The sequence below is a fragment of the Herpailurus yagouaroundi genome, unplaced genomic scaffold (assembly GCF_014898765.1).
Source record: "Herpailurus yagouaroundi ecotype Mexico unplaced genomic scaffold, PumYag 162439, whole genome shotgun sequence".
In the NCBI taxonomy this organism is placed as follows: Eukaryota; Metazoa; Chordata; class Mammalia; order Carnivora; family Felidae; genus Herpailurus; species Herpailurus yagouaroundi.
Window position 1 is genome coordinate 39422 of NW_024423167.1, and position 72089 is coordinate 111510.

General features: G+C 36.1%; 1 protein-coding gene across 5 annotated transcripts; it reads left to right on the top strand.

Annotated features, from left to right (window-relative positions):
* The first annotated feature begins 19687 nt into the window (after nt 1–19687).
* LOC121026770 (transmembrane protein 106B) lies at nt 19688–46730 on the top strand. 5 transcript variants are annotated; one of them, XM_040469545.1, is made up of 9 exons: nt 19688–19895; nt 22361–22454; nt 22896–23117; nt 26373–26436; nt 32983–33142; nt 36487–36627; nt 36878–36927; nt 43197–43250; nt 44017–46730. In XM_040469545.1, exons 3-9 carry the CDS (start codon nt 22898–22900, stop codon nt 44153–44155), a joined length of 828 nt encoding a protein of 275 aa, XP_040325479.1. In that variant the 5' UTR covers nt 19688–19895; nt 22361–22454; nt 22896–22897; the 3' UTR covers nt 44156–46730. The 5 variants fall into 5 exon arrangements, with proteins under 5 accessions (XP_040325479.1, XP_040325476.1, XP_040325480.1 ...); XM_040469544.1 differs by lacking the exons at nt 19688–19895; nt 22361–22454 and adding exons at nt 19966–19986; nt 21331–21429; XM_040469543.1 differs by lacking the exons at nt 19688–19895; nt 22361–22454 and adding exons at nt 19971–19986; nt 21328–21429.
* The last annotated feature ends 25359 nt before the right edge of the window (nt 46731–72089 follow it).

The window sequence follows — 72089 nt, forward strand, 5'->3', positions numbered from 1 at the left end:
AAAAAATGTATCCAGACTTGATTGAAAAGAAGGCAACATTCTGACAAACACCAGGGTAAATTTTATTGCCATTTCTTAGTGAAAAAGGAATACGGAAATCCACTGCCTGTTGCATATTATTATGTTTCCAGTTGATTGCATACTAAATTTTATATAGTTCTCATTCTATATAGTGAGTTTGGTGATTCTAAATATAAAGTGTTCATAGAGTCCTAATAAAGGATTCCTCCCAGGCATATTTGCAACAATGACCTCTATGTAATTAGCCAAGTTCTGGTGCCAGGAGTACAAAGAAACTAGTAAGAACATTCTCACAGATGATTGTTTTTAACAAGCTTATTTTTGTTTGGGTGTTCTACTTATTACATATGCATGTCTGATCTCTTGCAAAACTAAAGCCTTATAAGAATGTCAAGGTTACAAGTGAGGTTCTGTAATTTTCCATTAGTCATCAGGTACTAGATTTAAACAGCAGATTGTTTCAATTGGTTTAGTTGGCTAGTGCCAAAGCCTATTCAAATGTTCTCTGCCTGTTGTTTACTTTTGTATTTGTAACTCGAAGTCTTGCTGCCAAGTATTCTATGAGCTCTCCAAAATATTTTTTTTTTTAATTTTTTTTTCCAACATTTATTTATTTTTGGGACAGAGAGAGACAGAGCATGAACGGGGGAGGGGCAGAGAGAGAGGGAGACACAGAATCGGAAACAGGCTCCAGGCTCTGAGCCATCAGCCCAGAGCCCGATGCGGGGCTCGAACTCACGGACCGCGAGATCGTGACCTGGCTGAAGTCGGACGCTTAACCGACTGCGCCACCCAGGCGCCCCTCTCCAAAATATTTTAATGCAAATAGGTTGGAAATGTCATCAGGACAATTACATTAAGGAAAAAGCTCAAGTAAATCCACAAGCAAATGGGGTTGGGGGGGCACTTCCACATAGATCATTAATTCTTAATGATGAGGATAATAAAAGTAAGGCACTGATGATATACTATGTATATTAACATTAGCTGGGAAATAATGATTAAGCAGTAAAAACATAAAACTGATTGGAAGGTGATGAGCACATTCCAAGCAGAAAGCAGAAACGAAAACAGTGGCAGGAAGAATAAGACAGGAAAGGCAAGAGAACAAGGACTGCAGAGTCCTGGCAGTGTCTGTACTTGGATTCTTTTGCGGAAGCCATCAGTATCCTGTTAAATAGCCACCCAGTCAACAGTCAAGCCCATACGCCCAAGGTCAGATACTGAGGAGCTAAATTTTGCAACAAATGTGACCAGACGAAAAAAAAGGCACAATTGTGTGGAATTAATCAGCCAGCTCAGCAGGATCCAATTCTCATTTCTTTTTCTGGTATCTAACAATATTCTCTAACTCCTTCTCTAGATTCAAGTGCAAATGGCATGTTGCTATTATCATCTGATATTAACTACTTTAAGCCACCATCAACATTGCCTTTTGGTTTACAGGATTCAATCCATATCTACTGTCTGTTTCAAAATTCTGAGTATCACATGCCGATTTTATATCTCATCGTAGTCATTTCATCCAACCAAATCTTTTTTTTTTTTTATTTATTTATTCTGAGAGAGAGAGGGAGAGAGCACAGGCCCAGTGAGCAGGGGAGGGACAGAGAGAGGGAGAAAGAGAATCCTAAGTAGGCTCTGCACTCTCAGTGCAGGGCTCAAATTCACGAACCATGAGACCATGACCTGAGCCGAAATCAAGTCAGATGCTTAACTGGCTGAGCCACCCACGTGCCCCTTTGTCGAACCATACCTTAAAAATAAATCAGAACACAACTAACAGTAAGCATGTAAAAGAACTTAAGATGTGTAATATGCAATTGTTTTCATGACATTTACTACACATACTGAATTTAAAAGTTTTATCCAAATTATTTATGATCAAATCAGGCCAGGTGTATAGGAGACAATGCACCTATTCAAATACAGTCAAAGCATCAATTCCCATTTATTATCCACCCTCATTATTTTATTTTTATAAAATTAATTTCTTTCAAAATTATAGTATGCCATGTTAACATGTATTTCAAAAACAACATATGGTTCCTCTATTCCATGGTGTTGCATCGTGGAGATGGTACAGTGAATGATAAAGATACATAGACACAAGAAGCAACTTTAAAGTTCATGCAGGTACAGAAGGTCAAATGGGTTCAACATCCTAGAAAACAATTTGGGCAACATAGACAAGAAAATGAAACAAAAAGACTGGGCAACACAGACCAGACAAAGGCAAACCTTCACAGAATAGGAATTTAGAGTCCAACCCTGAAGATTAATGGGAATCATAGGATACCCACATCAAATAGGGCACCAAACTTATCAAGTAGATTTATGACCTTATTTGTGTGAGGGTAAAAATAACATGTATTGAGCCTCAGTAATGAAAAGACAAGACATATAGGAACCTCCAGGCTGGAAGATGAAGCGAGGTGAAGAGAAGGAAAAGTGTACCTAATACTTTGACTTTTTATTAAGCATGAATTTTAAATTTTTATTGAAGTATAGTTTACATACATTAAGATGAAGATCCTAAGTATTCAGTTCAATGAGCTTGGGTAACTGCATGCAACCCTTTAACTATCCCTCAAAACAAGAACATTTATATAATCAACAGAAAGTTTCTTTATATCCCATTTCCTGTCCATTTCTACCTCCACCTCAGGCAATTACTTTGAGATTTCTGTAACAATTTCTAAAACAATAAGTTTTACCTTTTCTTGGAATTTATGTAAATGAATTACAATGTATGCATTTCTTTTTTTGCATGTAGATTTTTAATATCACAAAATATTCTAGAAATTCATCCATGCTGCTTGTATCAGTAGTCTGTTCCTTTTCTCTGAGTAGTATTCCATTATATGAATGTACAAATGTGTATCATTTGGTTTACCTGTTGATGGATATTTGTTGGGGGTTTTTTCTTTGTTTTAATTTTTTCTACTATTATCTATTATTATATTATTATTTTAAAAGAGGGAGAGCACGAGGAAGAGGTGTGTGTGTATGTGGGAGGGAGGGAGAGAGAGGGGGAGAGAGAGAGAATCTTAAGCAGGTTCCACACTCAGCACAGAGCCTGATGCAGAGTTTGATTCCACGACTCTGGAATCATGATCTGAGCCAAAATCAAGAGGAGTGCTCAACCGACTGAGCCTTCCAGGCACCCCTGTTAGGAGGGTTTTAATTCAAATATTGGCTTAATAAGAATAGGCTGCTATGAATATTTATGTGCAAGTCTTTGTGTGGGTGTATATTTTATGTTTCCGTAGATAGTTGGGTCACAAGAGAGATGTATGTTTAACTTTATAAGAGAGTGCCAGATAGTCCAAATAATTTATTTTTACATTCCCATTAACAACTTATGAGCATTTTAGTTTCTCTACATACTCACCAATAGAGTTCCTATGTACCCTACAATATTGATACTTTATATTAGTATGGTAACTTTGTAATAAATAATAAAACAATATTGATGCATTTGGTATTGTCAAATTTTTTTTGTTTTTAGCCCTTTAAATGGATAACAGGCAGTGTATCATTGTGCTTTTTATTTGCATTTCCTGATGACTAATGATATTCATTACTTTTTCATTTTCCAATTGTCCATTACTATGTATTCTTTTGCGAGGTTTCTGCTATGTCTTTTGCCCATTTTAATTGGATGCTTTATCTTTTTAGTGTTGATTTGTAAAAATAAAGGTCTTTTGTCACATAATTGTATTTCCCCATCCTTAACTTGCTTATTTGATGGTGTACTTGATAAGAAGAAATCCTTAGTTTTGACAAAGACCAACAAATACATCAATATTTCCTTTTGTAGTCCTAATAAATCTTTTTAATAAATAATCTATTTAATAAATAATTTAATAAACAAATCATCTAATAAATATTTTCCTGCCCTAAGTTAGTAAGAAAATAGTACTGAGAATTCCCATGTACCTTACACCCAATATCCCATGTTACATTTCTTATAATTAATGAATCAATATTGATAAATTTACCAAACTTTATTCTCATTTCCAGAGGCTTTACCTAAGATTCTTTTTCTGTTTCAGTGTCCCATCCAGGACACAACATTGCATTTAGTTGTCATGTTTCCTTAGGTTCCTCTTGGTTTGTGACAGTTTCTCAGACTTCCATTGTTAATAATGAAAGCTTTGAGGAGTGTTAGTTAGGTATTTTATAAAATGTCTCTCAGTTAAGATCTTTTGTTTTTCTCAAGATTCGATTGAGTGTGATGGTTAATTTTATGAGCCAACCTGGCCAGGCCATAGTATCAACATTTAAACAAACATACTCTGGATATCTCTGTCAGGGCATTTGTGAATGAAATTTACACTTAAATCAGTGGACTCTGAGGAAAGCAGATTGTTTTCCATAATGGAGGTGGGCCTCATTCAATCAGATGAAGGCCTGAATAGAATAAAAGATTGATCTTCCCAGGGCTAGAGAAAATTTGGCCAGCAGATAGCCTTCAGACTTGAACTGTAACATTGGCTCTTCCTGGGTTTCCAACTTTCACTCTCTCTCTCTCTCTCTCTCTCTCTCTCACTGTCTCTCTCTCTCTCTCTCTCTATCTCAATATCAGCATACACATAGACAGAGAGATACATCCAGTTGGTTGTTTCTCTGGAGGATCCTGACCAATACAGTGGAGTTACAGGTTTGGGGGACAAAGACTTTATAAAGAAGTAAAGTGCCATTCTCATTGCATTATACCAAAGGTACATAGTATCAGCATGACTTATCACCTTGATTGCCTGTCTGAGGTATGTGGATCAGATTTCTCAACTGCAAAGTTACTATTTTTCCCCCTTCTATACTGTGCTCTTTGGAAGGAAATCACCATATGCAGTCGACAGTTAAGGAGTAGGGAGTTATGCTCCACTCCCTTGAGAGAAGAATATCTACATAAATTATTTCAAATTTCTCTACATACATCATTTGTCTATTTATCCCCATTTATTTAGTCTTATATATATATATATATAAGTCTTATATATATATATATATATCTTATATAAGTCTTTTATATATATATATATATATATATATATATATATCTGTATGAACTCAAGGATGTATATTTTATAAATTGGATTACCATCTACCACCACCTTATTTATATTGTTGCTTGAAGTGTAAAAGCTTTGGCCATTGGAAACTCTTTCCTTTGGCTGTTGTGTCCCTTTGATATATCCCCCTCATTGTGAGTTCCTATGACTTGTGTGTGTTTATTTGTTTCCTTAAGCAATTTCTTATTTTCTGACACTACAAGTTTCTCCAGGCTCATCTTGTATATTTCCTGATTCAGTTCTAGAATAATCCATTTCTCCCAGGAGCTCTAGCTCCTATAATTAAAGAATGATATTAGAAATTAAGTTCTGGCTACTAGGTGTGCTCATTGGTACTGAGGTGTTATTGCTTCCACACCCTCTCAACTGATAGAGAAAGGAAATCTGTGTGTATACTAATGTGTATATACAAGAATCTGTAAACATTCCTGTATGTAATTATCCATATCCCTATTAAGCTAAATATGAGTTTATACTGGCATATACAAATGCAACCCATACTACATTTATTATTGTAGCCTCTTCCCCGTGCTTATCTGTAACTTCTCAGTCCAATAACAAAAACCTTGGCTCCACCTGTCTACCATGCAATTACTTACTGGTTCAATTCCCATATATATGTATGGTGGTATCAGAATTCGTATTCTGTAGCTCAACATGGAACAATTTTATGAACTATAGTACTGTGCCTATATACATTTTCTCTTGCCTTTAGACTTAAAGACTCTATTCATTTCTGAAGTTACTTAGGTCAGTATCTTTTTCTCCTAATACCTTCAGCAAAGTCATTTCATATATTTATAATAGATTTTGTCTACATCACTCCTGGGATCTCACACCTAGTAATTTTTTTTTTTAATTTACTTACACTTAGGCACATTCTTTGTATTGTAAAGTTCTATGGGTTTTGACAATCCATAGTGTCATGTGCCCACCATTACAGTATTATACAAAATAGTTTCACCATCCTAAAAAAATACCTTGTGCTTTTCCTCTTCAACCCTCTTTCGCTTCTGCTGAAAGCCTGGCAACCACTGATCTTTTTTACCTCATGTAACACCTACTTCACTACTACCTCATGTAGTTTTTGCCTTTTCCAGAAGGTCATGTAATTGGAATCACAGTAAGCCTTTTCAGATTGGCATATATATATAATATATATATAAATATATATATTATATATATATGTTATAATGTTTACTTATTTTTGAGAGACAGAGCATGAGCAGGGGAGGGGCAGAGAGAGAGGGAGACACAGAATCCAAAACGGGCTCCAGGCTCTTAGCTGTCGGCCCTGACCTCCGACCCAGGACTCAAACTCACGGACCACGAGATCATGACTTGAGCCAAAGTCAGATGCTTAACTGACTTGAGCCTCCCAGGTGCCCCACACATTGGCCTATATTTTTCTATATAATCATCTAGTGATTCCAAATTAAAAGACTGGTCCTTTCACTATTGAGCTGACTTTGTAGGAAGTTAATTGGATCATGGGTCAATTAATGCATGAGTCTACTTCTGAACTCTGTTATGTTCTATTGATTCTATTCGGCTATTCTAATAACAATGATACATTATCTTAATTACATTAACTTTATAGCTTGAAATCTGGAATTACAAGTCATTCAATTTTGTTGTTCTTTGGCAAGATTATTTTGGTTCTTCTAAGTTCTTCCATTTGCATATAAATTATAGAATCTAATTGTTGATTTTATCAAAAAAGACTTCAAGGATTTTGATTTATATTGAATTGAATCTATAGACCAACTTGAAGAGAAAGAAACACCTTAATACTGAACCTTCTAATTTGTGAAAATAGTATCTCTGTTTATTTCAGTCTTCATTAATTTCTCTCAAATAGATTATAGTTTTTAATATAGGTATCTTGCATGAGTTTTATTAGGTTTATTCCTAGGTATTTAATTTTTTTAATGCAATTGTAAATGGTATTTTTAGATTTTTATTTGAAAATTATTACAATTGATTTTTGTATATTTGTGTCCTATGAACTAACTAAAATAATATATTACTTCTGGAATATTTTTCTGGGACCCATAAAATATTTTACACACAAAATCCCGTTTCTTTACAATTTTGTTTATAAACTTCATGCATTTCAATCTTTTTCATGCTTTATTGCACTGGCTAAGAATTACGGTGAAATGATGACACAAAGTCATTTACCAATTTATCATCATATATGATTCTATCCTCTATGGTGAAATTTTTATAATCAATGAGAATTGAAAAACTAGTCAATTTACTTTTTTCTGCATTTATTTAGATGATGACATGATTTCTTCTTCTATATTGTTGTTTTGTGAATTACATAGATTGAGTTTCAATGTTAGCCACTAGTATTATTCGTTAATGTATTCCTGTATTCAATCTGCTAATACATATTTTTAAACATTTATTTATTTTTGAGAGACAGATAGCGACAGAACATGAGCAGGGGAGGAATGGAAAGAGAGGGAGACACAGACTCCAAAGCAGGCTCCAGGCTCTGTGCTGTCAGCATAGAGCCCGATGCAGGGCTTGAACTCACATACCGGGAGATCATGACTTGAGCCGAAATTGAGTTGGACGCTTAACAGACTGAGCCACCCAGGAGCCCCTGAATCTGCTAATATTAACAAATTTTGAATCTTTGATCATGAGAAGGTGTATGGGTCTATAATTTTTCTTTCAGGTATTGTATTTACCAAGTGTTGATATCAAGGTTATGCTGCTTCATAAAAATGAGTTGGGAAGTGTTCCTTCCTGTGTTTTTTAAAAATTTATTTAATATTAGTTTTCCTTTTTATTTAACACTTGATGTAATTTAATGGTAAAGTCACCTGAAATTTGCGTTTTCTTTGTGAGGTTTTGATAACAATTTAATTTCCCTAATACATGTGAGTCTACATAGATTTTTCTATTCCTTTATGTGTCAATTTGGTAAGCTGTATTTTTTAAGAAATTCACTCAATTATTTAAGTTACTGAATTTACTAACACAATGGAGAGATTCTCAACTTCAACATTATGGGTATTTGAGGCTTTGCTATGGGAGGATGCTCTGTGTTTTGTAGGATATTTAGCAGCATCCGTGGCCTATATCCATAAGAGTCCAGTAGCACCTCTTCCCTTCGGTTGTGACAACCAAATTATTTCCAGATACTGTGAAATATCCCCTCTGGGCAAAACTGTCCCCACCTGAGAAACATGGGCATGAAGTTATTCATAATATCCCTTTATTGTGTCTTTAATGTTTGTAAGATATGTAATGATGTCCCCTATTTTTTTAATGATATTGGTAATTTATAATTTCTTCATTTTTTTTGTTAGGGTTTTATCAAATTTATTAATCAATTCAAAGAATAAACTTTGACTTTATTTTCTCAGTTTATCTTTTACTTCATTAATTTCTACTTTTATATGTAATATTCATTTCTTCTTAAGTTGCGTTTAATTTTATCTTCTCTTTTGTTTTCTAATGTAGAAGCTGTGCCTTCAACTTTTTTTTTAAGTTTATATTTAAAAAAAGGAGAAAAAGAGGGAAGGGCAGAGAAAGAAAGAGACAGAAAATCCCAAGCAGGCGCCACACTGTCAGTACAGAGTCTGGCACAGGGCTTGAACCCATGAACTGTGAGATCATGACCTGAGCTGAAATCAAGAGTCTGACACTTAACTAACTGAGCCACCCAGGCACCTCTCTTCTTTCCTAATGTAGGCAATTAATGTTATAAATTTCCATTTTACACCAGTTTCGGATGCATTCTATAAATTTTGATATATTATGTTCTCATTATAGAATTTAAAATATTTCTCACTTTTCCCCATGTGATTTCTTCTTTGATTCATGGATTATTCAGAAAAGAATTACTTAATTTCTAAGTATTTTGCCATTTTCCAGATATTTTTCTGTTACTGATTTCTAATCTGTGGTCACAAAACATGTATTATATGTTTCTGATTTTTTTCAAATTTATTGAGACTTTTTTATATGCTAGCAAATAATTGGTTTATCTTGCTGAGTGTTCTTTGTGCAGTTGAAAGGAATTTGTGCTTTTAATTAATGGATTTCATATTGTATTAACTTCAGTGGATCAAGTTTGTACATAGTGTTATTCAAATTTTCTATACTTTTGTTGATTTTCTATTTGATCAATTATTTATTATAGTTTTGTCTATTTCTCCATTTAATTGTGCCAATTATTGTTTTGTGGCTTTAAGACTCTGTTAGTAGCTGCATACATGTTGAAAACTGTTATATCTTCTTAAACAATGACTTTTACCACATGAATTTTCCCCTGTATCTCTGGTAATACTCTTTTTCTTGAAGTTTTATTTTTCTTATATTACTATGGTGGTACATTCTTTCTTATGCTTACTGTTTTCATAGTATATTCTCCCCTACTTTTTTTACTTTATCTATCTTCAAATCTTAGTTTACCTTCAAATAATAAAGAAAAATATAAGAACACTGCAATACTATAATTCTATTTACATTTCTTTCTACATTTTGAGCCCTTTTTGGTATATATTTTACTTCTATATATGTTATAAACCCAAACTATATCATAACTATATTTACTCAAGATATACAGCTATAGATAGATATAATGGATGAAATACATAAAATAAAGATAATAAAAATTATTGCTATATGTTTATTCATATAGCAGGACTTCTACCTGGTATTATTTCACATTAGCCTAAAGAACTTCTAAAATTTCTGCTAGAAATGTTCTGGTGATCAGAACATCTCCTTGTATTCCAAGTATTCCACATATAGTGTGGTAGGTCATCTGATACTGTCCTGGAGATATCAGATATTTTCTTCCATTTGTCCTTTTTTCTGCTCTTTATATTTGGTTTGTATAATCTCCATTAATCAGTCTTAAATTTATAGTTTTTCCTCTGCTACTTCCATTTAGCTGGTAATACTATGAAGATTTTTTTATGACTGATATTTTATTAATTTTTCTAGTATTTCAATTTTTTAACAGTTCCCATGTTATCCACTTTCTCCACAGACCCTGCAACGTATTTATAATAGTGATTTTAAAGTCCCTTTCAGATAATTTCAACAAATGAGCCATTTTTGTGTTTACCTCTATTAACAGTTCACTCTTGACCAAGCCCACATTTTCTTTTGCCTTCACACATCTCATAAGTTTTATTAAATGCTAGATATAAAAAGAGAGAGAGAGACAGAGAGACAGAGAGACAGAGAGAGAAGGCTAAATAGTATTTGCCCTAAAAAATATCTTGCCAGTTTTTCTATTGGACTTCTTTGTTTGGAAATTTGAGTGTATTAATACTTTGGATTTGCTAAGTCTGGATTCTTTTGAAGGTTTAATTACAGTGTTTAGTTGCTTAAAACATGCTTAGGTTCTCAGCACTGGAAAAGCTCTAGAGATTACTTGTATCTGATAGCTCATCCACTAAAGTGCTACTCTTTTAGCTCAAAAGCCCAGCTTCCAGCATGTCTGAGGGTTGTCTTTATTCCTGTCTTGCCTGTCTTACTGTGCCTGAGTGTAACCCTCTCCACCCCATTGCCTTGCCCCAGCCTTCCAAGGGCTGCTGCAGTACAACTTAATGAAGGCTTGGAATCCTCAAAGGGACTGCTCCCAGCAATCCTGCCTCATTCCTGCCTTTCACATACTACTTCTGAGCACTCAGTTAAGACCTTTGGAATAGAGTTAAAGGGTGGATGCACACTTACTCTGACTGGAGCTCCATGAGATTGTCATCTATCATTCCAACCCACACACAACCATTAAACATTGGCTGGTCTCTCTTTATGTCTGTTTATGGTGCATTTATGTAGTATAAAGGCAATGTATGCACCATAAACTGTTCTGTAAAAAATGAAAGCAGCTGTGATTCTCTCCTCTGTTAGGAAATTCTCATTACCTTTTGGATTTAAATTCATTAAAGTTTGTGTCCTCAGGTCTGATAAGTCCCCCCCGCCCATTTTTAAAATCCTTTCTTGCTTGTGCTTGTGAACTGGAGCAAAAGTCTCTTGTAACTTCAAAATTTCTGATTGGGCTCTGTATTTTTCCTATATTATAATCCTTTCAGAACACCTCCTCAAGGGTTTCTGGGCCCAGTTCTCCACTTTGCCAAAGTGGTGATAATCTCCTACTAAAAAACTGAAAATACTTCTTCTTTTCTCCCCTAACCACTTAATTTTGCTGATTGTTCTCCCTTGCATTCATGTCATAAAAAGCTACTTGATCCCTTGTGACTCATATCTGGCCTTGTTTCTTATTCCCTGAGTTTCTCATACCAGTCATGTCTTCCTTCTTTTCTTCCTGTGCATACTTGGGTTTCCCTGTACTTTGAAAACAAGTCTGACCTTTGTGCAGACATATATATATATATAAGTAGAACTTACCTTAAGGCTTTTGGTTATCATTAACCTCAATTATTGGATTAGTACCTGCCAAAAATGTATTACTCATTTTTGTTGGCTGAACTTGTATTATGTTGGCTTTTTGTTCAGAGTTTCTTATTCTATTTTAAGGATTTCTTCATCCTGAAACTTTTTGTTTCTTTAATACTAACCATCTTGTCTAACCCTAAAATCTGAAAACACTGCTTCTCAGCTGGACTCACCTTTTGAACTTGACTAGTTATCTAACTGAGCGCATAAAACTTGTTATCATGCTCTGACTTCATCTATATCTATGGCAACTGAAGAAGAAAAATTATTTTTGTCATTACTCCTTCCCTTTAAGTACAAGAACTCCAACTTGCATAGTCCCAGTGTCTTTCAAATAACATACTGGATTTGTTGTCTCACCTGGATTGCTGTTCTGATTATTTAACACATAACCTCAAAATATAAACATAGGCGATAGTAAATAACATACTATAATACTATAAGAATATATTATTCTCTATAGTATCTCTATATGATCTCTATAGAATCTCTAATAATCTTCAGTTTTGAAAACATATGTATATATATTTTTACTATGGTGGGCTTCAACTAATTCTTGACTCCCAGTAGCTATTACTAATCTAATGGCCATCTTGGTCTATCAGCCATCTCATTGATCTCATTACAACAGTTTGTCAGGAAATAAAATATATTAAACAAGTTCATGAAATTTCAAATTATGTAGCTCTATTCCTCAGCTACATCATTGATTTTGTTTAGGTTTAAAAATTTCTTTCTCCAAATTCTATATTTAACTCCTCCCACAGTCTTTCAGGAAATACTCAGTAATAACCACATCCTGTTGATTCTATTTCCCAATTATCCCTACCTATTCATCTTCTCTGTTCCCCAGGCATCATTAACTTTGTTCTGGATCCTTCTCATATTTCTTATCTGGTCAGCCTCCACATCCCATCTACCCACTCCTCATTCATTTTCGGTAACAATTCCAGAATAATCTTTCTAAAATGCATATATGGCCATAATGATTAGCATTAAGTCATAACTCCTTAACGCACAGGATCCTTCATGACTAATTTGTTTTCTCAGTTTTAGCCTAATTTAATTTTGCATTTTTGTCCTCATATATAGACCATGTTCTAGTCATACAGATGTTTATAGTTAAATATATCATACTTTTATAGCTCCAGGCTTGTGCACACCTTCTTTTCTTGCCGGTAACTCCATTTCCAGCCTTATTCAGCTAACTCCTTCACAAATATCTCCTCCTTTAGGAAGTCTTTATTAATCCCTAAGTCAGAACCAAATGCCATTCTCTATACCTGCTGTGCAAATTCTTATCATAGCACTTATCACATTATGTTGTAATTGTTGATTTACTTAACTCTCTTCCCCACTAGGCTCTAAGTCATATTAAAGAATGTGATGCCATCAAAATTAAGAACTTCTGCTCTTTCAAAGATAGTTAAGAGAATGAAAGCACCACAGCAAACTGGGGTAAAATTTTTGCACATCATGTCTGATAGAGTCCAGCCTTATTCAGAATTAAAAACTCTCACAACCATAAAAAGAAAACAAAATAATAACAATAAAAAGTGGACAAAATTTTGAACACTTCACCAAAAATGTTAAAAAGATGACAAATAAGCACGTGAAAACATGTTCATCAGTAACCCTTAAAACCCTTAATATATATATTATATATATAATATATATACATATATATACATATACATATACATATATACATATGTACATATACATATACATATATACATATACATATACATATACATATATTATATATATATATATACATATATATATTTTATATATATATAATGGAGTATTACTCAAGAATCAAAAAGAATGAAATCTTGCCTTTTGCAACAATGTGGATAGAAGTAGAGTGTATTATGCTAAGCAAAATTAATCAGAGAAAGACAAATATCATATGACTTCAACTCATATGTGGAATTTAAGACACAAAACAGATGAACATAAGGGAAGGGAAGCAAAAATAATATAAAAACAGGGAGGGGGACATAAGAGACTGTTAAATACAGAGAACAAACTGAGGGTTGCTGGTGTGGGGGGGGTTATGGGTGGGGGGATGGGCTAAATGTGTGAGGGGCATTAAGGGGACACTTGTTGGGATGAGCACTGGGTAGTATATGTAGGGGATGAATCACTGGATTCTACTCCTGAAATCATTATTGCACTATATGCTAAGTAACTTGGATGTAAATTAAAAAAAAAAACAATAATAATAATAAAATAAAACAAAATAAAGAAAAAAAAAAGGGGCACTAGCATTCCCCCCTACCCCCTGCAAAGAAAAGAACACAAGGAAATTTTTGTGGGTGTGAATAGATTCATTATTTTGATGACGGTTACGGTTTCACAAGTATATACGTATGTTTACACAGCATTCTTCTATCATTCACATACCTTACCATATTTCATTGTTTTGTTGAGTTACCTAGTTAGCTTACTAGATTTTTATCAATATAGATGGACAGATATTATTTTTGAGATTGATTTCTTAGAGATAAAAAAAGGTCCTTTCAGAAACATACATTGTTTCTGTTCAAAGTAGAACACTGACTTGAATGGACATTGTCCTGTACTGATACCCAATGCCCACTTCTGTATACTAATATTTACTAATATTACTAGTATTTCTTACTAATTTACTAATATTACTAATATAATGCTACTAATATTTTTACTAATATTTTTTAAGGTCATCATTATTAATTACTAGTGTTCGAAATCTGAAGAGTAATTTGGAAATCAGCAGAACTGAACATGCGATATTTCACAGTGATATTTAAGAACTTTGAAAAGTTGAAATTAGCATGTCAAAGACATACATTCTGACATATCTCTTACAGATGTGCTAGCTTCTATTTGCCTCCTTTGTCTTAAATCTAAACCTAACTGACTCATCCTATGCATTTCTGTGACTCATGAAAATTCCCAGAAATCTTTTCTAGGGATCCCATGTTAGAAAATATAACAAATAGTAAGATTAACAGACCAAGCTGTACCAAACTGTCCTAATTTAGAAGTCAAGGCATGGAGGAGCTTTAGAAGCAGTGTTTAGGAAGAGACAACAAGCACAATGAAAATTAAAGGACAGTTTGAGGTTAGCACAAAAATCTTAGCACACATTAAGATGAAAATGTAAATGAGGGGAACCTGGGTGGTTCAGTCAGTTAAGCCACCGACTTCAGCTCAGGTCATGATCTCATGGCTCCTGAGTTCAAGCCCCGCATCAGCATCGGGCTCTGTGCTGACAACCTAGAGCCTAGAGCCTGGAGCCTGCTTCGGATTCTGTGTCTCCCTCTCTCTCTGCCCCTCCCCTGCTCGTGCTCCTTCTCTATCTCTCTCAAGAATAAATAACATTAAAAAAAGATTTTTAAGTAAATGTAAATGATATTTTCTCTCTTAAATTAAAACTTTTTAGCTCTATGTAATCAGAAAATCCTAGGAACTCTACGGGTGTTTTGTATTATTGTATGGAGCTGTGTTGTCTAAAAGAATATGTCCCAGCCACATGTGGCTGTTGAGAACTTGACATGCGGCTACTCAGAACTGAATCACAAAATTTTTTACTTCATATGAAACAAAATGTAAAATATCTCATTACTTTTTATGAAACAATAATGTCTTAGGCATATTGGGTTATTATAATTAAACCTACAAATTTCCTTTTATTTTTTCTAACATGGCTACTAGAAAAGCTAAAATTACATATATGGCTTAAATTTATTGCTCAATTACATTTTTGTGGGACAGCAGTGGTATAAACACTTTCCTCCAGTGCTTGAACTGATAATTGGCATCTCAGAGGAAGAATTTCCATATTTATAGTTAGTTCTTTTAAGTTCTAGTCATTCTATTTTGAATAGAGGAACAAAAGAAGAAAGAATTCTAAAATTTTGATAACAGTGTCATTGTATTTTTTTTTTAATGTTTATTTATTTTGAGAGAAAGAGAGTGAACAGGCGACAGGTAGAGCGAGAGGGAGAGAATCCCAAGCAGGCTCTGAGCTGTCAGTGCAGAGCCTGGACGTAGGGCTCAAACTCACAGACTGTGAGATCATGACCTGAGCTGAAATCAAGTGTCAGACTCTTAACCTATTGAGCCACCTAGGCGCCCCAGTGTCACTGCATTCTGAAAGCACTGGAAGGATATCGCTGTGTTGGTGAACAAATATTAATTGGTCGTTCTGTTATAAAAAGTAATCTCTAGGCTAGTCTCATAAGAGAGCGGTTGAGATAAAGGTAGCCCCAAACTGGTCTGTGCAAGAGAAACTCCCCATTTTCATCTCTAGCAGCTTGAGAAAAATGGGTTCTGTGCTTCAGAACTTATAGAAAAGCATTTGGGAAAAAGCTCAATGGAGAGTGAGAGTGGGCTGCTGGGGAAGGAGAGATGGAAGACACTGGGCTTAGGAAGAAGGGGAATCACTACAACATGACTCTTGGCAGAAAATGAACTTCGAACTTTAGTGAAAAATCAGTGTCTGATATTGTTTTAAGTTGTTCCGTTGGTTTTTGGTTTTTTTGTTTTTTGTACTTAAACCACTTTTTAATTTCTACAAGCCTTTGGTAAACTGTTGCACATACAGCTTTTTGTTCATGGTGACTTGTGATATGATGGAAAAGAACTGTGTTTAAACATGTGGCAAAGGGATAGAGAGAACAAAGAAGCATCCAGAAGCAGTGACGAGACAGCACACAGTGACCAAGACTTGAGCCAGGAGCTAAGCACATCGAATAATGACAGTAAATTATCAGCAGAGCTGTAAGCCCTTCTTCTCAGAAATATTTAGAAAAACTGGGGAATGCACTCCATTGAGGAAGTGTAATGCAAGTAACTAGAGTCCTTTCTTTGGTGCCTCACAGGTGGAGACAACACCAGGTGAAGTTGTCACACAAAGGAAACTTTGTTTACAGCAACTACAGTAGATCACTGTGACTAACTTCCAAAGCCATGATTCCCTGAGTGGCATTAAGTGGGTTTCTTTTATTTAGGGTTAGGATGACTATCCAGAAATGGGAGCTTTGACATCACAAGTAAAGGTGGGTATAACACTGCACAGGCACACTTAGAAAACATGCCGATACACGCATCTTAGGCTAAATAAAGCCTGTACTCCTCCATGGGTGGAGACTTTAACATAATGAAGCAGAGGTAACTGTGGGACAAGAAGGAGCTATGGGCATGCTCGCAGAGCAGTTATAAACTAGATGATGTCTGGAGCTCCTGGTCTCAGGTAAGGCATGCTGGGCCTGGCTCACTTTTAAAATGGCACTGGGAGTTTTATCACTAATTTATTGTCTCTGTTATAGTTAGGCCCTGTCCTGGCCTCTTAGAGATGTTAGTTTTTGCATTTCCTTAAAATTTCCTGAAATCATTAAGATTTCCTTAAAATCATTGACTACTGAGGTTTCTGCTTTTATTTGTAATTCTGACACCTTCTAGGGAGTTCCACAAGCATGTTAGGGCAAGGAGAGCCAGTAAGATCATGGAAAATAGCTGGGGGCCTAAAAATGACTTCCTTTTCTGAGGACCCCTACCTCTTTCTACTTACAGAAGGTTCAGGTTATTTCATTTGCATATTGCTAGAAAGGGTGATTCAGGAAGACTGGAGAACTAGAGACTTACACTGGGTAATTACGTATGCAGAATCGCTACTCAATTTTCAGTTTCTCACCTACTTCCAGTTCCTATTTCAGATTTCACATGTAATGAAAAAATATAAATTTATTTATGGGCTCTAACTCGGTTTTTAATTATTATTTTTATTTGAGAGAGAGAGAGAGAGAGAGAGAGAGAGAGAGAGAGAGAGAGAACACACATGCAAAGTGGTAAGGGAGCAAGAGGAGAGAGAGAGACAATACTAGTCGAGCCCAATACTAGTCAAGCTCCAGGCTCAGTGCAGAGCCCCACCTGGGGCTCCATCCTACGAACTTGGGATCTTGACCTGAGGCAAAATCAAGAGTCAGATGCTCAACCAAGTGAACCACCGAGGCACCCCTCTAACTAGATCTTTTAAAACATTTTGAGTCAAAGGATACTAGATGTGGAAATAATAAGTTCTCTTACTATAGAAGCTCCCTTAAGACTTACACTTTAAATTTTTAATTTGATTTTTTTATTCATTCTTACCTCAAATTTATTGCATTATATTAAAGGATTACTTATATGGTTAAGGCATTTGTATTTTTTAAAATGAGGACCCATAAAACACTGAATCTATTTGGACATCTTTCCACAATTCATCACCTTAGGTGCCACTGAAGAACTCTGAAGAACCCCTGTAGCCAGAATCATGGGTGTCCCATCTCATAAATAAAAATTAAAACTCATTCCTTTAAATGTTAAACCCAATTTAAATAATGATGATACTTTTTTAATTGAGGAAATTTTTAAAAAGTTGTGAAAAGAGGATGAATCTGTTCAGAGTTTTCTGAAATGTGGGTCACCTAGTATTAATATACCATGATTGAATCCTCTATCTCTAATTCATAATTATAATTTCCTAAAACAACTTTTGCGAACGAGAAAATGTAACACCGTTATTGTACTGATTTAGGTCTACATACAACCATTTTTATCTAAATGGGTTTTATAACCCATTTTCTTGCCACATTAATACTTTGTCATTTTACAACCAGGGTTTTTCCAAGTGGTCTTAATGGACGGACTTTATGAAAATCTGTGAACCCTTTGAAAATGTATACAAAATACTGTTGTGTATCTCTGTTTGCCACTAGAAGAGGGGGTCTCCAAGATTCTGATTTGTGTAGTCAAGCTACTTTGAAAAGTCAAACAATGTTAGTGGAAGATGCCAGCCCCTCCCCCTTCCTCCACCTTTGAGAAAGATTTGGCTAAACAAGAGAGGCTGAGTGATTTAATCAATGCCTCATTATTGGGCATTTAAGTTAAATGAACACAGTTTGTACAGAAATCTTTTGAGAGTTCTCATTAGCTTTAGGATAAATTCCAAAGGGTGGGCTTGCTGGGCGAAAGAATGTGAAAATTAAAAGTTTTAATACTCTTTTTAAAAAAGTCTTTTTTTTTTTTTTTAAGTAATCCCTACACCCAGCAAGGTGCTGGAACTCACCACCTCACCACCACCTGGAGCTAAAGAGTCAACAGGCTCCTCCGACTGAGCCAGCCAGGTGTCCCCAAATGTTTAATTCTCTTGTTATGTATTGCTAAAATGCCTGTCAGAAAGTTATGAAACTACATTTTCCCCAACATTGGCTGAGAAGGCTTATTGGCTCACATGTGTATGTAATAACTTTAAATCTTAAATTGCATATTATTTTGACTTATATTTCTTATTTTTACATCTTAGTATTCCACCAGTTAAACACACTGATCCCGTCAGAAGAGAAATAAAACACTGTCACTTCCTTTCTTGGTTACTATGTATGCTGTGACCGTGATTGTAACAATAGGTAACATTCATTAAACGTTAAATTCTCTGAAGGCCGCGAGTCTAGTCTGCAATTGTATTGTTATTCTCATCTTCCAAAGGAGATAACCTAGCCTTTGAGACGCTGGGGACAGTAGCCCCAAGCCACAGCGATAAGTTGAAGCACAGGGACTTGGGCTGGGATCTTACCCTGCTGTAACTACGTACTTAAGGGAGAGGGGGCAGGAGGGGGAGTGAAGGGCGGTGAACCATGTGCAAAACACAAGCAAAACCAAAACAAACAAAACTAGGGCTCCTGCCAAGCTTGGTTTCCTTCTACTGGGTTAGTTTCTAAATTGCAAATGATGGATTTTTCGGCTGTCAGACGCGTGTCTACCAACCAGTTTATCCTACTCCCAGCGTCGCCGAGTGTCAATCACGGACGACTCGCAAGGCGTGGATAGAAAGCTTCTTAGCTGAGGGTTTGAAGTAGATAGTGTATGTTTTGTTTTTCCCCCTTTGCAAAAGGAAAAGGCCTGACAGGAAAAAAAAGAAAGAAAGAAAAAGGAAGTACTATTATTTTTAAATTTTCCAGGGCGAGAGCGGCCAATTTTTACCTTCAAGACTTGAGAGAGACCAAGGTAACATAACCTGGAGGGTGCACACTCATAGCAGTTGCCCTTCCGGACTTTAGCAGGGCGGAGGAAAGACGCATGCGTCGTGCGCACTGCTGGGTCACACACCTCCTAGGAGAGAGCTCTGCGCAGGCGCGGACGCAGGTTGCAGCAGCGCCAGGCCTCAGCCAAAGCAGTGGTTCTGCTGCCCCTCCCCCGCTCCGAATCCGCGGCCGCCGCTTGTAGGCCTGTAGTCCCAGCCCCAGCGATCCGGACTGCAGACCCCGTGACCCTATTCCCTGGCCAGTGCGCGCCGGAGCAGCTCGGTACTGCGCAGCGCTCTGCGTGCAGGTGAGTAATCTGAACGCGCAGGCCCTCGGTCCCTTTTTCGGAGTAGAGCCCAGCGGAGGCGTCCTGGAAAGAGTCAAGCGGGAGGAAAGAGGTAGAACAGGGGAGGCCTCAGGGGAGCCAGCCCAGCCCAGCGACCCAGGGGGCGCTCAGGGTTGGATAATGGCGGTGTTTTGTCACCACCTATCCGGACCCAGTCTCCTGCCTAGGGTTGATTCCAGGTTCCCACACCTTGTGCGGCCAGGTGTCCCCTGCTTTTGCTCTTCTTTAGTTTTTTTTGCACGGTTGCCTTGATCTTATCTTTAACCTTTCCAGAGTAGGCTGTGTGCTGTGTTTTGTTTATGCAGCTAACAAAAGGTGCCGGCTTTCGTTATCATAGAAGAAAACGACCCATTTAGATTGGATGGAATGCTGTACTTTTTCCCCCCTCTCTCTGCTAAGTCTTAGATCCATGTTGGGTTTTCAGTAAGAGATTGCGATGAAAACATTGCATATAGGGAAAAGAAAGGGGGGTGTAGCACCTCTTCATAAACCAATGGGTTTTTAGGAATAAAAGTGGCTAAATACTGTTTGATGGGAGGAATATCCAGTAGGGAGGGCGGGGATACCTAGTGCCTAAGTCTGATGCTTGTCAGTTAGCGTTGCTGAAATAAACACTTGTCAGAGGCAGACTCATCAAGACAACTGTTAGATACAGAAAGAAAACAGGTCCAGACTGAGAGCCACTTGATCTTGCCCTCTGTGCCTCCCTGTCCGCCCAGCCCCCTTCCCCCAAAGGATTCTTTGGGATACATCTTAACACTCCTGTTGTGCTAAGATCCCAGAAAGGATGGCTCGGTGGCCACACTGCTGAGGCCCCTGATCCCTGCTCAACTGATATTCCAGACAGGTCCCAAGGTCAGTGTGTGGAGATAGTGATGTTAATTCACCCCTGAACCACCTGTGAGTGGCAAATTGGTTTGGCCTGGGTTTAATGTCACTGAGACAAGCCAAGAGAAGATGATGCATTTGTGGACGTTATAGATCATTTATGTTTTTCAGCTTACATGGATAATGTGTACATAGATTTTTTAAAATAGTAAAATAGTGAAAATAAGCACCTTCATCTTTCTACAATTTTAAATTGATCTGGTTGTGAATATTTTTTATCCTGCTGTATATACTATGTTTGAATGATCCCAGGATGTGGGTGGCATGCCAGTATTAAAAAGTAAACTTTTCTCCATATTATACTATAACTTGAATTACTGAGTGTCAGTTTTCCTTACTCAAATCAATAAGAATTTCTAAAAGACATGCTTATCTCTTTGTATGAATGTCTATAATAATACATTTTTAGGAACTGATAAAAGATAAATGGTCAAATTTGGAAAGAGCAGAAACGTTATTTGTAATTGTGCTTTCCCTTTTTATTAATTTTCCCTGAGAATGTCAGCAGATTGGATTATATGACTTTTAAGTTCATTTCATCCTGAAAATTGTATGACTCAACTGCAGTACTCTTGCATTACGTACCTGCAGAGGTGATTTTGTATAGGTATGGTATATATGTAGGTACTACCACTTATTCTTACTTGGTTTTAAGTTTACGTTAAATGTAAATTTAAATTTTACCCATGTTATTTTTGATACTGTCACCCTAAAGTTTTGAAATTAATTGTTCTAAATGTTGCTTTGTATTGGTGAATTCTGTTAAATATCTTGGGATATTAGTTTCAATGTAATTTTGAAATTTCATCAACTGTTGAATGAAAGACAAATGCAGGATTTGGTTTTGAGTTTTTGTTGAAACTTTAAAAGTTTCAAGCTAGAAATGTGAGAATGAGAAGGATTGTGGATCTTATTTATCAAAAAGCGCATGAATTTTAAAAGGCTGAAAAGTACTACTTCTACTTCTTAAAAAAAATTTTTTTTAAACATTTATTCATTATTTGAGAGACAGAGCGTGAGTGGGGGAGGGGCAGAGAGCGAAGGAGACACAGAATCCCATGCAGGCTCCAGGCTCTGAAATGACAGCACAGAGCCCGACTTGGGGCTCGAACTCAAGGACCATGAGATCTTGACCTGAGCCGAAGTCAGATGCTTAACCAACTGAGCCACCCAGGCGCCCCAGAAAAGTACTCCTTTTGACTTGGAGCCACGGTTTAGGGGTACAAGAGCACGTGGTTCCGAGGGTCCCAAATTGACGAGGTTCAACCACTCACCACTAACAATATCCAAAGGCAGAAAGACAAGTGGTAGCGAAACAAGAGAAGAATTTATTTCAGTGAGGCCAGCATGGGAAGACCGTGACTAAAGTCACAAAGATTGTCTCCAAAGTGCTAAAAATACTTCTGAGTTTATATAAGGAAAATGTGGGACAAAGGTGGATGGGTACGTGCAGGTAGCCACTAAGTTCAGATCGATAATTGTCTTGGGGTCTGGAAAGCCCTTATTGCTTGAAGGGCGTGTTTTGCTTACCATCACAGGATGCTTGGCCCTCAGGGTCTTTTGCCTGAGAAGAGATAAGCTGGAAAGAAGAATTTAAGCACCTAGAAAGTACAGACTGAGGAGGAACAAGAGGTGGTTAAAGTCTTCTTTCAAACTTACCTGGTAATCCAATATAATAACAGTCATAATCTGCCTAAAGCAACTTTAGCCTTTCGTGCTAATTGGTTTAAAGGTACAATATGTTTTTGTTGTATTCTAGTGAAGACCGCTTTCTTTTCAGAGAACCTTAAAAAGTGCAAACTTAGGTGCAATTTTAATGTTTGAGAGCCCATTCTCATCATGAGTCTGATATGATACCATTTTATAATAATTTGTTAGAAAAAAACACTTTGGACTCTTGGCTCCCTTGTTTCAACTGTTACCCTGATTAAATATAATTCTAATCCAAAAGTAATTTGAATATTCCCTTGAAGTTTGCTCTATGTTAATTATATTGGTATAAAAATCCCATAATGTTCTTGAGTGTACGTACTTTTACCCTGATTTTATCGTAAGATATTTCTTTTTCTTTAGACATGGGAAAGTCTTTTTCTCATTTGCCTTTGCATTCAAATAAAGAAGATGCTTATGATGGAGTCACATCAACTGAAAATATGAGGAATGGACTGGTTAATAATGAAGTCCATAATGAAGATGGAAGAGGTGGAGATGTCTCTCAGTTTCCGTATGTGGAATTTACAGGAAGAGATAGTGTCACTTGTCCCACTTGTCAAGGAACAGGAAGAATTCCTAGGGGTATGTGTTACTGTGTTATTTTTCCTTTAAAGAGTTATTCCAGGCATTTGCACTGGATTTGTAATGAATTTGTAATGATAGCAAACCCATAGATCAAAGCACAGCCCTTTGTGTTTTAAAAACTTGTAGGATTAAAGTTAAAACTGTGTATCAGTTATCTTCAGTTAAACGGACACAAAGAGACAAACATAAACATTAAAAAAAAACCCATAAACACATTCAGGTTTACAAAGCAGTAATGAAAACCACCCCTCTACGTCTAGTATTGTTTTCTTTCCCCCTTGTGATACTAGATATGCAGTGTCTTTTGACTGAAAATTTTTAGTCCTATTTGGTCATAATCACGTTGGGCACTAGGAACAATTTAAGTAATTTGGTGACCTAATATTTTTAGTTCACGATGTAAAGAATAAAAGCAAGCCAGTCATGCCCTAATTAGTTATTTTTAAGAGGAACTACATGAAAAGGGTTGGTAAATTCAGATGGGTCATACGGGGGGGTGGGGGGGATCAGTTGGTGGCATATCATAGGGAAATTCAGAAGGGAGTAATCTTCATGTGTTGCTTGTAGCCTACACAAACTTTAGTAGAACTGGCGACAGTAGAAATCATGAAAATACTTTGTGCCATCCTCATTTTCTGCCTGGTTGAAGTTGATAGGTAACCCTGGAGAAACCATGAGGGAAGGGCAGTGTCCACATAAGGTATACCAGAGTTTCTAAGCAATGCATTAGATTGGGGAAGTTTACATATGAGTTGGCCTTTCAATGTGATGGCTTTATCATTGCAGGGATAAGTACCTGATACAGAATAAAAGGATTTTTGTAGGTGAAGGGATTAGTGCCTTAGGCTAAGACAGAAAAAAAAAAAAAAAGGACCATTCTGGCATTCGGGTTATGATTTTGAGGTGTAACCACTTGGCTTTTTTGGCAGCCTGGAAGTGGATTGTGGATAGTAGAAAGTCAAGGATGACTCTGAAGGTATTTTTGTCTGAATAGCTGGAAGAATGGTGTAGCTGTTAATTAAAATGGAGAAAAGAAGGTTTGAGTGTGTATATCCAGGGAGAGATCAGGAGTTCTGTTTTAGAGATGTAAGTGTGGAGATGCATATTTGACATCTAAGTGGGCCTATTTAGTAGGGACTTAGTTATAATTGTCTGGAATTCAAATGCAAGGCCTTGGCTGGAGTCATCATAATACAGGTGGTACTTAAAGCTGAGTTGGATGAGAGCACCAAACTTATCAGTGTGAATGGAAAAAAAAGAGACCCTAATGCTGAACTTTGGGACATTTCAACATTTCAAACTCAGTGACAGGAGGAAGATTTAGCAAAGACAATGAAAAAGCAGCTAGAGTAGAAGGAGGAAATTCCGTTGTATCTGTGGTGTCCTGGAAATAAATGCAGAAAGTGTACCAAGGAGGAGAGAGTGTACAACTGTTAGATGCTACTGATAGATCAGGTAATGTAAGGAGTGAGAACTGACCATTGGATTTGGTGATGTGGATAGAGACCACTGGATACCTTTAAAAGGGCAGCTGTGGCAGGTTGCATATAGCACGTATAGCGTGGGATCAATAGTGCATAGGAGGAGTGAAGTTATGTGGTAAGAAAGTAGTATTTTTGAGGAGTTTTACTATATATATAAGCAAAGAATAGAGACGGTAGCGGGAGGGGGGCTCTGAGTCAGGAAAGGGAGTTTTTAAAAGATGGAGTGAATAATTTGTATGCTGATGAGAATGATACATAGAGGAAAAAAGGTGATAGCGCAGGAGATGGGAGAATTATTAGATGTAGCACACAAGAGCAGGAGGCTGCCCTTACAGAGGAGCACCTGTAGTTTACTCTTTGTAATAGGAGAGAATGTAGAGTGTATGGACACAGAGACAGGTAGGTGCATAGACGTGGTGGTGGGAGCTTGTGGAAGTTCTGTTTTGTCACATGAGGAGCTAAGAGTGAGGATAGGGAAGGAGCTATTGGAGATTTGAAGACAAAGTTGAAGTGTGAAATTGTGGTTTTGGAGAGTCAGATTAAGAGTGTGACCTGGGTAATGTATGATGACTGACATTAAAGGCCACTTGTGATTAGTGATCTAAATGAAGCCAGTGAGCATAGTTGTATGTTTTTCTCTGTTAATATTTAGCTGTATGGATATCACCGTAGGAGCTAAAAGGTTACTTTTAAGCAGGATTTAGTTTAGCCAAATGAACATCACCAAAAAAGACGGGATATGTGTACACAGAGAAAAAGATATGTGTATGTAATATATATTTAAATGTGGTGTGGGGAGGTAGTGTAAATGAGGAGAGAGTTGTGGAAGGGGCAGGGAGGAATAATGGAAGCATTACAGGAAGCTTTAAAAGAGAATTTGACTATGGGGTGCCTGGGTGGCTCAGCTAGTTAAGCGTCCGACTTCGGCTCAGGTTGTGATCTCACGGCTCCTGAGTTCAAGCCCTGCGTCGGGCTCTGTGCTGACAGCTCAGAGCCTGGAGCCTGCTTCAGATTCTGTGTCTCCGTCTCTCTCTGCCCCTCCCCTGCTCACACTCTGTCTTTTTCTGTCTCTCAAAAATAAATAATCATTAAAAAAAAAAAAAGAGAGAATGTGACTCTAGTGCTTTAAGAGTTACTACAAACAGCTTAGTTCTGATGAGATTGGAAAAATTGGCGTATTAAAGATCTACTTATCTGTTAAATCTGGATATAGCCCAACCCAGGAAATAAAGGATGGATTTTGGAGTCACATAATGCAGACAATGTGTGGCCTAAATGAGTTGTGGAAGGCTCATTTTGTATAAGCTCTTGAAGCATGAGACTTTCTGTGTGTCACTTTTGATTTTCAAGAATATAGTGTAGGAACCTCTGTAGTTATAGTGATTTCAGGACAGCAAGGTAGCGCTGTTTCTTCTGCCCTTATCCAGATACCCAAATCAGAATCTAAGTGGAAAATACACAGTTGAAGGAAGTCTTGGTGAATTCAGATCTTCTGAAAGCTGGGACTTTTTAGATTTTTTTCAGTAAAAAGATTACTCTTTCTCATTCTTTGTATTATTTTGTCTAGACATCAAGCTCTGAAAGATAAATTACCTCTTTTAGAACTCAATGTCTACTTGATAATTTTTGAAGATTTGAGAGCAGTTTACTAAAGTAATGAGATGAGAGCTGGGTTGTAGTCTGATCTTTCTAAACCACACTTAGATAGAAATCTACTATATTTTAATTAATAGTGTTAATAAATTTCTAAATGTACTTTTACTTTTAGGGCAAGAAAACCAGCTTGTGGCATTGATTCCATATAGTGATCAGAGATTAAGGCCAAGAAGGACGTAAGTGATAAGAAAATAGCAAATTTTTTTGTATTCTTTGCTTTTTGAATTATGTGTAATTACTCTAGTTTAACACTTTTAAAATGAAAAATGTCATCAGGTTGTTAAATTATGCCATCAGATGCTTTGTATTATTTAAAAAAAAAAAAAAAAAAGGATTCCTGGTTGGGGTAAGGTCTTCAAAGCAGCATAGCATCTGAATTTCCTCAAAAATCTATTTACTAAAACAGACAAACCTAGAATAGCAGTAGGATACACAAACATTTTCGTCAAAAATGAGTGTTAAGGTTCTCCTACTCACCCTAGAATGAAGACAGAGCAAGGATCAGAAAGTGTTAGCAGCTGTGGGGAATTTGTGAAGAGACACAAGAAGAATTGCAGAAGGTCCTAAGAGCCCTGATATACCAAGCAAATGCTCTGATACATAGTACCCAAGAAGAAGAGGATCCCACTTCCAGCAAATACTTATGGGAGTAACCTGTCAAAAAATAACCTGGGAGGCCTCCACTTCCTGTACCTTGGAGAGAGGGCAGAAAAGGTACACAGAGGCCATAGAGATTCACTAAGGGGATTTGAGAAGATCAGAAGGAACTAGACCACCTTGAGCCCTCAAAGACCTTAGGAAAACTCACCAAAAACTCTTGCAAAAGGACAGACATATCCTAAGGAAAAGCCTACTGGGGATTAGATCCATTTTGTACAGGGAAAGAATAGGGGAAAAGGAAGAAAGTTTCAAAAACTAGAGAGAGAATCTCAGAACCATAGAAGTGGACATACATACAGGCCATCTTAAAAAAAAAAAACACAACAACTTTATTACAACAGAGGATGGAGTTCAGGAAAGCCACCCTGGCCCATCTTCACGAAAATGGAAAGCTTCTGTGAAATGTACAAAAACATCTCATTTAAACACGAGCAACAAAAAATATTGCAGTGAAGTGTCACACAAAGTCAGTTAAAAAGAAAGAAGAAGAAAGTGAACTGAAATAAAATGTTAACAGATCATGGAAACATATCAGAAAAACAGATGAAAACTGTAACTTAAGAAACCTATAGAAGCTATGACAGAACAGCATGAGTCAGAAATTGAAAAGCTCAGAAATGAGATGACTAAACAATATGAGGACGTGAAATAAGACTATGAACCCCTGAAAGAATTAGAAAAAAATAATTTCAGATATGAAGACAAGACTGAAAGAACATAGTGCAAACAGATACCATGGAAAGTATGGCAAAGGATATAGAACGTACAAAGGAGTAAATGAAAACACAGACACATTAATGAAAAGTATTTAAGGTAAAATGGTATAGAACACAAGGAAAGAAGATTGAACAAACATGTAATTGAAGCCCCTGTAGAAAAACCAAAGGAATCAAACTGAACAAATACTAAATACTCAATTCGAGAACACTTCCCTGAGGTAAAACAAGACATGAACCTACATACTGAAAAGACATGCCATGATTTTAAATTGTGTGCTACCCATCCTAGTGAAAGTACTGGACTTTGATGGTAAAAAAACAAAACAAAACAGAAAAACCCTTTGAAAAATCCCAGGCAAAAGGATCAATTTATAAGGGACAGAAAATCAGATTGGCATGCTTCTTGACCACAGTGCTCCAAACAAGTAATCAGTAGAGCAGCATATTTAAATATGTACCATTGGAAAGAAGATGAACCAAAAATTTTAAAAAGTCAATGTGACCCTTTATTATAAATTATGTAGATGGTTATGCATATTCAAGAAATTAGGCTTAATTCCTTTATAATCTTAGGATGAAAAAAAACTCTCTAAGTATGATTCAAAATCCAGTGAGGAAAGAAAAGATTAATTAATTTGACAAAGTATAGGTTAACTTTTACAGGTTGAAAACAAAACCTTAGTTGAAGGCAGAATATAAATGGCAAACTGGGAAGCGATGTCTGCACGTTACCGCAAACATATGGCCAATATCCTTACACTATAAGGAGTTTCACAATTTGAGAGGAAAAGGCCACCACCAAACAAAAAGTAAGATATGAACAGCTCATCCACAAGAAAGAAATGCAGATGTCCTTTAAACATGTGAAAAGATGTTCAGTCTTGATCATAAAAGAAATACAGATTAAAACATTGAAATACCATTTTTTATCTATCAGATCAGCCAGGCTCCAAATTTTGACAGTGTATTTTGTTGGCAACACTGTGTGAAATGAGCACATCCATACCTTGGTGAAAGGGAATTTGATGTTATCTAGCAAAATTACATAACACATTTACCCTTTCGCTCAGGAATTCTACTTTGAAAATGTTTTCCTGAGGATAATTGTCAAATAAAGTATGGTTTTTATCCACTGTGCCAGTGTTTTATAATAGCAAAGGACTAGAAGTAATATAAATGTCCAATAATAGGATTCGGGTAGATAAGTCACGCTACATCTATGCAATGATAACATGGAAAAGGAAGAACTCTGTATTTCACTACAGTTCATATCTAGAGTATGGTTCTATCTGAAAACACACACATGCATACAGAGAAGGAGAGAGAAACAATGGAATGATAAACCTAAGACTAATACAATTGATTACTCAGAATTTGGGAAGGAACTTGGAAGAGGGAACAGGTAAACACGTGAGATCTCTGTGTGTATGTGTATATATTTATATTGTTTGAACTTTACAACCATGTACATTTTTTTAAATAGAATTTAAAAGTTTGGAAATTGGAAGTAAAATTTAAAAAGTGCTAAAAATTGAAACAAACTGAAACAAATGATCTAACTGTATATCCGGTTGTTGGCATGACTGCAGATGAAAGAATCACTTTAAGTGACTTGAAAACATTGCACTTTGACTGTCAGTGTCTAGGAAGATGTGTTCTAAATGACAAAGATAACTACCAACAAAAGCTTAAACTGTACTCAGTAGCTGCATTGTTAGGAGTAATGTTAGTGTAATTTTGAAACTTCTTTATGTAAAGCAGGTAAGTAATTATGTACTAATGTCATTAGGGAATAAGATTCTTAGCCTAAAAACAAAGTGATACAAGTACAAAATCAAATAAATTTGTTTTTTTCATTTCCAACCAAAGATGGAATCATAGGGACTAGGTTTATTCTTATGTCTGAAACAACTAAAAAACTGGACAGATAAATGAAACAATATTTTTAGACAGTGGACATCAGCCAGTACAGGCCAGTGATATCTGAGAAAGGGAAAGCTAATGACGTAAACCCTATGATTGTACCACTTTACTGTCTAGGAAAAGATATCAGATCACAGTACAATGGAAAGAGTGCAGGCAGAGCTTAGCAGAACCCCTAAACTGAGGAGATAGATGGTCCTGGGAATCTCAGAGGCCAAGACCACAGTTAGTAGGGCAAAGTACCAGAGGATAGAGAGTTACCACTGGGTACTCTGTGAGTGTCTAGCTGAGTACTGATCAGTGTATATGTGTGAAGAAAGCCCCTGAGGCTGAAGGAAGAAACATACAAAACAAAACAGAGGGAGCAGTCCCTAACGCTTATATAGGACCAGGGATAGTTTCCACCAATCAGTGTGGAAAATCTCATAATTCAGAGGGAATCGGGTGGAGTACTCAGAAGGTTATTTCCACAGTAACAGAAAGAATTAGCCCTAGATTAAAAGCTGCAGTACTCATGCTTAACAAGACCTAAAAGCAAACGTCAAAAGGTTTAAATTCTTTGCAAGAAACTCAACTATATCCCAGTACAGAGCTCAAGAATGTATATGTAGGAATTCCAAACTATCCTGCATTCAACATGGTAAAATATATGAGTCTGTCATCCAATTAAAAATTACCAAGCGTGAAAAGAAGATGAAAAATAGAGCCCATAATGGGAAAGACCATTTATAGAAACAGACCAATAAATGGCATAGAAGAAAGCATTTGACAAGGACAGTGAAATACTTACTTTAACTATATTCTGTAGTTTCAAGAGATGGGGCTTAAGAATAGACATGGAAGATATTTTAAAAAGATCCAAATAGAATGTTTAGAAATGAAAACTACAATATCTGAATAAGATGAAAACTACATGGGAAGAGTTAACAACAAATTAGACACTTCAGGAAAAAGGAGTGAATTTAAATACATAGCAATAGTAAGTATTCAGAATGAAATATGAAGAGAAAAATACTATTGGACGGCAACCTAGACACCTATTGAGTACCTGTGAAATCAGTCACTGTTCTAAGGCCTGGGATACAAATTGTTCAAAAGTATCTTTGGTATAAGGGAATTATGAATTTATCGAGGAGATAGACATGTAAGCTGGTGATTACAGTACCTTTGTCTTACCTGTTAGAGGTATTTCCAGAGTACTATGAGAGCAGAGTATGGTAGAATCTAAATTATTTTATGGAATTAGGGAAGGCTCCAAAGAAGATGAAGCATTAGCTGAATTTTAGAAAAGTAGAAAAAGTTGAGGTAGACCGTTTCAACAGAAGGAACAGTATGTGCATAGATGAGAGTAACAGGCTGGCATTCAGATGTTTGCGTAAAGTAAATGCTGCTGTTGGAAAGTGGTAGAGATGAAGCTTGAGAAAGTAGCAAGGTCCACACCATTAGTAAGCTAAGAAATCTGAAAACCGTAGGAAGCCCCTTAAGAATTTTTAGGAGTTTCAGATGTGCAGTGAAAAAACAATGACTCATTTTTTAGTGAAACTATAATATTTTACGAACAACTGTGGTTCTTTAAGTTGGGGGAGTTGTGATGAGGTAGTTAGGAAATTATATTTATTTATTGCTTTTGTCTGCATATTTTAGCTGTATCATTTAATCCTGAAAACAAATCTACACATTTTAGAGTGGAGAAAAAAAGCAAATTGCCGAAAGTGTTGCAAGTAGGAAATGGCAAAAGTAGAAATGTAACTTGAGTCCAAATAAGCCACATGATCTTTATAGCTTTATCAGTTCTATACCTCCTAGGATTCATTACTGTCCCTAGAGCCATAAGAAAAATGATGACTGGTGAATTTTATAATAGACATCTATAGTCTTCATCAGTGTACTAGCCAGTTTTTCAATTTGGTAGGAAATACTATGTGGAATGTTTATCCCATCAGATTCATGGCTGTAAACTTGGGGTGCAGAGTAATTTAGGACATTGATCATATATTAACACCCGGAGCTGATTTATAGGCCCTAAACCCTAAATAGATTACGGCGGGCTCACCTAGCACTAATTAAAAATAACAACACTAAAATAGAAGAAAATTCAACAAAGTTCAGATTTTTTTAGTCATGATTTTTGAACTTTTTTTTTATACCTTTTTTAGGGGTTTGGTGTAGAGTAGGTACTATAAATGTGTGCTAAACTATTCAGTAGGTGATCTAGTAGTGATCATCACCCTACTCATTTCGAGGAAATCTAGAGTGAGTGAGTGGGAACGTCTTTGTTTGCTCAGAACAGTAGTGTGGGCCTAGTGGCAGTGACTTAGCGAATCTTTGTTTTATTTTTTTTTTAAACCATTTTGTTCTCTTTTCTTAGACAAAATACTCAGAAACATAAAACATGTGCAAGAGTCATTTGAAATAGCAGTTATGGGCCAGGCAAAGATTATGTCTATTAAGGGATTTGGGAATTGGTGAGGAAGACAAAGTAGGAGAAAGGATAAAATGAGTATTTATTTAATGACTAGAACATAAAGAAAAGATTAAGTAATATAAAAGACCTAGTTTTTAAAAAAAATAAAAGGTGCTGTGGGCTTTGAGCTGAGAGCTGTTTTTTGGAGAAACCAGGAAAATTTTACTTTGAAACCCTATTTTGAGGATAAAATTGAAGATAGAGGCAATTTTTATCTCTGGAGATTGGAAATAAAGAGCGGGAGATGGAAGAGATACCTGTCAAGGAGAGTTAGAAGACTAGGAAAGGCATGGAAAGTTTTTTGTTTTGTTTTTTTTTTTCTTGTCTTATATCTGCATATTAGTATCCCCTTTCTTGATTTTCAAGAAACAGCTTAATAGCATCATCAAAACAGAGTTGATTAATGTAAACAATATTTTAAAAACTGAGTACATAAATACTTTGGGATGAGGAGACTCAAAAAGTCTTAGTGAGACTTAGTGGGATTCATGAGGCTTGTGGTTATGTCATTATGCTTTTAAGGGCTTCACTGGTGGTTCTGATGAGCAGTCACTTTGGGACTCACATGCAAAACTCACGTGAAAATTCTGCTCTGCTAAATTCAGAAGGGAGAGAAGGGACTCTTGAAATCCATGTTTTTATAAAGTTCTCCAGCTTAATTAATTCTAGTGTGCAGCCTGGTTTAGGAATGACTGTAGTTAATATTCTGCCTTCAGTAATCCTGAAATCCCAGTCTCCAAAAAGGTACATACATCTTTTAAGGAGAACATTTTAACACTTTATAGACCAGACCCAACACTACTAATTACTTTTATAATATAAAAAAATGGTAAAATTATACATCTTTTCCTGCTGGTATAATAGGGGAAAAATTCAAGTTGAAAAAACTTCTCTAAATGTTTCATTATGTAATTTTTGATGCACATGTATTTTCTTACTCTCATTTTTGTTTTCAGAAAGCTGTATGTGATGGCTTCTGTGTTTGTCTGTCTGCTCCTCTCTGGATTGGCTGTGTTTTTCCTTTTCCCTCGCTCTATTGACGTGAAATACATTGGCGTAAAATCAGCATACGTCAGTTATGATGTTCAAAAGCGTACAGTATATTTAAATATCACGGTAAGTACAAAATTACATTAAAATATTTGATTACATTCCTTTATTATATTAAGTACACTTTTGTCCCTCTGAGAGAATATTAAATGTGACACTGGTCAGTTTGCTTTCTGTATATCTGCTGTTGATGATTTCTATCATTTCTGGTTGTGCCGAAAATGGCAAATAGTAAGTACTGGTGATTGTGTATACAGAATCATTTAGCATTTGAAGTTGCCTTTAAAATGGTAAATAAACTAAACTGTTGTTGACGAAAGAATATTTATAGTCCGTTTACTTTTCAGCCTTTGAATAGCTTCTTGCAAAGTGTTAAAAGTAGGTTGATTCTATAAATGTTATAAAGGTAACAGTTTCTTTTCCTTATATATGGTGAAATACAATTTTTACCGTTTTAACAGACTATTCCTGTATTGTGTCTAAAGATAAGGTACAAGTGCCTGTTTGATTTCTCTTATAAATTAGTATATGGGGAAATATCCATAGTGTTTTACTGTCCAGGAAAACACTGCTGTCTGTGCTGACAGCTCAGAGCTGGGAGCCTGCTTCCGATTCTGTGTGTATCTCTCGCTCTCTCTGCCTCTCCACCGCTCACACTCTGTCTCTCTCTCTCAAAAAATAAACAAACATTAAAAAAAAATTTTTTTTTTAAATCATTATTTGAAAGCTTATGCTTGTGCTCTCTTGACTTACAAATTAAGTGGATTCTCACTGCTCTCAGTAACAATATGTCTGTTAGTACTAAACTTTTTGTCCTTTTTTTTTTGTCTTTCTTAATGTTTATCTTTGTCATCTTTCTAGCCTTCAATATATGATTGATCCTTTTAATGTTCTCATGAAAGCTGTGGCACTTCAGAAAAAGACCTCTACCAACATTATTTTGCATGTCCAAAGGATTCCAAGATTCTTCTGAATCCCATTCTTTGGCCTGTATCAGAAGGTCCATTGACCTCAAATTAACAATCTCTTTCCTGCAGTGTCTAGAAATTAAGTTGACATGGGTATTAAGAGCCAAGTAGATAAAAACGTTTGTATATTTAGGTAAAGATTATTTCTACTATATTAGGAAATTAAAAGAAAAACTCTACATTTATAACTATGATTTAAATTAATACATAAATGTGATCATGTAATTGCTGGTCACTAGTACATTGTTTTTTTAATCCTTTTTTACTAAGATTCTTCTTTCCACTTATCCCTTATTGCATCTTTTCATCTTTCTCCATATTTATATTAATTTATAAGCTCACATTGTCAGCTTTTCTTAAAGTAATATTTATTTTCAAAAGAATATTTTGTACATATTTTACGCATGTTGGTTTTCTCACTTGTTAATACCTTGTAGAAATCTCTCCTGAATTTGTGTCTTAGACTTACTACATTGTTTTTAATGGCCTGCGTAACACTCCATGCAATAATTTAATACTAATCATTTTTGTGGATGGTCATTCACTTTCTTTTCTTTTTGTTTTTGCCACTATTCTCATTCACATCATGATGTTTTTATTTCTTTGGAATAAATGCTCAAAAGTAGGATTGCTAGGTCAAAGGATATATGTATTTTTATTTTAATGGATATTGCTAGATTACTTACCAGAATGGCTGCAATGCTTCACGTTTCCCAGTAATGTAAAAATTGACCCTTGTGCTCAAATCCTTACCAAGAATAGAATTTGTTGCTTTCTACAAGCTTTACTAGTTTAATGAATATTAAGTTTACTAGCTTATTCCTAACTCTAAATGAATTTCAGGGTTTTTAAGTGTTTCTTGGCCAATTATATTTGTACTCTTTTGATTTGTTTATTCATATGCTTTACTTTTTTTGTTTGTTTTTACCTCTAAAGATATTGTTGTTTTCTTTTCAGTTTGTGAGGGCTCTTTGTATATAAATGGTAACCATTACAATCTGCCTTATGAATATTTAACATTCATCATTTAGTTACTATTGATTTTCATTTGTGATGACTGTTTTAGATGTTTTGTTATCTGTTATTTCTTGATTTAACATTTTTTTTCCCACTGCTCATTTTCTTTTTTTTTTTTTTTTTTTTTTAATTTTTTTTTTCAACGTTTATTTTTATTTTTGGGACAGAGAGAGACAGAGCGTGAACAGGGGAGGGGCAGAGAGAGAGAGGGAGACACAGAATCGGAAACAGGCTCCAGGCTCTGAGCCATCAGCCCAGAGCCTGATGCGGGGCTCGAACTCATGGACCGCGAGATCGTGACCTGGCTGAAGTCGGACGCTTAACCGACTGCGCCACCCAGGCGCCCCCCCACTGCTCATTTTCTAAAATAATTTGACATAACTGTGAATTAGAATTGTGGAAATTGTCCCTGCTGTTAAGTACAGAAATGATGTAGCTCAATTTCTTTCCAACAAATAGACTTGAATCTATCCCATTTCTTCTCCAAAGTGACCCAGTAGAAATCTCTACTCATGTATAAGTTAAAATACCAATTTCTTTTAGACAAAAAAGTTTATATGAAGTACTGTTTAACATTTTAAATGGTCATTTTTGTATCTGATAGAATAGGAAATACATTACTAATATAGTCTGTGAAGATATTTATATATTAACATTTAGTAGAAATTCAGATGAAATTTAAAAATTATTTTTATAGAATTTTTCTAAGGCCATAAATACATTTTCTAACATTCATTTTCTATATTCCTATAATGTACATTTTCTGGGCCTGTTGTTTATTTTTTAAATTTTTTTTCACATTTATTTATTTTTGAGAGAGAGAGCACAAGCAGGGGAGAAGGAGAGAGAGAGGGAGACACAGAATCTGAAGCAGGCTCCAGGCTTCAAGCTGTCAGTACAGAGATTGATGCGGGGCTTTAACTCAGGAACCGTGAGATCATGACCTAAGCCAAAGTCAGATGCTTAACTGACTGAGCCACCCAGGCGCCCCGTAGACCTGTTAATTTTTAATTGTGTGCTTATTGTTGGCATATTATGTACATAGTATTCATCATAAAACCAAATAATTAGCTTATTTAATATCCTTTGATATTTTTGGCAATATTTTTCTTCCCCCTAATAACTGAAGTGTGGCCACAGCTGAAGTCATTTTTTTTAAGTTTATTTTTGAGAGAGAGACACAGAGCATGAGTGGGGGAGGGGCAGAGAGCGAGGGAGACACAGAATCCGAAGCAAGCCCCAGGCTTTGAGCTGTCCTCACAGAGCCTGATGTGGGGCCCAAACCCACAAACTGAGATGGTGACCTGAGCTGAAGTTGGATGCTTAATGGACTAAGCCACCCAGGCACCTCTGAAGTCATTTTTTTAAATTGATTTTGGATACATATTTGTTATGCTTATACATTTTTTGCCTTTTCTTTTACAGAACACACTAAATATAACAAACAATAACTATTATTCTGTTGAAGTTGAAAATATCACTGCACAAGTTCAGTTTTCAAAAACTGTTATTGGAAAGGCTCGCTTAAACAACATAACCAATATTGGCCCACTGGATATGAAACAAGTAAGTTTCCATCATAAAATACTTTGGAGGAGTTCAATGACTTTTGACTTTCTATATCATATTAATCTGAGGGAGGGGGAGGATTTCCTCACAAACTTGACATGTGTTCTTTGCACGTATAAGAGAAAGTCTTAGACTCAGCCATGCAAAAGGAGAGATTTCTAACTCTTTGAAATTGTGAAACATGTCTGAAATCTTTGATGCTTTGCTCCTCTTTCTAGTTGTCTTATTTTCACTTTTTGTCTTTCAGATCGATTATACGGTACCTACTATCATAGCAGAAGAAATGAGTTATATGTAGTAAGTTTTGATATTTGAATAATGTTCTCTCATTGAATTATAAAATATCAAGAATAGAGTGTATAGATATCTTTTTAATTTCCCACAATCTTAGCAGTCAGGAAATCACATTTGGAATACTTCTGGCCTCTGATCATCTCTATTGTCTTCTCTCTCATCAACATGCATAATATTTATGTGTAGTATGTGTCTATACCCTTAATATTCATTTTTTTCTTATTTTTCATCATTAAGGTCAAATACACCTTGTCACCTTTTTAAAAATTATTTATTTTTATTTAAACTCAAGTTAGTTAACATATAGTGTAATATTGGTTTCAGGGGTAGAATCCAGCGATTGACCACTTACTTATAACACCCACTGCTTATTCCAACAGGTGCCTTCCTTAATGCCTATCACCTGTTTAGCCCATCCCTCCCACTGACCTCCCCTCCAGCAACCCTCAGTTTGTTTTCTTTATTTAAGAGTCTGTTATGGTTTGCTTCCTTCTCTGTTATCTTATTTTTCCTTCCCTTCCCCTGTCTTCATCTGTTTCTTATAATCCACATATGAGTGAAATCATGTTTGTCTTTCTCTGACTTATTTCATTTAGCATAATATATGGCAAGATTTCATTCTTTCTTGATCACTAATATTCCATTGTATGTGTGTATGTGTACATTATATATATATGTGTGTGTGTGTGTACGTGTGTGTACAGATGTATGCACACACACCACCCCCCCCCCCCCCTGCGCACACACCCCCCCCACATATCTTCTTCATCCATTTATCAATTGATGGACATTTGGGCTCTTTCCATAATTTGGCTATTGTTGATAGCACTGCTCTAAACATTGTGGTGCATGTGTCTCTTTGAATCAGCATTTTTGTATCCTTTGGATAAATACTGAGTAGTGCCAATTACTGAGTCGTAGGGTATCTATTTTTAATTTTTGGAGGAACCTCTGTACTGTTTTCCAGAGTGGCTGCACCAGTTTGCATTCCCACCAATGGTGCAGAAGTATTCCCCTTTCTCCACATCCTCACCAACATCTGTTGTTTCTGGAGTTGTTCATTTAGCTTATCTGACAGGTGTGACGTGATATCTCATGGTGGTTTTGATTTGTATTTCCCTGATGATGAGTGATGTTGAGCATTTTTTCATGTGTCTCTTAGCCATCTGTATGTCTTCTTTGGAAAAGTGTCTATTCATGTCTTTTGCCCATTTCCTCAGTGGATTATTTATTTTTTGGGTGGTGAGTTTGATAAATTCTTTATAGATTTTGGATATTATTCCTTTATCTGATACGTCATTTGCATATATCTTCTCCCTTTCTGTAGGCTGCCTTTTAGTTTTGTGGATTGTTTCTTTTGCCGTGCAGAAGCCTTTTATCTTGATGAGGTCCCAATAGTTCATTTTTGCTTTTGTTGCCCTTGCTTCCAGAGACATGTCTAGTAGGAAGTTGCTCTGGCCAAGGTCAGAGAGGTTGCTGTCTGTTTTCTCCTGAATGGTTCTAATGGTTTCCTGTCTTACATTTAGGTCTTTCATCCATTTTGAGTTTATTTTTGTATACAGGGTAAGAACGTGCTCCAATTTCATTCTTTTGCATGTCCCTGTCCAGTTTTCTCAACACCATTTGCTGAAGAGACTGTCTTTTTTCCATTGGATATTCTTTCCTGCTTTGTTGAAGATTATGGCCATACATTTTGGGGTCCATTTCTGGGTTCTCTATTCTGTTCCATTGACCTATGTGTTTCTGTGCCAGTGCCATACTGTCATGATGATTACAGCTTTGTGATACAGCTTCAAGTCCAGAATTGTGATGCCTCCAGCTTTGGTTTTCTTTTTCAGGATTGCTCTGACTATTCAGGACCTTTTCTGGTTTCATAAAAATTTTAGAATTGTTGGCTCTAGCTCTGTGAAGAATGCTTGTGTTATTTTGATAGGGATTGCATTGAATGTGTAGATTGCTTTGGGTAGTATTGACATTTTAACAATGTTCTTCTAGTTCATGAACATGGAATGTTTTTCCTTTTCCCTGTGAGTTCTACAATTTCTTTCATAACCTTTCTATAGTTTTCAGCATACAGATCTTTTACCTCTTTGTTTATGTTTATTCCTGTGTATCTTACTGATTTTGGTACAGTTGTTAATGGGATCAATTCCTTGATTTCTCTTTCTGCAAAGGATTATTGGTGTATAGAAATGCAACCGATTTCTCTATGTTGGTTTTATATCCTGTGACTTTGCTGAAATCATGTATGAAATCTAGCAGTGTTTTTTTTTTTTTAGTTTAGTATTTTTTGTTGTTGTTGTTTATTAATGTTTATTCATTTTTGAGAGACAGAGAGAGACAGAGCATGAGCGGGGAAGGGGCAGAGAGAAGGAGACACAGAGACTGAAACTGGCTCCAGGCTCTGAGCTGTCAGCACAGAGCCCGATGTGGGGCTCGAACTCACAAACTGTGAGATCCTGACCTGAGCCAAAGTCAGATGCTCAACTGACTGAGCCACCCAGGCACCCTGAAATCTAGTAGTGTTTTGATGGACTCTTTCAAATTTTCCACGTAGAGTGTCATCTCATCTGCAAAGAGTGAAAATTTGACTTCTTTCTTGCCATTTGTATGGCTTCTATTTATTTTTGTTTTCTGATTGCTGAGGCTAGGACTTTCAGTACTATGTTGAACAACAGTGGTGAGTGTGGACATCCCTGTCGTGTTCCTGACCTTAGGGGGAAAGATCTCAGTCTTTTCCCATTGAGGATGATATTAGCTGTAGCTCTTTCATATATGGCCTTTATTATGATGGAGTATGTTCCTACTATCCCTATTTTCTTGAGGGTTTTTATCAAGAAAGGATGCTGTATTTTGTCAAATATTTTTTCTGCATCTATTGAGAGGATATATGGTTCTTATTCTTTTATTAATGTGTATCATGTTGATTGATTTGCAAATATTGAACCGCCCAGGAATAAATTCCACGTGATCATGGTGAATAATTCTTCTAATGTATATTCTGTTGGATTCTATTTGCTAGGATCTTGTTGAGAAGTTTTATATCCAGTTTCATCAAGGATATTGGCCTGTAATTCTCCTTTTTAGTGGAGTCTTTGTCTGGTTTTAGAATCAAGGTAATACTGTCTTCATAGAATGAGTTTGGAAGCTTTCCTTCCATCCTATTTTTTGGAACAATTTGAAAAGAAGAGGTGTCAACTCTTCTTTAAATGTCTGGTAGAATTCCCCTGAGAAGGCATCTGGCCCATGGCTCTTATTTGTTGGGAGATAAAAAAATTTTTTTTTTTATTTTTTTTTTAAATTTTTTTTATTTAATTTTTTTTTTTTATTTTTTTCAACGTTTATTTATTTTTGGGACAGAGAGAGACAGAGCATGAACGGGGAGGGGCAGAGAGAGAGGGAGACACAGAATCGGAAACAGGCTCCAGGCTCTGAGCCATCAGCCCAGAGCCCGACGCGGGGCTCGAACTCACAGACCGTGAGATCGTGACCTGGCTGAAGTCGGACGCTTAACCGACTGCGCCACCCAGGCGCCCCTGTTTTTTTATTTTTGAGAGAGAGGGAGAGACAGTGTCAGTGGGGGAGGGGCAGAGAGAGGGAGACACAGAATCTGAAGCAAGCTCCAGGTTCTGAACTGTCAGCACAGAGAGCTATGAGATCATGACCTGTGCCAAAGTCTGATGCTTAACCGACTGAGCTACCAAGGCGCCCCTATTGGGAAATTTTTGATAACTGATTCATTTTCTTTGCTGATTATGCATCTCTTCAAATTTCCTATTTATTCCTGTTTCAGTTTTGGTAGTTTGTGAATTGTTAGGAATTTGTCCATTTCTTCTAGATTGCCCAGTTTGTTGGCATATAATTTTACGTAGTATTCTCTTATAATTGTTTGTATTTCTCTGGTATTGGTTGTAATTTCTCCTCTTGCATTTGTGATTTTTTTCTATTTGGGTCCTCTCTTTTCTTTTTGATAAGTCCAGCTAGGGGGTTATCAATTTTGTTTATTCTTTCAAAGAACCATTAATGTAGTTTCATTGATCTGTTACACGTTTTTTGTTGCTGTTTCTATATTGTTTTTTTCTGTATTATGTCCTTTCTTGTGCTAGCTTTAGGCCTTATTTGCTGGTTCTTCTCTAGCTCCTCTTGGTGTAAGGTTAGGTTGTGTATTTGGAGACTTTTCTTCTTGAAGTAGACCCTTTTTTGTTTTAATTTTTTTAACGTTTATTTATTATTGAGAGACAGAGCATGAGCATGGGAGGGACAGAGAGAGGGGGAGACACAGAATCTGAAGCAGGCTCCAGGCTTTGAGCTATCAGCACGGAGCCCAACACGGGGCTCAAACTCACAAACCGTGAGATCGTGACCTGAGCCGAAGTCAGATGCTTAACCGACTGAGCCACCCAGGCACCTGTTAATTCTTTATTGCAATATACTTCCCTCTTAGGACTGCCTTTGCTGCATCCCAAAGGTTCTGGTCTGTCATGTTTTCATTTTCATTTGCTTCCTTGTATTTTTTTATTTCTTCTTTAATTTTATGGTTAATGCATTCATTCTTTGGTAGGATGTTCTTTAACCACCACGTATTTGAGGACTTTCTAAATTTTTTCTTGTGGTTGACTTCAAGTTTCAAAGTGTTGTGATCTGAAAATATGCATGGCATGGTCTTGATCTTTTTGGACCTGACTGATTTGTGACACGGTATATGATCTATTCTGGAGAATGTTCCATGAGCACTCGAGAAGAATGTCTATTCTGTTGCTTTAAGATGAAATATTCTGAATATATTTGTTAAGTTCATCCTGTCCATTGTATCAAAGACATTGTTTCCTTGTTGATTTGCTGTAAGCGGAGTATTAAACTTTTATTATTATGGTTTTATTATCAGTAGGTTTCTTCACGTTTATCATTATTGATTTATATATTTGGGTGTTTCAGGTTGGGGGCATAAATATTTACAGTCGTTAGATCTTCTTGATGGATAGACCTCTGAATTATGATAGAATGCCTTCTTCATCTTTTGTTATAGTCTGTTTTAAAATCTTGTTTGTCTGATATAAGTATGGCTACTCTGGCTTTCTTTTGATGTCCATTAGCATGGCAGATAGTTCTCCATCCCCTCACTTTTTTTTTTTAATTTTTTTTTTTAACATTTATTTATTTTTGAGACAGAGAGAGACAGAATATGAATGGGGGAAGGACAGAGAGAGAGGGAGACACAGAATGGGAAGCAGGCTCCAGGCTCTGAGCCATCAGCCTAGAGCCCGACACGGGGCTCGAACTCACGGACCGCGAGATCGTGACCTGAGCCAAAGTCGGACGCTTAACTGACTGAGCCACCCAGGCGCCCCTCCATCCCCTCACTTTCAATCTACAGGTGTCTTAGGTCTAAAATGAGTCTTGTGTAGGCAGCATGTAGATGGGTCTTGTTTTTGTGTGTGGGTTGTTTGTTTGTTTTTTTAAACCCGTTCTGATACCCTATGTCTTTTGATTGGAGCATTTAGACCATTTACATTCAGAGTGATTATTGAAACATAAATTTAGTGCCATTGTGTTACCTGTAGAGTTGGTGTTTCTGGTGATGTTCTCTGGTCCTTTTTATTCTTCACTGCCTTGCCCCCAGTCCCTCTTCCTTGCACGGCTGGTTTAGTAGTCACAAACTTCTTTACTTTTGTTTGTCTGGGAAACTCTTTTTTTCTCCTTGTATTCTGAATGACAGCCTTGCTGGATAAAGAATTCTTGGCTGCATAATTTTCCCATTCAGCACACCATGTCACTTTATTTACTATAAGAACCATAGTCTCACACATTTTAGTATTTGTTGACTTTAGTATCGCAGAACTAAAAATGCTAGTATTGTATAATGTTCTCTTATTGAATTTCTAAAGCTTTTACATTGGGTCTAAGTGATTATTAACTCTTAAGTAAAAAAAAAAAAAAGATTTTTTATCATCTTTTATAGTATCAGGCTGATACAGAATTTCTAACAAACTGTTCACTACAATTTCAAAGATGAATAAAAAGTAGCAGTAATTTGTAGCCAGTGTGCAACAACTCTACAATTGCTGTAGTAAAACATGTCTGTTTTTAGAATAAAAAGTCATGAAAATCTTTATCATTATTAGGTGCAGAAAATGTTCCATCAATAAATGCTTACTTATGTCTTGTGTATCATATCTCTTTTAGTTTTAACATAGGGAAAGGAATCATAATTAAGTGATTTTAAATTATAATATCAGCCACATTTACTCACATTGTTTTTTTCTTTTTAACAGTGATTTTTGTACACTGATATCAATCAAAGTACATAATATCGTACTCATGATGCAGTAAGTATGAATTTTTTTTGAAAGAAATATTTCTTTTTTAAACTTTAGATTTATAACTTTGGCTTATAGCATACACAACACCTTTATAAGTATCAGTTCAGTCGGGTTTGAAGCCTTAAAAGAGTGCGATGAGATGAGTAAATATTATCCAACTTTAAGAATGAGGAAATTGGAGCTCGGAGAAGTAGTGAAGGATCACATGGCTGCTGAAGAGTGAATCTAGACCTTGCAAGAACACAGGAAGATGGCAGGTGTTGGGATGAAAAAGAGGACAGAGCTCAGCATCCATTGTTCTGTTATCTATGGTAAATAGTCCTTCACAGTAATAAGTACTGTTACTAATGTGCAAATTGGGTGTTATTCTGGGCCATTAAGACATTGTAGGTTATAGGTTTGGTGTTTGGACCATCAGCTAATGGCGCAAAATGTGATGAAAGAATGAAAGAATTTTCCTGTGATGAGAGAATTTTGTTTTTAAAAGTGAAATGAACTTACGTATTTTTAAGTAATGATAAATGTTCTGAAAACATGGTGTTTCTTGTGTATAATTATTGGAGTAGGCTTGCTAAATCAGCATTTATGCTATCTGTTGGGCAAATATTCCCTGAGTGGCCCATGTCCACAATATTATCATTAATCAGTCTCTCCCTGGAGAAAATTTTGCTATATGAAAGTATTCTCAGTTCAGAAAACTATGTAAATAATAATGTGTCTCCCTGTTTGAGTTTTTTTTTTTTTGTTATGTCTCCCAATTTTTCTTTTTTAGAGTTACTGTGACAACAACATACTTTGGACACTCTGAACAGATATCCCAGGAAAGATACCAGTATGTTGATTGTGGAAGGAACACAACTTATCAGTTGGGGCAGTCTGAGTATCTAAATGTACTTCAGCCACAACAGTAAAAATTGAATGATATGCCAGTGGAGAAGAAGAAATCCCTATCGATATTTTCTAGAACTCTGAAGAATGAGGTACTTACTTCCTGATAGGAGATCTTAAATTGAAGAAAACTAAAGTTTACACCTTCCATTTTAGGGGTACAAGTAAAAGTAGGTGGACTCGAACATTACTGCAGCGATCCACTCTGTGTTCATGTTGTCTGTACCAGGATCTTTTACTTGAATCTAAATTTGCCAATTGATTTTCTTCTCCCCCTCTCCCTAGCGGGGGAAATTGAGACTTCCCATGTAGGACAGTAAGTAATTTACAATTCACAGCTTCGGCCACTACTGAAAACCTAACTTTGATGATGGACATAATTTGAGAAACTTTATTTCTGAATGTTTTTATAGAATATTACTGAGAGCCTGTTATTCATGAAAGACTTTTAAAAATAACCTTTTTTTTTCTGTTTTATAAATTCCCATTGCTACATAGTAGGATTTCAAGGTATTTTAGCTTTTAGCTAAACATTTGTAGTTTTTCATTTATTGAAATTCTACTCATTTGCACGTTTTTGTCAGTCTTATTTCAATCCAGTGCTTGCAGAACACTAGAAACCAAAATAATCTTTGCAAAATTCTGAATCTAAAATTTTTGAAAGCTCCCTGTTTCACATGTCTTTCCATCTAAGTAAGTTTTGTGAAATTTTTGTGTAGTCTTCAAACATCGTTAATGTATAATATTGTAAATAAACTGTGCATGGCTTTTATACAGCTTAAATAAATGTCAAATAAAGTACAGATTCAAAATAAAGTAAGTTGCTCATAAAAAATAAATAAAACGGGAAATTGAAATTCAGAAACTTATAGAATGTGAATATGGTTCCAGTTACATACAGGATCAGGCATCAAGTGATTTTGAAATAAAGTATTTTGATGCTCCACTTTTTTTTAATGTTGCTTTTCAGACTAACAAGTTGTGGAGACACTTTTCACAACTCTTTGGTACCCAAGTCACCCAATGTTACCCATTTTATGCCTGTTTTCAAGGAGGAAATTGTGTCTTTGGTAGAAATTCTCCAAGAAATCTTATTAAATGATGGTGGCTATATAAGAATTAAACCTATATTATGCTTTTTAAAAATTTAATCACTTTGCACATCACATGGATATCAAGCCTCTAGCAGTTAACGTTTTTAAATTTTCAACTTTTTGTTTGGATTTTATTTAAAATTATTTTCAAGTGGAAATTATTGATTTTTGCATTTTGTCATCTTATATTTTCAATACCATTTTCTGTTTGGGCTTTGTGCCTTTTCACTTACCAAGTTCTAATTACCTTGTAAATATATACCACTGAGGGTAGGGACCAACTGTGATACCAAAAAAATAAATAAATAAATAAGTGGCTTGAGATTAATTTCTTTCTGTTCCCTAGAGACAGAAGTCAGGTTCCCTTTCCCTCAAAGTGCCTAACTTAGGTCTGAAACATACCTGTTTATCAGTCGGACTCTCTCAGCTGTTACACACAAGCTTTGTTTAATTATTTAGAGCTAATGAAGTCTCCTTTCTGCCTTTAAACACACTCAGGTCTCCCTTTAGTGTTATTATAATTTTCCCCAAGTTTTCCTGAGTGAACATTTTAAATGGGTAGAATACACTTTTTTTTTTTTTGGACTGTTGTTTTACCTTAATCGTTGCTAACTCACCCATCGTTGCTATTAAAGTCACCCCATTACATTTGTTATAGACTCACTAGTCAAACCCAGCCTTCATGTTTTTTTCTTCTATGATTTTTGACTACTCCTATTCTCCTTGAAACTGAACACTCCTCTAATGTTTCGATTCTATTTGTATTTTTCAAATCATTCTCATTTCATTTTCCCTCATTCTGTCTTTTGATCTTTCAGTGACTATTATCTAGACCCTCTTTTGCTTCAAAATTTCTACTCCTGTGACTTTAACCAACAATCATCTATATTAGGGCTTCCAAATCTTTCTGTATACCTGACCAGTCACCTGTCAGGCTTCTTCTCATTTAGTGAGTTACCTAGAGATGAAAGTATTTCACTGACTGTGTAAATCATAAAGTGTTTCAAAAATGTTTATCATATTCTGTTCTCTCCTTGTCCTTACTTCAAAATCACCCTTCATTTTTTCATAATCACCCTTCAGATATGCCTTCTTCAGAAATCAATCCTGGTTTATCTTTTAACTTCATAAGAGTATGTAGTGTAAGTGAATGGATTTTTCTGTTGATTTGTGGTCTGATATCCTTTTGGAGTGCATGCATAGTATTTGCTGAAGATACAGGAAAGTGAAGGAACATTTGCTTTTAGTGACTTAGTTTTGAATATTTTTTCTTCATTTTTAAAAATTAACACTTTATTGTACCTACTTTCCATGAAGCATAAGGTAGAAAAACCTAGAATTTAAGATGAGTGCAAACCTGTAGTAGAAAAAAAGATCACCTGTGACTACTTTCAGAGAAGTTTTAAATAACTTGCCAGAATAAGCTTGGAACAGAGCAGGTATAAGTTAATAAAATTACAAAAATACATTCAGGTGAAACAGAATTACAGCCATTAAAAAAAGAGAAAAACACAGGGAAGGCGAATGAGCATTGTCCAGTGTATTTTTTCTTACATAGTAATAGGATAGATAGCAATATATTTTTTAAAACTGCTTTCAGGGGCGCCTGGGTGGCGCCGTCGGTTAAGCGTCCGACTTCAGCCAGGTCGCGATCTCGCGGTCCGTGAGTTCGAGCCCCGCGTCGGGCTCTGGGCTGATGGCTCAGAGCCTGGAGCCTGTTTCCGATTCTGTGTCTCCCTCTCTCTCTGCCCCTCCCCCGTTCATGCTCTGTCTCTCTCTGTCCCAAAAATAAATAAACGTTGAAAAAAAAAATTTAAAACTGCTTTCAGATCTTATTCAAAGGATATGGTAAAGATGTTATAATTTTTTCCCCCTGATACTCTCAAGAATAACTTTTTCTTAAATTACACTTTTAATAGACTGGTCATCCTAACCAAATCCAATACTATAACAAGTCTCTGTGTGTTGATATTGTATGTAGCTAACATATGCCCTTGTAAAAGCTTTCATGTTTCTCTTATATAATTTACCTGGTCCTGTGAGTCAGACAAAGGAGAAGGGCAGGATCCTTATCTTTTAGAAGAGGAGACGTGGCATGGAGAAGTTAAGGGACTTGCTGAAGATCACATATTCAGTAAATAATCTTAGGGGGCCATACCTAATTTTTCTGTCTCCTATGTGTGTGCTCTGTCATTTAAAATAGAGTCCATTGAGAAGCCCTGTTGACTCAGGTTAGTATGATTAAAAATCAGAGAAAACATTCACATGGTTCCTAGTGACAATCAAAATAATACTGATGGACTAAGATTTGGGTATCTTTAAGTTGGTACCTGAAATATTTTAAATGGAAAATGAGCATTTGTGAAATACTTTGGAGCATAATCTATAGCTGAATTTTTCTTTTAAAATTTAGTATTTCTTGATCATTCCAATAAAGATATGACTGATAGGTTGTCACACAAGGCTATATATAAATAATAGAGGTTAATGTATTTGAGATTTGAAATAAGAACAGTGTGACAATATTAGATACCAGATAAATTGCTTGAAATTGCCAAATAACCATCTTTACTATGGTACATAATATGTAAATGACTGTGGTTTTATTTGTGAGCAGTTTTTCTGTGCCTTTTTCATTTATTTAGGCCAATGAGGTAATTATTTTCTCTAAGATTTGTGACAAAAAAAAATTCAGTTTAGATCTTCTGAATTGTATTTTGGAAGTGATATAGTACAGTGTTACAATAGAGAGAAAGTGATTGCCAAAATACAATAAAGGTATCATTATTGCAATATAGGGGTGTTTTGTTATACGGAATGTCTCCAACCCCCTTCCACACCATTTTTTTTTTTAATTCTTAAGATAAATAATTCTGTATATAATGATTACATTTTATTTAAGAAAATAGTTTGTTGGGTACTTGACCCCTAAGGAAGTTACTGCTCAGTCTAGCTAATATCTATTAGTTACTTTGTCAGATACTGCAGCAATCTCTTATGTGCATTATCTGATTATTCCTCAGAAAGCCCTCTAAGGTAGCTACTGACGTTGCTCCCCATTTTAAATCTGAGGAAAGAGTTTTAGAGAAGTTAAGAAATATGCATAAGCTTGGAAGTGGCAGATTTCAGATTGAAAACATGTCTGATTGACTCAAACATTGCTCTTAAAAATAGCATATTTCCTTTTCAGCCTTTGAAGATGTTTTCTTTCTAAAAATATATTGGTTGTACTTAATATATATAAGATTTTGAAGTTTTTGATAGTATTTTCAAAAATACTATTAAGAGACTTTATTATAATTTTATAGATCTTTGGTGTGATAAAAAATGGCTTATCACTGATTTTTAAAATAATTCATACTTATCTGTTTGGATTTTTTTCTTTTTAAAAGATGTAAAATTTTAAATTTACAAATATACATCAGACTTCTTTGGTAGGCAGTGTGAATTGAATTTCGAGTTATTACGTTGGAAGCCAAAGGTTACTTACCATAGTGTCATAAATCGATTTGTAGCTCATAACATCTGGAAGCAGCAACTACCTGGCTCAAATACATCTAAGAATAATTAATTTTATTTCTTTTTTGTAAAATCAGATTTTAAATGAAATATTTATCTGAAAGTATTTTATTTTAAAAGAAAAATATGTGTTTGAAAAGATGGGATTAAAAGACTATTAAACATTATTTCTTTAAAAAAATTATTTTTACATGAAAACAGAATATATTTGTGATCTGCTTCGATCAAAACTTTTACTTCTATATCCCAGGTCTACTTATTTCAGAGTAAAAATTTTCACTTAGCTTAAATTTCTGATTAGAACTAATATTTGTGTATTTTTGTGCTTAGTGAGAATGTAAATTTCACAGTGGATTTTTGAAATTTATCCTTAATTTGGATAAAAGCAAGTGATATATTTATAAAATTACTATAGGGATAAAAATGGTAATTTCCAGTTTAAAAAAAAAAACCGAATGTGATCATGTTTGTAGTTCTTTTTACACATGTTTAGGATAGGCTCTAAATTAAATATCTGTATTGACCCTAAAAATATTCCGTAAATTAATTTAACAAATATATGGCAAGTTTTTCATAGCTAAATAACTCTTATAGAAGGAAATTGTTGCCTTCTGTTTAATTACATTAATTGAAATGTGTTTAAGGAAATGTTTTCAGCATATTTTGTATACTAAAAAACAAAAAGGACTAGTATTGGGCCAATGGCCAAGAGGTAATATTACTACCGTGTAGACTATTACTGTTCAAATTGTCCCACTTCCCCCAGAATTTTAGAAACTAGAAGTCTGGGAGATACTGTATCAGCTGTGGTGGAGTGACTCTCAGTGCTGTAGGTACTATTCATCTTTTAGTTCTTGTGTGAGATGGAACACATGCCAAGTTGCATAAGATTCATAACTTCATTATGTAACAGTTTGTTTTAGGCATCAGATATCAGCAAGCTATGCCTTGTGTGTTTTGTCTTAGATTCACTTGTAGAACTAAATTAAGTAAGAGTTTGGAAAATGCTGAGTTGACCTAACTGGTCAGATATTTGAATGATGGCATTACTGGGTAGATTCTAATTATGGAATAAAGAAGAATATAGAATGAAAGACTATGTTTGGGCACTTACTCTTTGCTTGTTTCATGGATTAGCCTCCATCCTAACACTAAATTCCCAAGTTAAACAGTTCTGTAATTGTAATTATTGTTGCTGTTCATGTAACAAAACATGCTTATGTTAGCAAAAGGAATAGAAGTGCCCCCAAATGCTATTTTTTTAGTTACTTGTAACTGTTGCTCTTGTAATTGTGTATGAAAAAATAAAATTTGTAAACATTTTGGCATGAAAAATAAAGTTTGTATCAGTCAAGTATATTGGTTGTACTTTTGAAATTCTTCATATAAACAATCCTGGTAGATACTGAAAGTCCATTACTTCAAAGCTCTCAGGTCCTGTTAGTGCTTACCCAAATTCCACTTCTGCATCATCTTTGATTTTCCTTTCCTCCACATAGCTTCCATTCTGTTGTCAATTCTATCTGTTCTACCTCTGTAGTATCTCGACTCTGTAACTAAAAAAAAAAAGCCCAGGCAGGCCCTTACTGTTGGTGTTGAGAACCTTTCATTGTCTGGCCCCACCTAAATTCATATTCCTTTTTCCTGTCATTGCCTTTCACCTGTGTCCAGGCCAAATTGAGATGTTTGCCATTCTTTGGAAATAGTTATTTACATTTTCTATACTTTGCTCATTCTCTTCCCTTTTTCTGTGAAATTTATTTGGACATTTTTTTAAATCCCTCAATCTTGTCTGTTTTTCAGTTTTCATCCCAAGTGGCCCACCCACCTATCCTCTCTTCCTGAGTATTCACCCAAATATTTGGTGACTTCTTTTCCCTGAATGTGTACTTTTAAAATAATTGCCCACTCACAAAGAAGATTTTGGTTTTGTTTTTGAATCTAAAACTTTTTGTTTGAACTGAACTTAAAACTTGCTTTAAACTTTTGTTTTAATTGATATTTACTCAAGCATTTTTTGCCAGCTTACAGTTACATGTTCTAATTACAGTTAAAAAAATCTTGTATCAAGTAGCATGATCTGAAGTTAGATGAGATGTAACCAAAACTAACTTGATAGAATAATGGGGGTGGGGGGGAAGGATTGGCTGGATGTGTTCTCCCTAGCCAGTTTCTCAAGGGAGAAAGAAGAATCACCAGCAAATTCATGAGGTTTTTTTTTTTTTTTTTGCTTGTTTGTTTTTGTTTTTTTTGTTGTTGTTGTTGTTTTTTATGGTAAGATTCTGTTCCTTTAATCAGTGGTTTTCAGAATTTTTTATTACTATTTTAGTTGTGAACCTATTTCTTTAAGCAACATCTTCCATAGAACTCCAGTATTTTCCAGGATTTAAAAAACTTTTTTTAAACCTCAATGCCTAGGGCTCATTGTCTCCCTGCTTCAAAGAATGAAGAGGTGGACACATCAGATCAAAAAGTAAGAATAGTACGAAAGCCCTCTTTACAGAGAGGAGACCCTTGAAGGTGAATGCTGGTGACAGTAGGCAAAGGTCCTTATTTTATAAGGTTGTGGTCCGGCTACCTTCCCTTCCCCCTCATTCCTTCTCAGGTTCTGCCCTTATTGGCTGGATAACTCTAGGTTCTGGGTTGTCCATTCCTGATTGGCTTGTTTTCCATTGTATAAGGGGTGGTCTATGACCATACTGCTCCTTGTGGGTCGTAAGTTTTATGGTCTCCTGATTTTTAGTCAGGTCTTTTGTTAGGTTCCTGAGGGGAGTTCTTTTTTTTTTTTTAATTTTTTTTAACGTTTATTTATTTTTGAGACAGAGAGAGACAGAGCATGAACGGGGGAGGGGCAGAGAGAGAGGGAGACACAGAATCGGAAGCAGGCTCCAGGCTCTGAGCCATCAGCCCAGAGCCCGACGCGGGGCTCGAACTCACGGAGTGCGAGATGGTGACCTGGCTGAAGTCGGCTGCTTAACCGGCTGAGCCACCCAGGCGCCCCCTGAGGGGAGTTCTTAAGAGGAACCTTAAGCTCAAAGGGGTTTGCTGTAGTCAGATCCTCCCAGCATTGTTACAAAATTTGTGTTTTTCCCCACACAGAGACCTCAGGTCCTATCCATCCCCTCTCTGCCTACTGAAGCCTATCTTTTTCCTACCTATCATATAATAACAAAACATAACCACTTGGGCTTAGTTGAGAACAGAATCCCTGGAGTCCATGCCTGCTTTTTCCCCAGTGGCCCCTGAAGCCAGCATACAACCACTTGTTTAGTGATGATAACAATTTTGTTACGTTGCTTTGGTGTATGACTAGAACATATTTCCTAAGTGAGCAAATACAAGCTTAAATTTATGTTTTAAGTTTATATTTTATGGATAGCTTTAAAAATGGCAATAAAGGGGGAAAATGGAATTGCTAACTTTCTAGTTAGTGATTTCCATTTTTACATATATTTCAAATGATTAGTCTTCAAAGGGAACTAAAAAAAAAAGATTTAAGACTACTAGCCCTTTTTTTAAAGAAAATTACCAGAAGAGACTAGAACTACAAAGAATTCTAAACCCATATCTGTTTCAGATATTTATTTATTTGCTTTTTAAATTTTATTTAAATCCAAGTTATTTAACATGCTGCAAATATTTACTTCTTAAATTTTAAAGGTACACTTCTCAAAACTGAGTTTTCTGCCCTGTTGATAATTTGTGAACAATTATTTCTACTGTTGAGAACAAATACAAAAGGAGATACTGGGTATATGTGACAACCTATGTAAAGTTAAGAATAAGGTTAAAGTTAAACTGTTTTATAGAAAGTGTTTATTCAGATGTAAACTTTCATGTATCTGAAATTGTCTAATTTGAGTGAAAAGCCTTTTAGCCCAAAAGTTACTTGTTCACATTATAAATTGTAACTTTTCAAAATTACATCCCCACTTGTTTATGTGTTAATTTGTGTACTTACTAGATAACATATTGCTTATATAAGCAATATGGAATTTTCTAAAAGTACATTATTTGAATATTCATATTACCACACTTACTTTAAAACCAGCACCTTCTTGGGGCGCCTGGGTGGCTCAGTTGGTTAAGCATCTGACTTCGGCTCAGGTCATGATCTCACTGTTCGTGAGTTTGAGTCCAGTGTTGGGCTCTGTGTTGACAGCTCAGAGGCTGGAGCCTGCTTCGGATTCTGTGTCTCCCTCTCTCTCTGCCCCTCTCCTGCTTGTACTCTGTCTCTGTCTCTGAAAAATGAACAAATGTTAAAAAAATTTTTTTAAACATGTTTTAATATTTTCAAGGTCTTTTATTTGTAATAGCCAATACAAAACACATGGTTTAGTTTATATATATATATAGTTATATAGTCATATATATACATATATAGTTATATATAATGTTTCATCATTACTTTGCCATTATTGATTTTAGTGGTGGCTTCTGTAATATGATGCAGAAAGGAGGCCAAAACATTGCTGTTGTGTCAAAAATCAGCTCATTCTTTGTGTGTACTTCTATAAGTCCAACTCACATTTTACTGTATGAAGAAGATTGTATGTAAGACCACACTGATTCATTTAAATACTCTGTATTTTGATACTATTTAAGTTACTAGTAATTTACATGACACCTACTGTGATGTTGTGATTTATAATAAGAAATCAGTGTTTGGTCTTCATTGAATTCCTTGCACTGAAGTCCTAAAACCCTTGGAGTTTCTAAGTGATAAGAGTGATAAAATTGCCTTTTGTTATTCATAACAAATCCTTTTTGAACCACACCTGAGTTTATGCTAATGAGGTGGTATTTGGAAAGTCCCTAAGAATGGGGGGTGGTTACCCTTGAACCAACTTTGTGATTAGAGGTTGGAACTTTCAATACCACCTTTGAGATTTTTGTGGGGGAGAGACTAGAGATAGGAGTTCAATTACCAATGGCCAATGATGTAATCAGCCATGTTTTGTTTAATGAAACCTCCATAAAAACCCAAAATGATGTGGTTTGGAGAGCTTTCAGGTTGAAGGTTTCCAGGTGCTGGGGGCAGGGGTGGGGGGTAGGGGTTGGTGACAAATCTCAGTCCCAGGGACACAGAAGCACCTGTACTGAGGACCTTCTGCTCCAGGTTCCAGGCTCACCCAATGTACCCGTTTATCAGGCTGTTCATCTGTATCCTGTATAAAAACGCGTAAACATAAGTAAATGTTTGCCTGAGCTCTCTGAGCCATTCTAATAAATTATTCAATTCAAGGAAGGGGTCATGGAATCCTCGGGTTTTAGCCAGTGGGTCCGACGTCTGATCATCTAGACTTGAAATTGGTGTCTGAACTAGGGGCAGTGTTATGAGGCTAAGGCCTTAACCCACAGGATCTGATGCTATGTTCAGGTAGATTGTGTCAGAATTGAGTAAAAATTGTGGAACATCCAGTTGGTGTTCACTGAAAATTGGAGAATTGCTTGGTGGTGTGGGAAGCAAACCACCCACCAGTGATTACTTTTTATCCCTCAAGTATATTTCCTTTTCTCCGTATCTCTGGTAGGAAACAAAATGCCCTTTTAACTTGAAGGCTTTCTAAAAGCTTGGTGAGAACCTGAAGTGGAGGATGGCTGCTGGTAACTCACAAGAGAAAGAAAAATGAGCTAATTTTATAAGCCTGAAATGTGATTCTCAGATGCAGAATATTAAAAAGCCAACACTTTCTGCAAGAGCCATTCAGCACTCCAGGGGAAACTTGATCTGTAGGAATAATAATAAGCTATAATGATAATAACCAAGTGCACCTCACAGGGGTACTAAGCTTTAATGACTCAATATTTGTGGAACTCTTTGAGCACCTCTGAAGTTATACAAGCATAAATGAATAAGTAGGGATATCATATACCATAGTTATTTCTACATTAAATCTCTCCTGATTTCTTATCTTATAATATCTTATAAGGTAGGCACTGTATGAGTCTAATATATGAACAAAGTTATGGAAGAAATAAAGTATAAAATAATACATAGTAGTGACTTCCAATGAAATAATTATATTCATATTAGTGAAAGAGAATGGAGTCATTAATTGTGCCTCTAAAAATTCATTCCTAGGTTATAAAGTAGGAAAATAAAAATCTGGAATAGACAGTGTATAAATGACTATAAAGAATTTGAAAAAAAGAAACACTACTAGTTTTTAATGGAGAAGACAGCTAAGATTTTGATTTTTTTTTTACGCTGAAGAGATTGAAATGATGTTTTGTCTGTTTAATTGATTACTTAATAGAAACTGTATACATTATGTTTATACGTCTTCTATTCTGCCTTTCCACTCTCCCCTCCATCACTATTTATACAATACGATAGTATTTTTGATGTTACTAAGTTTGGAAAAAATCCTCACAACCCTATATATCTTTATCATATTTTCCAAAATACCACTGATTGTGGTATTTCCCTCATTTCAACTTAGGTAGCTAAAGGTAGAAAACATCGGCCCAAACAATCTCTTCAACAAGTTTTGCTGTACTATCGCGATCTTCACCAATGAAAGATTCCTGCCAGTGAGTATCATCTTTTAAAATGAAAAATCCTCTGAGACTTTTCTGTTGAGGAGACTGCTCTTCTCATCCTTGGTTTCTGCCATTCTCTTAAGGTGACATCACTTTCCTTAAGGTAAAGGGAATTTCTAGAAGAAAGAAAATAATAGGGTCACATCCTAATGTGGAGGGTAATTCTGGGTGGGATAAGTCTGTACCAAGTTTTGAGCAGGTTCCTTATTCTTTCTTTAATTTTTTAACATTTTTATTCACTTTGAGAGACAGAGAGAGACAAAGCACTAGCGGGGGAAGGACAAAGAAAGGCAGACACAGAATCTGAATCAGGCTCTAGGCTCTGAGCTGTCTGCACACCTGAGCCGAAGTTGGACGCTTAACTGACTGAACCACCCAGGAGCCCCAAGCAGGTTCCTTATCTAGAGAGGGCAGAGAGGACATAGGTGGGAGGACAGCAATACAAAACCTACATGCTTTATGTTTTGCCTGGCAGCAGATATGATTGCCAATGAGTATCAGAGTCCTATGCCTCTGGTCATATTTTCTATTCACTGGATATTCTTGACAGCATTCTATTTATTTACAGCATTGATATTTGAACACAGCTGTTGTACATGGTGAACATCGCTGTGGTCACCATTGTGATCACTACATCCCTTAGACTTGGACAACAGGGGCCTCTACCCCAGCAGGTGCTGGAGTTGTCCTTCACCATGTCACTCTCTTTAGGGCTAAGGGCATGTGACCATCCAAAAGATCATGTTCCCCCATCTAGACCATGGGTGCCTAGGACTCTGGATGTCTGTTCCACAAACTCTGAGCTCACTTTTCAGCCCAGTGTATTCATGCCTATATCCCAGCAGTGGTCAAGAGACAGCTGTTAGCAGGGATGTCCATGGGTCTTGGATGTGAGGGTGTCCTTTGGGCATAGGAGGCTGGTGAGTGATGCTGGGGATGGAAGGGTTGGGGAGGAAGAGTGGGTGGTAGAGTGGAGAGAGTTGGAGATGGGACTGGACCAATTCCTGCCATCACTACATTTAGTTGTAGAACAAAGAAGACTCTGAAAAGTCTCAAATAGAGCATGGCCTTTTAGCCTCAGGCTTCTTACAGGACTTTTAAGGAAGAGTCCAGGAAGTGGGGCCTGAGATCACCAAGTGGTCAGAGGATCCTAGGCCTGGACTGGGTCAGATAAAAAGAAACTTTAAATCCTTCCAGAAAATTCCCCTTTTGCTGCCTAGGCTGCCTTGTCCCACAATGTTTTTGGCAAAAAATGAAATTAATTTTGAGATTATGCTATCCATTTTACTGTCCCTTTACCCACATTAAAAAAAAAAAATTGTAAGGCTGTATTTGTTTTTACCAAAGTAGAATATATCTTACTTAACAGTTTGTTGGCTTGCTTATTGTGTGTTTTGGTTGGACACCTGGACCTGATTGTGTAACAGGGCATAGTGGCTTTACTGGGTACAACTTTTGGTATAGGACTGAGAGGAAATGACTGATTTCGATGAGTATTTTTATGATACTTTCATGCTGCAGTGCAAGAGGGGAAAGAGAATGGAGGAGTCCTGTGCATACTATGAAATTTTCTTAAAATTGTATTGCCACACATAACAAAATGACTCTCTTTTTCGAGGAGATTGGAAGTTAGCAAAGCACTGATTTAAATATAAAAGTTAGCAAAGCACTGATTTAAATATAAAATGGAAAAATGATTAAATTCCTAATAAGCCTTCATATATAAATGACTATTGATGTAGAAAATCATGATACAGTATATTAAAAATTATTATAGAACTTTCTCTTAGCCAATAGGAGAACGTTAGAAATAACCCTTCATTTTATATGTATGTATAAGGAAGTTGAGACCCAGAGCCTTAGCCAAGGCTCCGTAATTAAATAGGGTTGGTGCCAGATTCCTAATCTCAGGATCTTTGTGTTAAAATCCTCCCAAATGGCTGATCTACCATTAATACAAAATGCCCCCAAAGCTATTTAATACTACACATGGACTGTATTTCTGTTTACACTAATTTACCTTATACATGGACCCTGTTTCTGTAAACATTCCCTTGTCCGACATGTAGATTTTTGGTCTGTTACATTTTTGCTTACTGGTTTAAGTGGAACTGACTGACTGTTACTAAGCAAATATTGTGCAAACCTAAGGAAAACTATATATAAAAAGTTAACTGGATAGTTATGGTTCTTAGTTCTTAATTTAAGGACTCCTCAGTAGACAATGAAGGGACCACTGAAGGAGGCATTTCTTATAGGGGCAATATCCAACAGAAACTTTTGTTGAACCCTAAAAATATGTTTGCTTTAGATCTGATTAGTATCACACTCCCACTTCTCAGTATTTGAACAAAACATTAGGATAGATGGTTCTGTAAATACTTGTCAATGGGCTGCTTCAGTATTTTATAGCATGAACAATTAAAAGGAAGCTTAACATTATTATAAAAATACATTACCAGTTAAATTGTAAAGGAAAATTTGTACTATAATTTTGGAAGATAATGTCTCCCAATTTTTTCTGTGCAGAACTAAAAAATTGATTGTGTGGGGAGGAAAGATTTCTACCTTATACTGATTTCATTTGCCTGGGAAAGGAGAATGTGTTACATAAGATAAAGCGCTCAAGTTTTAAATACACAGGTTAAGTTTTGCCATGCTGATTCAGTCACAGAGCTACTATCCTATTCAAGATATAGAATGTTCTAGACCTCCCTGAAGATTCCCTCCTGCCGGACCCACCAGTACTCCTCCCTGCTCCCCATCAACACACACAGCACTACTCTGACCTTAATCACTACATTACTTTTTGTTACTGCATTTTGTTACTTTTTCAACCTCCTATAAACAGGGGCAAGTTCTCTTTTGCACCTGCCATCTTTCACTCAACATTAAGGCTGTCAGATGTATGTATGCCATGCGTATCAGCAGTAAATTCCTTTTCATTACTGTGCAGTAGTTGGTAGATCAGGAAGTATGGTTAGCATTTGCAGGAAAAAAAGATAGTTTTCCAAATTGGTGAGAACAGTAAAAGTTCCAGTTGCTCCAGATCGTCAGCCATCGTCTTTCGGTTTTTTTGTTTTTTTGTTTTTTTTTTTCATTTAAGCTACTCTGGTGGATGTGGAGTAGTTCTAACTTGCATTTCTCTGATAACTAGTATTTTGGGATCTTTTTATACATTTATTGGTTATTTTGATACTCTCTCTTAAGATACTACTCTCATTAATAATTGAATGTTCTTTTTCTCATTTAATAGTAGGAGTCTTTAGGAGGTCTGGATGTGAACCTGTTCATATAAATATGTTGAGAATATTTTCCTTCAGTTTTGGCTCACTTTTCTTTCTCTTAATAATTTATTTTAATAAACAGAAGTTCTTAATTTTAACAAATGACAATAGTTTTATGGTTTGATGCATGCAAATATTTTACTTTGTATCTTGTAAAGGTTTGATCACTTTAGCTTTTATATTTAAATCTGAGAGCAATCTTGAAATCATTTGTATGTGGTATAAAATAAGGGTCTAGGTTCTTTTTAAAAAATATATGCATAAACCAATCGGCCCAACACTATTAATGAAGACGGTCATCTCTCTCCCAAATTGCATTTGAGATACTTGCAAACATGCAAGAAACAAGTATAGATACAGCGTTTCATTTGGAGGAAACAGACTAATTCTGTAAAAACAAAAACAAAAACAAAGGGAGAAAGAAAGAAAGAAAGAAAGAAAGAAAGAAAGAAAGAAAGAGAAAAGAGGGAGGGGGGGAGAAGAAATCAAAAAGAGAAAAACCAAAAAGAGACCTTCAGAAAAATGTCTCTTTGATATTGGGGCATGGTTTAGTTTTGAATTAACAGAAAACTTTGAAAACTCTATGTAAGTATTGTAAAATAAAAAGTGTATTTTATTAAAAAAATTTTTTTTAATGTTTATTTATTTTTGAGACAGAGAGAGACAGAGCATGAACGGGGGAGGGGCAGAGAGAGAGGGAGACACAGAATCCGAAGCAGCTCCAGGCTCTGAGCTGTCAGCACAGAGCCTGACACGGGGCTCGAACCCACAGACCGCAAGATCATGACCTGAGCCGAAGTCAGAAGCTCAACCAACTGAGCTACCCAGGCGCCCCTAAAAAGTGTATTTTAAAATGTATGCAAACTTCCAGTTTCAACTCTGATATGTAAAGAACTTAGAAGTCATCACCCAGATTCTTGCAACAAGAAAAATGCTGAAAAACATTGCAAATCAGCGATTTATCTTGGGCTTATTGGAGAATTGAGGTTGCAAGGCAAACCACCATGCAAATCTGAAGAGATCAGCAAACACAAAGAATCACAGATGAAATCAGCTTCCCTGGAGCAGAAGCTGCTGGAGCTGCAAACTGGTAGGAACACTTTTTTTTCTTTTTTTTTTTTGGAAATTTATTACCAAACCATGAAAAAGGACATAATTAGTTCATTTTTATAGTTGATTATTAAATTTTTAAACTCATTAAAGACAAGTGAGCAACTAAGAACCACTTTTGAATGTTTTGAAGATGTAAGTAGAATTAAACCAAATTACTTGAGGAAAAAAATCATGATGCCTCTGTGAATTTGAATAGTTGCTTATAAATTATTAGACCTAGTGTACTTATTTGGAGTTTTTTACTTATTTATATTAAATGCATTTACGGAAAAACATGCCAGTAATTATATTCCAAAATAACTTATGTTCAATACAACCATGGTGAAGAACATTTATTCTTCATATAAAACAATCCAAAATAGGCAAAATTCAGGATAATACAAGTTAAATTGTTAGTTTGGATAGTATTTTTTTCCCTTTGCTCTTTATTTTTTTATTTTTTTAAATGTTTTTTAAAATTTAAATCCAAGTTAGTTAACGTATAGTGTAATGATGAGTTCAGATATAGAATTTAGTGATTTATCACTTACATGTAACACCTAGTGCTCATCCCAACAAGTGCCCTTCTAATGCCCCTTTCCCATTTAGCCCATGACCCAACACCCTGCCAGCAACCCTCAGTTTGTTCTCTGTATTTAAGAGTCTCTTATGGTTTGTCTCCCTCTCTGTTTTTATATTACTTTTGCTTCCCTTCCCTTATGTTCATCTGTTTTGTTTCTTTAATTCCACGTATGAGTGAAGTCATGTGATATTTGTCTTTCTCTGACTTATTTCGCTTAGCATAATACACTCTAGTTCCATCCACATTCTTGCAAATGGCAAGATTTCATTCTTTTGATCACCGAGTAATATGCCGTTAAACATACCACATCTTCTTTATCCATTCATCAGTCGATGGACATTTGGGCTCTTTTCATATTTTGACTATTGTCAGTAGTGCTGCTATAAACATTAGGGTGAATGTGTCCCTTTGAATCAGTACTCCAGTATCCTTTCGGTAAATATGTAGTAGTTCAATTGCTGGGTCACAGACTAGTTCTATTTTGAATTTTTTGAGGAATCTCCATACTATTTTCCAGAGTGGCTGCACAAGTTGGCATTCCCACCAGCAGTGCAAAAGCGTTCCTCTTTCTCTGCATTCTTGCCAACATCTGTTCCCTGAGTTGTAAATTTTAGTCATTCTGACTTCTGTGAGGTGGTATCTCATTGCTATTTTGATTTGTATTTCCCTGATGATAAGTGATGTTGAGCATTTTCTCATGTATCTGTTGGCCATCTGGATGTCTTCTTTGGAGAAATGTCTATTCATGTCTTCTTCCCATTTCTTCACTGGATTATTTGTTTTTTGGGTGTTGAGTTGGATAGTTCTTGATAGAGTTTGGATACTAACCCTTTATCTGATATGTCATTTGCAAATATCTTCTCCCATTCCGTTGGTTACCTTTAAGCTTGTTGATTGTTTTCTTCACTGTGCAGAAGCTTTTTATCTTGATGAGCTCCCAATAGTTCATTCTTCCTTTTGTTTCCCTTGCCTGCGGAGACACGTCAAGTAAGAATTTGCTGCGGCTGCAATTAAAGAGGTTGTTGCCTGTTTTCTCCTCGAGGATTTTGATGGCTTCCTGTCTTACATTTAGGTTTTTCATCCATTTTATTTTTTGTGTATGGTGTAAGAAAGTGGTCCAGGTTCATTTTTCTGCAGGTTGCTGTCCAATTTTCCCAACACCATTTGCTGAAGAGACTGTCTTGTTTCCATTGGACATTCTTTCCTGCTTTGTCAAAGATTAGTTGGCCATATGTTTGTGGGTCCATTTCTGGGTTCTCTATTCTGTTCCATTGATCTGAGTGTCTGTTTCTGTGCCAGTACCATACTGTCTTGATGATTACAGCTTTGTATCACATCTTCAAGCCTGGAATTGTGATGCTTCCAGCTTTGGTTTTCTTTTTCAGGATTGCTTTGGTTATTTGGGGTCTTTTCTGGTTCCATACAAATTTTAGGACTGTTTCTTCTAACTCTGTGAAGAATTTTGGTATTATTTTGATAGGGATTGCAAATTGGTAGGAACACTTAAATGTCACTTTGAAGAATTGTGGGATGCAGGCACGAACTAGTGTGAAAATCAGAAACTTTGGGGTGCCACAGTCTTGGAGAAGGTGCCCATACTTTTCTTGGATTTTATGTCAAGTTTTATCCCCATGTTTGCTAATTTTGTCTTCTCTGCTTAGTATGCTGCTAAAACCATTGAATGTTATTAATTTCAAATACTATATTTTGCTATTCTGTTGTCCTAAAGTGTCCATTAAATTGTTTATAGATTCTAAAGTTCTATAGAAATCATTTTCCATTCATTTCCTCATTTTCCTCTGTTATCTTTAGTATATTAATCACAGTAATTTTAAGTATTTTTCTTCAAATTCATTTCCTTAGTTATCTCTAGGTCTGAATCTATTGACTATTACATTTTAAATATAATTGGCTACCTGCTGTTGTTTTTTGCTTGTTTGGTAATTTTTAATTTTATAAATTTTTTTTCAACGTTTTTAATTTATTTTTGGGACAGAGAGAGACAGAGCATGAACGGGGGAGGGGCAGAGAGAGAGGGAGACACAGAATCGGAAACAGGCTCCAGGCTCTGAGCCATCAGCCCAGAGCCCGATGCAGGGCTCGAACTCACGGACCGCGAGATCGTGACCTGGCTGAAGTCGGACGCTTAACCGACTGCGCCACCCAGGCGCCCCGGTAATTTTTAATTTTATGTCAAACATTGTGAATTCTTTTATGTGGTAGTTCTTAACTATAATCTTCTAGCTTCTGTCATGTTTTCCTCTAGCAAGCAATAAATTAACAGCGCCCACTTCAAAAGGGCTAATATATGGATTTGTAGACCTGGTCTATGTTTCTATATTCTTCTTCCTTGTTTTTTGTCCTTGTAAGGCACAGTTGTGTACAGCTTCCAACATCTCTGCTCAGCCCTTCAGTATCCCAACAGCTAGTCCCTGCTAGACCTCCCAGTGGTTCTTACTAAACCTACAAAGCTTAGGAGTTGGCCAAAGACCAGGGAAATTTTTATGCAGATTTTCGGGGTTTATGTTATTGGCCTTCTTCTCTTCAGTGCTTTCATACTCAAATCCCAACTGACTATGTAACTCTGAGCTCTGATCTTTATTTTCTTTTCAACCAGTGAGAATACACTCTCTGATTGGGCTCTGTTTTCCTGGATTGTTGTTTGGACAATGCCTCAGTGAGAGACCAGTGAATGTGGGCTCACCTTATCTTCTTCCCTTTGCTCAAGGATCATAGGTAACCATGGGTGATAGCTTTTCATTGCCTACAAATTATTGTTTTTAAAATTTAGAAGTTTTTTGGGAACCTTCTTGCACTGTTGGTGGGAATGCAAACTGATACAGCCACTCTGGAAAACAGTGTGGAGGTTCCTCAAAAAATTAAAAATAGAACTATCCAATGACCCAACAATAGCACTACTAGGAATTTACCCAAGGGATACAGGGTGCTGATGCATAGGGGCACATGTACTCCAATGTTTATAGCAGCACTTTCAACAATAGCCAAATTATGGAAAGAGCCTAAATGTCCACCAACTGACGAGTGGATAAAGAAGATATGGTTTATGTATATACAATGGAATACTATTTGGCAATGAAAAAGAATGGAATATGGCCATTTGTAGTAACATGGATAGAACTGGAAGGTATTAAGCTAAGTGAAATAAGTCAGGTAAGAAAGACAAATACCCTATGTTTTCACTCAGTTGTGGATCTTGAGAAATTTAACAGAAGACCATGGGGGAGGGGAAGGGGGAAAAAGAAACAAGTTACAGAGAGGGAGGGAGGCAAACCATAAGAGACTCTTGAATATTGAGAACAAACTGAGGGTTGATGGGGGGTGGGGGAGAGGGGAAAGTGGGTGATGGGCATTGAGAAGGGCACTTGTTGGGATGAACACTGGGTGTTATATGGAAACCAATTTGTCAATAAATTATATTTAAAAAATAATAAATAAATGAAATAAAATTTAGAAGTTTTTTCCAGTTTTTATTATATTCACAAGGGAGTTTAAGCTTGTTCCTAGCTACTCTATGGTAGCCAGAACCAGTCATTAAATTTTGAAAACTAATTTATAACAAGAAAAACAATTATTTTGATATGTGTTTACAATAGGAGATTTTAGCTATTTTTGAAATTTTGTGTTTTATTTCTCAAACTTTTCCCCCTCTTTAAATAAAGATATAACAGAATAGAGAACAAGGACCCAGATTTTTAATGATAGTGTGGAGTGTTTTCTCTGAAATATAAAACAATTATGGTAAAATGCCATTTAAAATTAGGTCTCCTTATGAAAGATTAATTGTATGTGCTGAATACTTGGTCCCAAACCACTGAAGTTTTTCAGAAGATAAATGACTGAGCTAGTCAGGGGCCTAGCAGGGGAAAAAAAAGTTATACATTCAAATTGGATAATTTGAGGAATGTTTAATAAAATGATTGTTGTTCCTTTTTTTTAAGTGTGTGGACAAAGTATAGGGAAGCAACAAGAAATAGTGCTGGACTGTGGGACGAGTGAATCATGGCACTAATATCACCCTTAGGAGAGAAGGGATAAAAAGGATGGTTTTGACAGGAATTCTTGACAGGTGCTGAGATCTAATTGAGGGACTCCATCAACCCATGTCACTCTACAGGAAGGAAGCCAGGGAAAAAAAACATACTCAGACTTCATTTTCCTCCCTTCGTCTAATCTCCAGCTGAGGCTTACCCAATTGAATAGGATGTCATATGACAAGGGAGCTTGGTGATGTAATCCATACAAGTCCAGTCCTCCGGAATACAGAGTAGGGGGAAAACAAATAGTGTTCTAGTTGAGCAAATAAAAACTATCCAGCACACCAATGACAGGATTTGTTTTTCCCTTAATAATAACTTCAGCTTAAAGTTATTTTTTTTTCTCAAATGAGATTAATAAATTCACGACACACACAGAAAACATACACGTGGCAAGCATTATCCAAGTGACAATGAATAAAGTTTCCAAAAAATGGACATAGTTTGTTTTTGTTATCTGTTGAATTCTCAAGTCTTTGAACAAAATGTGATACATAGTAGATAATCAATAAATATTTGTTGTGTGACTGAACCTTTAATTGGAATTTATGACAGAAGAGCAAGCTGGAGTGTCTTTGGAGACATACCCTCAAATTCTATCAGATAGGCCAACCCTTGTTTTGTCTGCTCAAGAGGCTGGCCTACTGTTACAGATTGTGTTACTTAACTCTCAAATTCTGCCTCATTGTATAATAAAATTTTGTTGAAATATAGCAATTTTGAAATCTGACCTACTGCCAAGAACTTTTTGAATACTTTCTAAGGTTTAAGAAGTAACATCTTAACTATTTGTTTTTTCAAAGTAACAAAAAATGAATTACTTTATCCTAAAAAACTATGTCTTAATTATTTTAATGGACTTGATTTTGATTAATTTACAAGCTAAATCACTACATATTTTCATTACATCTAAGCTTTTATTACTAAACCACAAAAATTAGCAGGCTGTTGACTACAAAATTCAATTTTATTTCTTATAGTCATAAAATGATATGAAAATTCACCACATGGAGATGCTTATTTTATTTATAATTAGGCATAAAACATGTTTAAACTAGGAAGACAAATGCTTTATAGGTCATTAAAGGGTAATAATTTTCAGGGCTTCATTCAAATTTAATAAGTTAGTAAGGGATTTTTTTTAAGGGAAAAAATGGCAAAATATAGCCTATATTGTAAAAATCTATTTTACTAAGGACGCTATCAATGGAAAGGTGGTCAAAGCAAATCTGTTTTTCCCTTTATTCTCTGTATGATACAGTTAACATTTCACTGGTGGCTTGTCAAGTTGATTTTTTTCTAGTAAATGATACTAAATATGAGATATTTCTCATGACACTCATAAGACATTAACTTTTGACTGTGTTAGGCTGCTGAGATTTTACTATGGCTTATTCCAATGGCATTACCAAGTCTATCTTGACTAACATAGTATATGTAATATAACCTACTATAACAGTTGTAGTAAAAGGCTTGGACTAAAAAAATCCCATTCACATTAGCAGTCACTTCCCATTTTCTCCTTCCTGTGACCCGTAGCAAACACTAATCTATTTTCTGACTCTATGGATTTGCTGATGCCGGACACTTTAGATAAACAGAACCATGCAATATGTGTCCTTTTGTGAATGGCTTATTTTATTTACAATGATGTTAAGGTTCATCCATATTGTACCTCATTCCTTCTATGGCTGAAATATTCCTTTGCATGAATATATCACATTGTGTTTACCCATTCATTAATTGATGGCCATTTGGGTTGTTTCTATTTTTTACTATTATGAATAATGCTGCTATGAACATTATGTACAGTTTTTGTGCAAACATATATTTTCAGTTCTCTTGGGTGTATACTGAGAAGTATAATTGCTGGGTATTATGTAACTCTAGGGTTAATTTTTTGAGAATATGACAGACTATCTCCAGAGCAACTGTACCATTTTATATTCCCACCAGTAATGTATGAAGAGTCCAATATTTCCACATTATTGCTAACACTTGTTTTTGTCCATCCTTTAGAATATAGTCATCTTAGTGGTTGTGAAGTGATATCTCATTGTGGTTTTGATTTGCATATCCCCAATAAATTAGTGATATTGATTTGTTTTCAAGTGCTTATTGGACATTTTTATGTCATGTTCAGAGAAATGTCTCTTCAGATTTTATTTCCAGGATGTAATTGGATCATTTGTCTTTTAATTGTTTAGTTGTAAGTGTTCTTTCATATTTTGGATAGTATCCCCTTATTAGATGTATGTTTTACAAATATTCTTTCCCTGTAATTGGATTTTGATTATAGAAAAACCCTTCAGAAAACAGTGTAAGTGGTGAGTTGGGAGAAATGAAGAAGAAAAAAGGAAGAACAATTACTAACTTATTGGGGTAACTCAAGAAAAGGAATGGTGAGACAGCAGTCATAGAAATAGAGAGGGAATAGAAACAATTTAAAGAGTTATTTCCTATATTTAATAACAGAATAGATGAAGGAGCTGGACTATGCTGTGAGACTGTGGTAGTCATAATCGTTGTTCCTCTTTTTGCTAGCTGGATAACAAAGTATTGGTATTTTTAGAACATAAGTTGTATGCACAATTTTTATTTAAAAATGGTCCATAAATATTATTTTTTATACTGATTTTCTCAAATACTGAGGCTTGGGGGATATTTTAGAAGAAATATTTTCTGAGGACACCTGGGTGGCTCAGTCATTTAAATGCCTGGCTTCAGCTTAGGTCATGATCTCACGGTTCGTGGGTTCAAGCCCCGCATTGGGCTCTGTGCAGACAGCTCAGAACCTGCAGCCTGCTTCAGATTCTTTGTCTCCCTCTCTCTCTCTGCCCCTGCCCTGCTCATGCTCTGTCTCCCTCTGTCTCTCAAAAATAAATAAATGTTAAAAAAAAAAATATTTTCTGGAGAACTTATGAGCAAATTCTAATGAGAATTATGTTTCTGGAAATTTTGAAAGAAAAATCATGTGTTGTACCTATGTTCACATCTGACTGGCTATATAATCTTGGACAAGTTTATTAAGCACTTTGAAAATCAGCTCTCTCATCTGTGAAATTGGGATAATAATTCTCCCATATCTATAGATTGGGGTGGGGGGAAGTAGTGGGTAATAGCACGTTTTTTTAACTCAAGCTACCTGCATTCAGATCATGCTAGTTATGATCTGTGTAACACTGAGAAATTATATAACTGTGCTTTAGTATGATCTGGGAAAATGAAGATAATATTTAACTTCAAAGTAATGTTATGAAGATTGAGCGAATACAAATTAAACTCAGCATGATATCTGAAAAATGTAATTTCCTAATAAATATTAGCTATTATTGTAAATGTTACACAAAATTATTTATGTGAAGTACTCATTTTAGAGCTTGGACATATAGGGTAATTAATTCATGCTTGGTGCTATCAATATAATAACCATTATTACTTGATGTCAGAGAAAGAAAGAAAAAATGAAAAGTTGAGGATGAACAACACAGTTTATAGCTTGGTAAGGATGATGCTACCATTTATTATACAAGAAAAATAGCAAACCAGGTGGAAAATCAAGACAATATTTGAGCATATTAAGTCAGAGATACTAGATAACTTGGTAGAAATGTCCAGTAGATAACTGATTGTATTCATTTGGACATTGGTTAAAGGTAGAACTTGAAAACTGCTTAAGATGTTTCCAAAGTGAGAGAGTTATTCTAGGCTTTGGTTGGAGAGGAGGCTGATGTAATGGAAAAATGTAGTATAGATCTTTGGTTCACTAGGAGGAAGCTGAGAACAGGAGGAGAGAAGCACAAGAAAGGAGCTGAAGGTAAACTGATCATAAAACTGATTTGAGAAAATAGGAAGAAAGGTGTTCTGTCTGTAAAGGAAGAACTTAAGGCATCCAGATTGGGTTTACAAGCTCAGGAGTGTGTGTCTAAGGAAATGAAGTATTGCAGGTATAAGTCATGAATTCTAAAGTAATTATTGCCTGTTATAACTTTTCTGGATTTTTATTGTAGTGAAGAAAAATATAGAGTAATTATATCAATCAGAAGTAAGAAACACATGTGCACTCAGGTTTGGTCATGAAGAAGATTTTTCAGTAAAAGGACTTTACAATGGTGAAAGCATAGTTTAGAAAAAGCATCAAGGAGATGCACTGAGCCTATGTAACTAACAACACGGGACCTTTACCAACCTTAGGCCGAAAGAGGCCAGGGGAGGTAGCATTGATCAGATCTCAGAGATGAAAGCTCTGTAGAGAAGGTGGCCTGTCAGCAGACCACAGACAGCCAGGTTCAGGATATGAAAGAATGCGTATTTTGACATTACTTTCCTCACTCTTTCCAATCTCCCGACTTTGTCCCATTGGCTGAAGCCAAAGCCTGTGAGCAAGGGTATCACTGATGCCTGCTGAATTCAGCATCCCGAGGCACAAAACAGGGTGGGAAAAGATGGAGAAGGTATCGGGGATGCTGGCAGGTAGTCAGCACAGCAGTGGAAACAAAACAAAAAATGAGAAGCTCAAAAAAATTACTCCCTCACAAGAAGCAAATTGGTTAAACGTGTTAAAATATCAGAGAGTGATTTAAACAAGGTTTCAACTTGGGCTCCATTTACTGTATCATACATCTCTGATGTGTCCCACAATTTTTTAAATAAATCCATGTAAAGGTTTAATCAGAAATATGAAAATTACTTTAGAAAAAAAATTAATGTTCTTAATGACTACATGATAAGCTTTAAAATGTTGCTGCACAATAGCTGGCTTGCTGTGACTGTGCCAGCCCCGTGGGGTCAATACGAGTGCTATGAAGTGGAATAAGAAGATGGAGGCAAAACAGAGTTTCTCCGTTGATTTTAATAATCTTTGAAATTAGAAATAGATGTTCTCTGTCAAACGGCTTAACCTCCTCAGTTCTCAGTTGAAGTCTTATTACACTGTAGCTTTTCAAACAAGCTCTGGTATTAAATTAGATTTTGTATATATCACATCATCTCTTTTTATTGTACATTATCCATAACTCATTTTCTAATTAAAAAAAATTATTCTATAAGGATAAGGGATACTGAAAAATAATGATAACAATTAAGTTTTTTCAATTTCAATTGAATTTAGAGATTTTTTTTTCCTCAGTATCTTGACATTCTTTATATCAATCTGGCATCAAAATGTTGTGTGATAACTGGTTGTGTACGGATAATTGTCTGTTCATGGTTATCGCTGGGGATGACAAAGCAGCAAGAGACATTCAAGAGAACCATTTCAACTTCAGACTTACTCTTTCCTGCCTTGATTACTAGCTACAACTTTATCCCTTCATTATAATCAGTTCCCATGACCCCTCCCACTATAGTAACTATTTGCTCACTTGTCTTTTGGTATCAGGAATCCAAAATATCCAGGTGGCACCCACAGCTATAGGTTTAGTAGCAAAACCTTGCCTTGTCTCCTGATAGAAGCATTCCATTCTATACTCCTCCCTAAACCACTACCTCTAATGCCACAGGGCCTACTAAAGTTGTGGCAGAGTTAAGCACACATTCCTTAAATGGGCCAGTAGGAGTAATGATAAGAGAGCCTACCTGTGCTCCCATGCCTGAGACTCAGCCTCTTGTATTCTGAATTTTTTTTTTTACATTTTTTTTAATGTTTATTTACGTTTGAAAGAGAGAGAGAGAGAGAGAGAGAGAGAGAGAGAGAGACAGAAGGAGACACAGAATCTGAAGCAGGCTCCAGGCTTGGAGATGTTAGCACAGAGCGTGACGTGGGGCTCCAATTCATGGACCATGAGATCATGACCTGAGCCAAAGTCGGATGCCCAAATGACTGAGCCACCCAGGTGCCCCTCATGCATTCTGATTTTTGAGAAACTATCACCATATAATGGCTTTTGGTTTAAAATATATATTGCATCTTGGGTGCCTGGGTGGCTCAGTCAGTTAAGTGTCTGACTCTTGATTTCAGCTTAGGTCATGATCTCACCTTAGTGAGACTGAGCCCCGCCTTGGACACCATCCTGGGTGTGGAGCCTGCTTACGATTTCCCAGCTCCCCACCCCCTCCTCTTTGCCCCTCCCCTCCTCTTTCTCTCAAATAAACTTAAAATGCACGTGCACACACACACACACACACACACAGCATCTTAAAGAACAGTATCCCAACCCCCCAATCACTCAAGGTGTCATCCTCAGAATGAAGCCTCAGCTGGGCATTTAAGAGGCCATTCCAAAATTTTATCAGCCTGGCATCTTTTGGGTGGTAAGTTATATAGTAAAATCAGTGGGGTCCATGGTCATATGCTGTCTATCGTACCTCCTATGCCATAAAATGAGCCATCAGTATCAGTCACAACTCAACTCTGTATCCAACAGTCTTGAAGAATTTCAGTATTCTTCTTCCTTGCATATATGTATATGGATATGGACACATATCACGGATCCCTCCGGGGACAGATTAGGAATACCTACTAAGCCTGCTGTGGTGTTATAGGGTCCTTCCTTAACAGCACCCAACCTCCCTTTGAACTGGGAATGAGAAATGGCTTACATCTAGAAACGGGGTAACAGATCAATGATTTTTCCATTGTAGTAGCCTCCTCCTCATCTGCTCTTGATATTTTGGGGTTATATAAAGTGAGAAGTGATTTTGTTGGTTGCTCCTCAGTCTTGCTCCTAGAATAACCATGATATGTAACACTTACTTCTAATAGTCAACATGTGTATTTCTTAGCCAGAGGAATTTTTCTAGCTGCTCCACTTTGCCCATGCCAACTGCAATAGCGCATAGTTTATATCTGCCTTCTAGTCTCCCTTAACATCTCTCAAGCAATGGCTGGCATTAGGATGTCCTGGAAGGGGACGGCCCTCTCGCCAGCGCTCCGGAAGAAACTGAAGGGCAACCAATCACCGAGCGCCAGCACAACCCAGCGGAAAGCCCCGAGCGGCTCTCCAGAAAGAACTGAAGCTCAACCAATCACTAAGTAACAGCACAACGTGGCCCGAGAAAAAGACCCACCGGAGCCTAAAACCAGAACTGCTACAGCTTAAAAACCCTACCCCACCATACTCGGGCACGACTTCCCTGACTCCCTCCTTGAGTCACGGAACCTCGCCCGGAACCTTAGTTCCCAATAAAGCCTTAAACTGCAAAAATTCTTTTTGACTCTAACTCCTATCTTTGCCCTGCACAACGCCTGACACTAACAGCTGGTATCTACAAATTTGTAGGTAAATACTACTGCCACCTCAGAGTTTCGGTGAACGAGTGTGAAACGTGAGGCTATCACTTTGTGTGAAACCAGGTTCAGCTGACCACAATAATAAATCTCTTAGTCAACTTTCTTTCCTTCTTAGTCTCATTTTTCCACGACCTCATTTTTCCATGCTACCTAGAATCTACCTTCCAATAAACTACTTGAACTCAAATCCTTGTTTTAGACTATACTTGGGGTGGGGAGAAGTGAAATTAATACATTACCAAAAGTAAATCCTTGGGACACAATAGTTGGATTGGATCACTCACCATGTACATGCCAACAGGGTTCCATTGCTGGTGGCAAATAGGATGTGACTGTCCCTGGGATGTTGTAGTATCAGTGAGATCTTCACCTATATGAGCTGGGGTGGCATAAGGTGGAAAGTGATGTGTGGGCTTATATAATATCACTCGCACTTGAGAGATATGGGATATGATACAAGGATTGTGTCATTGGTTGGCTGGTGATAATTGCCATTAAGGTATGGAAAGAAGAAAATCATGTTCTTACAACATCCAATTCTTTAATCAGT

Excerpts from the sequence above, each read along its gene's own strand:
- LOC121026770 (XM_040469545.1), top strand. The coding sequence starts at position 22,898 with ATGGGAAAGTCTTTTTCTCATTTGCCTTTGCATTCAAATAAAGAAGAT. Across the intron at positions 23,118-26,372 it reads AACAGGAAGAATTCCTAGGG|GGCAAGAAAACCAGCTTGTG; the intron begins GTATGTGTTACT and ends TTTTACTTTTAG. Across the intron at positions 33,143-36,486 it reads CAGTATATTTAAATATCACG|AACACACTAAATATAACAAA; the intron begins GTAAGTACAAAA and ends TTTCTTTTACAG.